The 68,249-nt window shown below is 43.6% G+C and overlaps 1 protein-coding gene across 5 annotated transcripts; it reads right to left on the reverse strand.

The window, feature by feature from the left end:
* Window positions 1–29,032: 29,032 nt before the first annotated feature.
* On the reverse strand, window positions 29,033–59,801 carry MELK (maternal embryonic leucine zipper kinase). 5 transcript variants are annotated; one of them, XM_039567658.1, is made up of 14 exons: window positions 59,718–59,801; window positions 58,135–58,203; window positions 56,950–57,042; window positions 55,785–55,883; window positions 51,418–51,486; window positions 50,777–50,875; window positions 49,158–49,244; window positions 47,659–47,787; window positions 44,081–44,306; window positions 42,318–42,411; window positions 41,715–41,883; window positions 37,180–37,283; window positions 35,899–36,072; window positions 29,036–30,780 (listed from the first exon to the last, which is right to left on the reverse strand). In XM_039567658.1, exons 4-14 carry the CDS (start codon window positions 55,866–55,868, stop codon window positions 30,741–30,743), a joined length of 1,275 nt encoding a protein of 424 aa, XP_039423592.1. In that variant the 5' UTR covers window positions 55,869–55,883; window positions 56,950–57,042; window positions 58,135–58,203; window positions 59,718–59,801; the 3' UTR covers window positions 29,036–30,740. The 5 variants fall into 5 exon arrangements, with proteins under 5 accessions (XP_039423590.1, XP_039423592.1, XP_039423594.1 ...); XM_039567660.1 differs by lacking the exon at window positions 56,950–57,042 and having other exon boundaries at window positions 59,718–59,793; XM_039567659.1 differs by lacking the exon at window positions 29,036–30,780 and having other exon boundaries at window positions 35,182–36,072.
* Between the last annotated feature and the right edge of the window lie 8,448 nt (window positions 59,802–68,249).

The raw sequence follows: 68,249 nt of genomic DNA on the forward strand, positions 1-68,249 counted from the left end.
AAAAGTACACGTGCCTTGAAAATTGTCCGTAAGTCTACAGGTATTGCCATCTATGTACACCAAAGCTGTGTTCCCTTAATTGTCCTCAAACTTGGGCTCCTTAATTAGAGCAGAGAAACACCATTGGCAGAATAAAATTGCTAACTATGACTCTGAGGCACTTGGGCTTTAATTGTAAACACCCAGACTAGTGAAGCCAGGTCTTCCTGTTACTGCTCTGAGTTTTGCATCAGGGCATGCTGAATTGTGGTCCGTCCCCATGACAGTGATGGGCTGTGGTGCTGGCAGTGCACCCTCTCATCTTCCATGTGGACCTCAGAGGAGCTGTGCAGGGCACTGTAGCTGACTGAAAGGCCGTCCTAGGGACAAAGCAGCACCATGCAAGCCAACATCATTGGAAAAATTATGTTCAGCTTCTGTGCACAAAATCCCTTCTGGAAATTAGGAACAGAAGTGGCAAGTGCTTGCACACATTGCTCCAGCATGAGGTGGTGTGGAGTACTGCACATGAGCACTGCCCATGCTGTTTGGGGCAGTTCAGCACCCTTGAACCCCATAGCATCAGTGTCTGTGAGTCCTGCCTGCAGCACTTGCCCGGGTGACCTGGAGAGCACTATATCACTGCCACTCTGGGTGCAGCAGCATCTCTTTCAGAAAATCAAACACAAATCAGACAAATTTCCATACAAATCCAAGCTGCATCCCTGTACTGGTTTTGGCTGGGATAGAGTTACTTTTCTTCCCAGTAGCTGGTGCACTGCTTTGTTTTGGATTCAGTATGAGAACAATGTTGTTAACAACACACTGATGTTTGGTAGTTGCTCAGTTGTGCTTACCCTAAATCAAGGACTTTTCAGTGTCCCATGCTCTGCCAGTGAGAAGCTGTACAAGGAGCTGTGAGGGAGCATGGCCAGGACAGGTGACCCAAACTGGCCAAAGGGATATTCGATACCAAAGAACATCCTACCAAGTGTATATAAATAGGGGGAAGTAGGCCAAGAGGCAATGATTATGGCTTTGGGGACAGGATGGGCATCTGTCAGTGTGAGGTGAACAATTGCATTGGGCATAACTTATTTCACCTGGGTTTTAGTCCTCTCTCTCTTGCTCTCCTTTTTGTTACTATTATAATAATTATTATAAGTGGTATTACTAGTATTATATTTTAGTTTGTTTCAATTACTAAATTGTTTGTAACTCACAAAGGTCACTGTTTCTTTCTGATTCTCCTCCCCACTGGGAATGTGATGCGGGGTGTGAATAAGCAGCTGTGGGGTACTTAGTTGCTGACTGGGGAGGATTAAACCATGCCAACACCCTGTACAGCCCCCCTGCACCACCTGTGCCACTCTAAAATCTCAACAAAATCCATGAAATATAATGTACACAAACGTGAGAGGAGAAAAATCTTGCAGAGCCTGTCAAAGATTGCACGCTTGCTTACCCAAGCTGTCTCTGTGAGGGGTAGGCACAAACAGACAGAAAACCAGGGAATATCTGCAGGAGCAGAGGCAGAAGTGGCACTAACTCACACATTGCAGGTCCATTCTCTCTGAACACTGGAATTATGAGAAGAGTACCCCAGGCTCCTACAGTAAATTACAGAATGTTTAGATATCTGTAGCACTTTTCGGAATTAAATTTTCACTTGACTTCAGTAGAACTTCCTATAAATCCTGCACATTAGATTTTGCTTCTAGTAGTGCTGGAGATTTTGCTGTTGTCACTTCCTTTAGTCAGAAGTACTGTTAATCTGATGTGTGTTACTGTTTTCCTAGATTTACATTGCTATATAAGTAAACCTCAGTACTTAAACTTGTACTTGAACAACCACCCAGTTCTAGTACAGGATGCCCTTGGACATAATACAGGGAATCAGAACAAGAACAAACGTCAGTAAGTTGCTTTCTATTTTTGCAGAGACTGTGACAAGCTTCTTTACAGCCATCAGACATAAATGGCAGGCAAACTGTGTTCTTGTAGTCAGCGCACTACATTGCATCACAAGCCTCTGAAAAAGCCCTGTGATGTTGCTTTCTAGAGGAGTTCAAACAGAAACATATTTTTGGTGTAAGTGCAAACATTAGTGCAGTCACGTTAAAAATTGTTTCCTTGACAAAAAGGTGGTTCTAGCCACTAGAAGAAAAAAGGACAATACCACTGTGTGTTCCTGGCAGGTTCTGCAGCAGAGGAGAGAGTCATTAATCCTGTTTAAATTCACTAGAATCATAAACACCTACAGGCATAAAATATTATTACTTGTGTTTTTATTTAAAGGTCCAGGAACCAAAGTGTTGGAAATGATCATTCACAAATCACAGAGCAACCACTTTTGGCGTATATAGGACTTCTGATCTTTTCAGAAAATTAACAAATTCATACATTCACTTTGTGATTGCACAGAAAATGTGTAAAGTGAAACAGGTTTTGCGTTTATTTTAAGGAAAAATAAGGTTTGATTCTGAGGAAAACAATTTTTTTTCCCCAAGCTATGTAATATTTTCTAGACAAATGTTATATTCTTGTTTAATTTTTTTCTTACTTTTGTTCAATTTAGTGATGCTATTCACTCTACAGCTCTTGGACTGGCAGGGGGTCACCTCTTTTCATTCAAAGCCCACACCCCATCCTCCCTGCTGCTCAGAATGGGTCTGAGGTTGCTGTCCTGGCACTGCCTATCCTGTCCACTTATCGTGCTCTTCCCACCCTGCACACCATGTAGTGGGTGGTTTCAAGGTGCAGAGCAAGCTACCGTGGTTGGCAGTGGAGAGGCATGGGGAGCTTCTGTACCACAAAAAAGCCCAGTACTGGGTGTCCCAGTCCCTGGGGGAGCTTTTTCACCTCGGTGCTCACATGTACCTGCTATGCTGCGGTCTTCTACCCCAGTAAAACCTCCCAGAGTCCTCAGGCCCTGCCATGCAGAGCAGCCATACTGCAGTCATGCCAGTCACACAACACTCATGCTATTTTAAACATATTTGTGTGCTCCCCATCAGGCTGTTGCATGGTGAAAAGGCAAGAAAAATCACCAAAATGTTTAACTGTGCCTCTACAAGGGAACCTGAGCATGCTCTAACCTGTATACCCCAGTGATGTCTTTCAGATATGAGGAAGGCTCCAAGTGTGGTTTTAACTGCTTTCAGTTAAAGGTGGGGATGGCCAGGATCCCTGGCTGGAGTGGGCTGCCAGTGTTGGAGGCCACAACACGGTGCTCCCCAGAGGTGCTGCAGTCAGAAACCACAGACCAGTCCCCTCCGACAGGTAACTGATTGGATTAGGAGTCCTGTCTGACAGCTTGTCTGCTCAGCCGGACGGGCTCATCAACCTCCCCGTCCTGCCTGCTAATACACTCAGCACGTGGGACCATTCTGCTTGATGATCTCTCCTTGGGGAGTTTTTAAGGCTTTGCTCTGTGAAAACTACTTGGAGTCTATTAAAATTGCAGCTTTGCTGTTGTCATGTTGTCCCGGAGAGTCATGCGAGGTGCCTGTCACCCAGGTGGAGGTGACTATTACATATTCAAGTGAAAAAACAGCCCCTGCTTTGGAAAGAGAGGCATCCCCACCAGCAAATGGAATGGAAGGTGCTCATCTGACACTTTAAGGGATGAGCCTGAGGAAAGAAGACACGACAGTGTATCACTGTACCCTCACTCTGCTGCTGAAAACACCTGTGATGCCTTTGTTGGAGGGATTAAGCAAATGGGCAACTGTTGTCCCTGGACTCTAGGTCATCAGCCCTATATTGCTACTTCTGCTCCTCACCTGCTGGTGCTGCCAGCTGGCTCTCCAGGCTGCAGGAACCCAGTGACGGGCACTTGTTGGGGAAACTGCCTACTCCACAGCTTTGGAATTTAGCCATGGCAGAGTTCTCTGCTTTCAGGATGGGATTCTGCTTCAGTACATCTACATATACTGGCAGTCATCTTGTAAAGGACACTTCCTGAATAAATCAGAAGACAGTGGTTGTGGGATCTGTAGTATCTATATAGGACATAATAAACAAAACATAATTTCTATTCTTTTCTTGGATTTGCCTTCAGAGAGCTAAGGGGAGGTGGCCTGAGAAGACCATAATGCAGAAAAACAAATTTAAGTCTTCCAGGCTGTAAAGTTGCTCTGATTTTTGCCTCAGCCACCACAATGAAAGGACCATAAACCCCAATATTCTTTGTTGTTTAAGATAAAAAAGCTAATGAATGCAGAGTTGCAGGCTTACTTGATGCAAAATATTACTGTGAGATTTCAGGTTTTGTTTTCATTGAGCAGCTAGCAGGGGCAAATTTTGAATCCATGTTAGGCTTGGGAGAACCTTCCAGCATCCTGGTATCAACAAGGCATCAGAAACATTCAGGCTGTTCAAATGTCTGCAACATTCATGATGCTCTTGAAGAAACAAGGAATGAAATGTGTGTCTGATTAGCCAAATTAGATTATATAAATACAGAATAATTTAAAATTATGGACAAGCAGCCTTGGCAGCTACAGAGATCTGTTCTTCCCTTTGCAAAGCCCCTTCTAATTCTTTCCCATACAGAGCCACCCTAATAAAAGTTGCTGCTAACACATGATCCTGTTGGGAGAGTTGGGTTCGTGTCTGGAAGCTGTCCCTGTGTGTGCTCTCACCCAGAGACCTTGCAGTTTACTGTCTTGGAGTGAATCATAATGATAATGTATCCCAAAAATCATCTGATGCCCAAAAATTGTTACTGTATCTTTAAGACGCAGCAGTCGGCAATCTTTGCGGGGGGAAAGTTGGCTTTCGTGTGGTGTTTTTAGAAAAGCTGTCCACCCAGGCTCTGGCTCTCTCACGGCTTGGGACAGAGTGTGTTTGTTTCACTGGTAGTTCACTGAGTGCTCAGTCAAGCAAAAGGTTTCTTTTTTTTTTTTTTTTTTTTTGGCCATGGCTTGAGAAAAAACTGCTGTGGCGATTTTTGGGGGCTGCTTGAGGGAGACTGCTCCTGTTCAGTAGGCAGCATCACCATTAACTGCTTAGAGGTGGGAGGAGGACACCTGGAGTAACCCCAGCCCAGCCGCCCTGCTTTGACTACTGCTGCTGGGAGAAAGGCAGAAGGGAGCAGAGAACAAAAAATATAGGGCATGTTTTCTCCTTACCACTTTGCAATCTTCCTCTTCAAATACTTCAGATACTTAGAGTAGAAATGCAAAAGCCCAGTACTGACTGACATTGTGTTATTTCGAGTTTTCACCAGTTCAGTGTAACAAGCTCAGCTCCTGCAGCTCGGGCTCAAGGTCTCTGTGCACACTCTGCATAGCTCAGCCTAAATATAAAATTCAGGATCCTTTGCTTCTTGGACCTTTTAGCTGCCTTGTTGCTGTGACAATTGCGACCACCAAGAGGATGTGCTCACACCCCTAACCTTATTTCAACCTTAAAATTAACACATATTCTAGGCATCCTTACACATCCTCTCTAAGGTAAATTTCAAGGGGGAAAAGTTGGATTCTTCCATGAATTCCCATGTGCCACGTTTTCACTTACTGGCATAAGAGGAAACCATACATACGGAAGAGATCATGCTTTAAATCAAAATCTTAACTGAGACATGAATAAACTGGCCACAATTTGCGTACTGCCTGTTTTCCCCATGTACCTTATGTTCAATGTAAAAAACATTTAAAAATGAGTACGAATTTCCATCTTCTGGGGTGCGGAAAACAGCATGATTCTCAAAGGCCACAATACTTTGGCCATGATGATATCTTGGTGAGACTGTGTCTCCCTAAGTGTAAGCACAACAGCTTCAGCTGGTGAGCAGCAGTGGCCGCCATTACAATGATGGCATGTGCAAATCGATCACAATGTTTAGAAGACACCATTCGACTGATCAGTTGCAGTGTTTCGATTTTGCTGTAATTGTCTTTCTAAGAAGACTTAAAGCAACTACAAAGTAAAATTACTGCAAGGCTGTAGAGCTGGTTGTAGCTGTACTATTGTGTTTTGATAACTCTTTCAAGGGAATTATCTCTTATTACTGCAGGCCTAGGCCCTATCACCGTGTCCCGCAGCTGTAGGGAGGAGGAGGAGAGAAGATCCAGCAGGCAGGAATTGTGCGGCAAGATTGATTTATTTAATTATTTTACAAACTCTTTTATAGACTTTTTTCTTCATAGTCTAATTGGACAAAGGATCAGCCACCCCTTGGGGGTGATTGGCTAAAATCCTAAAACATCCATTGTCAAAATATTTTTCTACTGTACTATAAACAAGACTTCTCAAGGTTGCAGGTGTTTGGTTGTTTACATAACTCTGCTACCTCTTCTGTGAGAGAGAAAAGTCTCTCACGGACTTAGAAAATAGCAAGAAAATCCTTGCTAGCAGCATTTTTGTATCCACAATCTCTTGGAGATTTTTGCTGTGACATGGTAATGTTTTTGCTGTGTCACCTGCCCATGGCAGGGGGGGTTTGACCAAGTGACATTTAAAGGTCCCTTCCAATCCAGGCAATTCTATGGTTCCATATACCACCCCTATTACTTGTTAAAAGATCTATCCAGTTAGTATTCCACTCCCAGATCTCCTGTGAATTTCAGTAAAAAAGCAAAACAAATTCACATATTCTGTTACGTTCCAGTATAACTTTGGCAGTTGGGAAGGGTAACCTGGTGGCAGCAAAACCTGCACCAATACTGAGGTCTATGCATGGTTCAAGCTCCCTTTTGGGGTCAAAATAGCCTTATACACCTCAGATCCATGAAGCCCTCATAGCTTGGTGACAGAGGAAAAATGTGCACCTGGAGTTGAGGTTCACAGGATACACTTAATGTTGACTCTGTGTTTAATTATTCATAGGAATGTGGTGCAGAATATCTTAGGGAGCAGTAATAGGACAAAGCCTTGGATTTGGTACAAGATTGGACACTTGCTTAAGTCCAGCCAATGTCAATTGTCCCTTAAAGTAATTACTATCTCCCTGCTAATTTGTGGGAGGAATAAGTGTCCTTAAAAGTGGTTGCTAGCATCCAGCTATCTATGTCTAGTGACCCTCTAGACACTGTATGAGTTTGCACTGACAGTGCCTGACCATCTGCACAGCAAAGAATTTCTTACTCATATGTCTGGTTATAGGTTTTAATTACTAAGTATATAAAAGCTTTGGATGGAAGCAGGCATTCTTGAAACTCTAACAATGAGCACTCATTAGCCACTTAATAGCAATCCGAGCAGAAGACGATCTCCACGGTAGCACATGGTGGCTTATTACCATGGGAGCATGTTCTGAAAAGTGGCGATGTCCTCTTCTTCCCAGGAGCATCACACACAGCCTGTGTGCTGTGGGCTGAGCACAGCCACTGATGGGTGGCTGATGGGGAGCCAACAACTTTGCCATGTGTTGTCACATTGCCCAGACCACATCTCCTGTGGTGTGTTGCAGTGAGTGATGAAAGTGTGCCACTGGCAGCAGGACTGTAAGTCTTCCCTGCTACTTCCCCTCTTAGCTGCAGGTCCAGTGTGGTGCACTGCAGCTCAAACAGCACTACCACAGCTGCTCCATGCCTGATGTCCATGCACCTTTCAACAGTGTTGAAGACGTGGTGCCTTGCTGTCCATCCACGATGCTGAGACTCCACCACACTGAGACTGAGACCTGTTTTAAAGGGGAATATACTCTGAATTCTGCTATTCTGACCTTGCATAGTGTGGATCTTGAAAGGAAGAGAGCCTTTCATAGCAGGTAGTTTTGCCAAATTTATTTGCAAACCAAATATTTTAGGGGAGGGGGAGAGAAAATGTCTTCCTTTTAACAAGGGCCTATTGCAATAGGAAAAGGAGTAATGGTTTTAAATTGAAAGAGGGTCAATTTATATTTTATATTAGGAAAAATTCTTGATTGTGAGGGTGGTGAGGCACTGGAACAGATTTCCTGGAGAAGTTGTGGATGCCTCGTCCCTGAAAGTGTTCAAGGCCAGGTCAGACAGGGCTTGGAGCAACCTGGTCTAGTGGAAGATGTCCCTGCCTATGGCAGGGGTTTGGAACTAAATGAGCTTTAGGGTCCCTTCCCTCCCAAAAAGGTCTACGAATCACTGATTCTCTCTTTTGGTGCTGCTGTGTACAGGTCCACTGGAAGATGCTTGTCATTGTGTTCAGTTGCTGGTTTTGCTGAAAATGGACATTAAGTTTTACAAAAGTTCCAGCTTCCTTAAAACCAACAGACATCTCTGGAATGTTAATAGAAAAGCCTCTAGTGACCAAAATCAGGACATGAATGGTAAATGCCACAACTGAGCACAGAGTGCCCTGAGTGGCTGAAACTTTGGAGGAAAAGAGAATGCTCCTTCCTGCTTGGCTGGTCTGAGCCAGCTGAGGAGATGATGCTGATGTTTGCTGTTGATGGCTGTGCTCAGTTTTTGTAGCTACTGTTGGGGGATGTGATGGGGGGTCATGCAGCACAAGGCAAGCACAGAGAGGATGCATAGATGTGAGCTGCGTTGCAGTCCAACCCCAGTAATTAATGGGTATGGCAGCTGGTGAGGGGTCAGTAGCTCTGACCAAGGAAGAGGTGACTGGTCCAGAGAGATGGTCCCAAAACGAATCACCTTCCCGAGGCCCGGTGTCTTCCCTCAGCTGCTAGCTAGGAGGGTCCGTGCAGAAGCTGTCAGGTCTTTAGTGATTATCAGCTCGTGATTTCAGCTCAGCTCTGCAGGGCAGCCTCCAGGCCGGACCAGGGATAGATGAGAGGCTTGTGTAGCTGGTTCCGCACGAAGGTAACTTTATTGCGAAGGGAAGGTTAGGAACAGGCGGCTCTCTCTCGCAGGGGCAGAGGGCTAGCTTTTATAGGGATACAGGGGGTGGGTGTCAGAGGTAAAAAGGCCAATGGATTACAAAGGATCTGCATAGGGTCTCCCAGAGGATTCTGGGCTGATCTTCTTCTCCGCTGTAACTGAAGAGTAGCTGCCTTCCCAGGAAGAGTCCTGCTGGGACATTTAGCAATCTCCTTATCTCAGCAGACGTCCCTCCAGGGCAGTGGCTGGGCATACCCTACACATGGGAGCAGGAAGGATCATCTCAGTTCCCTCCCTGGAGCAATGCACTCCAATATTAAAAGGAAACCTGTGTAGTATCAAGTGAACCTGAAACCCGGAGTGAGGCAGACCTTGCCTCTGCCTCTTGCTTCTCTGGACTTTGGACCATAGGCCAGCACCAGGCTATGACAAGCCAAGAAAGGCTTGTCCTAAATACATCTGTATGTATGCTCGTGCTGGCCATCTTGCAGCTGAGGGTTCCTCTCCTGGGGAACCAAACATCCAGGTAGTGCAAAGGCAGAACAAAATTAAAAATTTCTGCACTTGGCTATTATAGTGAAGTCTTTTTCCACCCTGCAGTTGATAAGCCTGCACTAGGCCACAAGAGAGGAGAGGAGAGAAGGAGAGGGGAGGGGAGGGGAGGGGAGAGGAGGGGAGGGGAGGGGAGGGGAGGGGAGGGGAGGGGAGGGGAGGGGAGGGGAGGGGAGGGGAGGGGAGGGGAGGGGAGGGGAGGGGAGGGGAGGGGAGGGGAGGGGAGGCTCACGTCACAGTTCAAGACAAATAATTTCTGAGGTTTGTATCTGAAAATGAATAACTACAGGTGTTTCATCCTTTGATACAAAATTGATCAGGCACAGATCTTAACCCCTTTGCTGTTCACACACCCTTTTACTCAGTCACCCAGTGTCTTGGTTTTGAAAGACAGGTGTCTGCTAAGGAAGGCAGAAGCATCCCTTGAAGTGGCAGATGTAACCCCTTTCCCTCCGAGTTATTATAATTTTGAAATCAAGGGCCTTTAGGCAAAGATGTGGGAAATAGGAATAACAGTTCTTTACTATTATATATATATATATATATATAACCAGTCAAACAAAACAGCAATAACTATAGCAGTAACAGCAAACAATCACAAACCCAGTGCCAGCCTTCTCGTCTGTCAGGCTCTTTTCCCCTCGGGTGCAGTTCCACTCGCAGCCGGCAGGGGCGCTGGCGGCTCCCAGTGAGCAGGGCAGGTGCGATGGTTCCCCCGCGGCTGCAGGGGGCGCTCCGGAGCGAGCTTGGGGAGCACGCGGCACCGGTGGCCTGGGATCCAGGGGAAGGATGGAACAACGGCTTCACAAACCCCGGAGAGCTGGCCCCAGTGTCCGGCTGGAGCTTCGGGAACAGCAGGCTGGAACGGCAGGCTGGAACGGCAGGGATGAGCACAAATCCTGGAGGACAGATGAGATGTATCCAAATGGGGAACCCGCCAGAGGTCTAGGCACGCAGTGCGAGCACGGCTACAACACAGCGAAGGCTTGAAGCAACAGCGGGGCAGGGCAGCCACAGCCCAGCCTCCAGCGGGGCAGGGAGGGCGGCTTTGGGATCCTGGTGTTGTTTCCAGCCGAAAGCAAAGTAGCCAAAGCAAGCAGACTCCTCTCTCTCTCTCTCTCTCTGGGACGCAGAGAGCGAACTGACCCCACACCCAGGTGAAACAAAAAAGTAGCCAGGCACACCCCACCCTCAGTGGGGTAGCTCTTTGTTTTCTTAAGTATCCAAGGATCAGCGATTTGTTCCCTTAGCAACATGTACTGGGGGGGGCAGGGGGGGGGTGGAATTCCTTTAACAGAAAAAAACTAGGACTAAACTAAAACCCCAACACCCAGCAAGCAGCTCTTGGAAGAGCACCTCAGTATCCTATAGAATGCTGTGGAGCAAGTCTAGACCTGTCCTGTAGGTGGGGAAAAGGTTCACTGGTGCTCAGATTGTGTGCTTTATTCATCTGTAGTGACAAACCCTGGTCCAGCCACACTACTGTGATAGGAGTGAACCTGATGGAGAAGGGCAGCCTCGGCACACTGGAGAGACTGCAGTTAGTGCAGGTTGCTGCAGTTGTTCTCCTGGGATATTGGTGGGAAAAGGTCTTGCAGTAGACAGGAAGGTTGGGCAAAGTGCTTCAAGGGGACAAAATCTGGGACCAACACACACAGCCACCAGCCCCCACAGCCTCTCTCTGTTCTGGTTCCCAAGCCACCTCTGTTCTCTGTCTCCCTCCTGATCCAACTCCACATCAGAGACAGCAGTAGTGACTCTCTCTCATTCTAACATATGAAGCAGGGATCCCAAGCACCTGATGTTCATGCCAAGACTCCCAGAGCCTGGCCACCTCATGGATCCCCTGCCTGGTTGTCTGGCATGGACCCTCCCTGCTGGGAAGCTGTTGGCCTCTGGGGAGCTACCTACCGCCTGCTGTCCTGGCACTTTAATCATGCACAGTAAGAGGAGAAATAATCAATTCCCCAGTTGGCACTTTGCACTGAATACATACTTTTTCAGTCTGATAGCAGGACTAAATTAGTTATTTAGCAACGAGACCCTAATTTAAAGTGAGCAACTGCCCTGACAAGGATCATTGTTCAAGGCTGTCCCCCCTTTGCTTTCAGATGAGAGGCCCACCAATCCATGGAAGGTGATAAATAGACAATTAGAAAATAGATATATTTTGTTAGTTCTACAAAGCTCCCTGGTGCTGTCAGGCTCACAATAAAGGGGGCTCTGGTAAATTGGTGGGCAATGAAAGCCAGCTGTACGGTCATCACTCCTACAGACACAAAGCCATATGTGGCCATTTACAGAACATCCCTGAAAATAGATGGAGCCAATAAGACCAGGGGAAAACTAAAAATACTTGACAAAGTTGGCTGCTCTTCATTTAACAAGAATAAAATATCTAATGGTGTGTAATAGAAGCCATCAATCACTGCTGAGTAAAGAACAGGTTTAATACCCTACTTTTAACTATTAATGCAAGTTTTTATTCATCTGTAATAAGTCAGCAATTAGTATCTACTGTGTGCAGCACAGTGATGTTGTGCAAGGCCTCACAAAAGGCATGGGCCCACCAGCTCAGCTGCAAAGATATACAGGCTCAAATGTGGCAGGGGTGGGAGACACAGACATGATAAAGAAAGACGACCAAAGATTAGAAACTGCCTCCTCAAAGATAATGAGGTATCTGCAAGCACTTCCTAGCAAATATTCCATTTAGTCTTGCAAGCAAGATGACATTTCTTCTTTTTACTTACTTACTTTTGTTCTTTCTAGGCAAGGACACATGAATAGGTGTTGGGGAAAGTCCTTCAACTACCTGCTTACTACAGATAAATATTTGTAGTGCTTTTTCTGGAGATAAGGATTAGAAAGTTGAAAACTTCTGACAAGTCCTCAGTTCTGTGAAGTGGGACGGTGGTGTGGAGCTCAGCATTGAATCCAGGCAACAACACATGGAAGTCAGGCATGAGATGGAGCCAAGTCACATCACACACTTGCCTTCAAGATGCCCACAGCATATACATACCACTGCTGAGTCATCACAGCCATTTCAAGAAACTACTTCTGCATGTAAGCAATCAGCCAACCAAATGCCAAGTTTCATCAAAATAAACTCAAATGACTTTGCCTCGTGTTACCACTGCTATAAAACAGGACAAAGCTGCTACAATGCCTGGAAACTGGTATTTAATAACTGTGGCGCCATGGCCCCCTCACGAGATAAAAACGTGCATCAGCAAGTCAGATGGTACTGGCTGTGCACATGAGTGCTCAGACTCTCATCCTGTAATGTCGAGGTCTTTGCCTGCATTTAGAGATGGCATATGCTGCAAGGTAACTGTCTGCTCTCGCTTGCCTATTTTTAGTTGCTTCCACAGGACAAGAATTGTAATTTATTTTGCAGAACAGCAAATGTCACATCCTATGAGTACATTGTTGTACAAAATGCAATATTGTAGCTGGAGAAAAGTGACCTTCCATAATGGAAGTGTCCTATAGAACTAATAGAAAATGATAACCAATAGCTTTTACCAGATAATTATATACCTCTTCTAGAACAGTTTTAAAAGCCAAGGACATCTCTATCCATAACACTGTGCAGTTCAGGCTTGCTAGGTGTGTCCTTTTTTTCTCTCTCTCTCTTTCTATTCCATTACAGCCAAATTCATTTTATCTCTGTCTAAAAAAATTCACGTTGGTATTGTCAGGGATTCAGACATAAGGCTTAACCTTTTGACTATGATTGACCAGCTCCTCCTTTCTGCATGTACCACAAGCTTAGAAGATTGCAGGCTTCCAAATCTAGCTTAATTGATCTTAAATCTATTGGTTTATTTTCATGAGGATTGCTGACTGGGTTACAAGTACAGAATTCCTTATATATGTCTACAGCCACATGTGAATGCAGACTTGATACATCCTCTGAGAGCATAGGGTGCCATCCTGAACAGTAGCCTCGTTTGTAAGGGCTTTTTGGTTTGCTTTTGAAAGATTTCAGCAGCTTGTAGCAGGTTCAGTTCGTAAACTGGGCAGAAACACCAATTAAGTGTAGTGGTTTGGTTCAAAATATCCATTACTTACTTATTTTCCTTCTGTGAGATAAGAATTAGGAGAAAAGCAAAGCAGGCACAAAACTTAAAAGAATATAAAGAAGTTTATTAACAGACCTAAAAGAAAGGAAAAAAGTCAGACTAAACCTTCAGAACACTTTCCTCCCCCCACCTTTCTCCCTTCTCCCACTGACAATGTAAAAAGACAACCCTTGAGATTTTCAGTCGATTTACCACCTCTATAATAATCTTTTTCAGTTCACTTAGGGAGAGGAGTCTCTCTTGCTCATGCTAGGGAGACATCTCCACAAGAAACAGTTCTCTCATGGCTTCAATGTCACAGCAAGACAGCTGCCTGGGTTGGTTTTCTGCTCACATGTGAAAGTCCCTTCCCTCGTCTTACAGCTTTCCCCACAACTGCTTTCGAGGGTCCAATCTTGAGCTACTGGGGTACCATTTTAAGGATGAGCTGTTCAGAAGGAAAGGTTCTCTTCACGTATCTCTGGGAGCATCTTCACCTCTAGAACAGAGGTCTTCTTCCCTGGGAGCAAGGGTCCTCATCACTTTCATTTCTCTCTGTTCAAGATTCTCATCAAATCACAGCTACTTCAACATTTGCTCATTTCAGCACAGGTACTTTTGCTCACGATTGCAATTTGAAAGCTCTACCCCCCCCCATGCTTCATGAAATTACAACAGGTACTCTGATATCTCATAGTCCATCACCATGGCTTTACAACAGAATTTCAGCTTCTAAGCTTGAAGCATCTCCTCTTTCTCCTCACTCAGGGTTTCCACTCTTCCTTCTTCACTGACTTTGGTGTCTTTATGGTGTTTTCTTCACTTGCCTTCACCTTTCCCTTTCCTCTGACCTGGGAGAAGATTGATGTCTGCAGGCTTCATGTGTTCTGGAGAATCTTACAGCACTAAAAGGGTTAATCTCACCCGGGCCCCGCAGCTGGAATTCGCCTCTTGCTGTTGGTCACATGATCTCTGCCAGGCAGGGCAGCAGATGAATTTCAGCCGCACTGGGGGAGGGCCGGCCCGCATGGAGCAGGGTCACAGGAGGGCCCGGCCCAGCCCTGCTGGGCCGCCTGCAGACCGCCCCCCCCCCAGTTACCTGTTCGAAAGCCGGAAGCAAGAGAGCTTTCCTGGGCTCTGTTCGTCCTTAAATGTGGATCACAGAGGCGTGTCAAGCTTCGTAACTGGCTTTAAAAAGTTGCCAATATTCAGACTAGCCAGTTGATTGGTTCTGTCGGGTCATAGCGGAAGCTGTAAGCACCTCTTTGCAAGAAAATCACTTCCGTGGCTGAAGCCCTCTTTACTAAAAACACAAACTGTACCAAACCATGACGCAGCTGCATGTGGTAATGGTAGTAACTGAAGTGCACGTCTCCTGATGCATAGTTATCTGTGTCAGAGCACAATATTAATTTATTCTCTGGGAACTTACAGAATACTTCTAGGGAAAAAAATGCCATGGCTTAGGACACATCCACTGTTCAGTGCCAATCTATTTAACTGAAACAGAAAACAAGCCTCCCTTTAGCAGCAGAATGAGGACAGACAAACAAGTGCATTCACAGCATTGGGAAGAAATAGACATTCTTGCTTTGACAAGCTCAGCCAGAGGATAGAAACCATTTTATACCTAGACCTCCCTTAAAATGTTAGAACAGTTTCCAAATAAGGACCAGAATAACAATACAAAACACAGGTCCCATTTTTTCCAACATAAATGTCTGTGTGCCCAGGAACACCAGACATGGAGTAGCATGGGTTCTGTCCCAGATTTTCATGTTTTTCAGGATACCTAGTAATACTTTGTTTTGAGAGGGAAAAAACACTGGTTTCATAGAGCTACCAAATACTGTCCACATATACTTTCTGTCAGCAGACTCAGCCATCTCCATCTGTGTCAGGGTTCTTCCATTACCTTAGAAATCTCTCATGCTTAGTTCTTTGGTAGAAAAAACTCAAAAGTTTCTGTAAACTCATCTTTGCATAAAAATTTAGGACAGGATCTCAGAACGCTGGGGTTTGGAAGGGACCTTGGAGATCGTCCACTCCAACTACCTGCTCAAGCAGGGCCATCAGGACTGTGGCCAGTTGGGTTTTAGACATCTCCAAGGATGGAGACTCTACAGTCTCCCTGGGATGCTGCTCAGACACCTTCACAGTGAAGAAGGGTTTGATGATATTCAGGAGGAATCTCCTGTGCTTACATGAGTGCCCATGGTCTCTGGTCCTGTCACTGGGCACCACTGAAGAGAGCCTGGCTTTCTCATCATCATTCCTTCCATGACTTATTTATACATGCATAAGATCCTCTGGAGCCTGCTCTTCTCCAGGCTGAATATCCCAACTCTCTCAGCCTGTCCTCATAGGAGAGATGCTCCAATCCCTTCATCACCTTTGTGTTTGTGGGAAGCCCAGTACTGCACACAATACTCCAGATGTGTCTCACCAGCGCTGAGTATAAAGGTAGGCTCGCCTCCCTCAGCTTTCTGGAGACACTCTGCCCAGGATGCCATTGCCTTCTTTGCTGATTCATTGTCAACTTTGTGTTCACCAGGATCCCCAAAGTTATTTCTGCCATCTGCTTTCCAGCTGGGTTTCTGGGGTCATTCCTCTCCATGGGGAGCACTTGGCTTTTCACTTTTTTGAACTTCATGAAACCTCAAACCTTCTCTGGCTTGTTAGAATCTAGTCAGAGTAAAAAAACTCTCAAGAGAAGGAGGTAATAACTGGAGTTGCATTTGTAGTAGTCAGCTAAACAGAGGTGGTCTTACCTGGGCTGTGACACTGTGAGGATGGAGAAGTGTCAATTTGCACACTCACGAAAACACACACTGAACGTCTCTGGACAGTGTACAGTCAGCACTTCAGCGCAGACCCTTGCTGGGCTTGCTGTGATATATGGTCCATGTGTATGTGCCCTGTCCTCCACTGGTGCCAAACAACAGATGCAATGGGAAGGACCATTTTTCTATCCTAAGACACCCAGAATGGTTCCACATCTTTGTCTTTCCCAACAACTGACATGTCCAGAGAGGTGGGCTATCCCAAAGAGACTTTATCTAGGGTCCCTTTCAATAGACTGGAGCTCAAATCCTCTCTGCCCTGCATACACCTCCTAGAACCAAAAGACCATTGCAAACCATTTGCATGGACAAAACCAGCAACATCTCACACCTTTGAGGCACTGTAAGCCAACTGGTCAGGAGCAGACAGAGCATACAAAGATGCTAGTTTTCCCTTGTTAAATGTTCAAAACCTTAGGGAAAATGCAAATCCCTCATAGTTTCAAGTGTGACAACAGCCTGGCTGAGTCACTTCAGAAGAGGGCTCAATCGTGAGATTGGAGGAGTTGCATCCGAAATATTATTCAGATCTCTGGTTGCAGAAAATAGAACACACTGCTTGGAATCCATGGGGACAGGTTTGGCACACTGCTGTTAAATGGAGTTCTACTAATTATTTACTAGGTGTATCCTTAAAGATCCTTTCTATGATTAAATTAACATTAAATGTTTGAATACATTAAAATCACCAAAGAGGATGTATTTGCAAGGGTTTTTTGTTTTGATTTTTATTTTATTTTGTTTACGTTTGATAGGACAAATAAAAAGTAATTGCTTTTCAGGATGAGCTTCTGCTCATTTATATGCTTATGATTTTTTGATTAACCTTTTTTTTTTCTTTCTGTTCTGTGCATAGTAAGCAGGATCCTCTCCTCTTGTAACTTTATCATTTTAATAAACCTTGCCATGCCAGCAGCAACCCAGAGACCATTGTGACCTGCCCATGACCATGTGAGCCCTACTTAATCGGTTTAATGTCTTTACCTTACCCAGTCCTTGATATCAAGTTTAATCAAATCTGTTCGATACACCAAAAGCTCAATGGCCACTCTTGTTACATCTTGGTGGAGGAGGTGCATGTGTGTGGTGTGTGTGTTGTAAAAGTTCTTGGGTTTGTCTTTTTAAGAATTAGCTTTTTCTCTATGGCCATTGCTGAGTGAAACCATATACATGAAGAGTAGATTAACTCCTCTCAAGAAAAGGAAAACAGTAAGAGCAGCCACACAGGTCCATTCAGTCCATCTGACTGTGATGGGATCATCCCAGTATGGAATGTCCATGGAAGAGTATAGTAAGATAGCCATTACTCTACTAAGGTTTTAATTAATATTCTCCCACTAAATAATGATTTACATTTCAACAGTGTCAGCCACCTCATTTTTAGCAAGATTTCCAACTCAGAAACATGAAAAGGGGGCAGAAGTACCACACCAGTCCTTGAGTTTATAAAGTAGTTTCAAAAAAAAATTCAGGAAAATTGCAAAGCCACAGCATATTGAAAAAAGCCACACAACTTGAAAACAAGCCGGGTGACTGAGACACCATCCCAGTTTTTTTCCTCTGACTAGATTCTAACATTGTGATATGTTGGTCCCCATCTGTCACAGCAGCACCTCCAAGAGGGGGAACTGCTGCCCACTACACCGTCATCAAAGCCATCTCCAGAGCCGACACAGGTTGCAAGGCTCTCTGCTGCAGAGTGGGCTTCGTTTAAATGTTACGTTGTTTTTACTTTTTTTTTAAAATCACCCCCTGTTACATTGAAATGACCTATCTCCTCCTGCTACTGCACAAGCTCCTTTATAAGGGAGATCACTGGAAGTCAAGATAGGCATTTTGCTTCAGTTTGAACAAAACACCTGCCCTGATGCCGAAAACAAAGTCAAGGAGGATGATTTTTGGTGACTCTTGAGTGACTTCTTGTGGGGAAAGGAGATCAGCAAACCAAGCACCCGGATCAGGTGTACAGAGCAGCTCCTTACCTGGGCAGGACAGGCTTGGTCCCTAAGAGTTCACAGGGGAAAACCCTTGCCAAGGACAGAGTGTTACACACCAGAGGAGTGTAGTAACCTGCACAGCCCTTTACCACAGCTTGCCATGTTGCTTGGTCACTTCCCATCCCACTGGAGGCCCAGTGATGAGCATGCAGGTAATGCTCACCATTCCCTGACTCATGAAGGACAGGGGTAAGCCAAGGTTAATGAAAGAATCACAGAATGGTTTGGATTGAAAGGGACACTAAAGATCATTTTGTTCCAATGCTCCTGTCATGGCCAGGAAAAGCTTCTACCAGATCAGTTTGCCACTAGCTCCATGCAAGCTGGTCTTGAACACTTCCAGGGATGGGATATCCATGAGCCTCAGCCCTGTTCCCAAAGCCTCATGGAAGCTCAGCTGGTTGCAGCCCATGCCATAAGCATGGCTGGGTGGCTGTGGACTCACAGCTTTATGAACCAAAGATTCCAGGCTTTGGGGTACAGAAATCACTCACTCTGCACCTTAAGTGCATTTGCAGTTCTCTTCTCCAGACTTAGAACTCACACATCCATAAAGCCCTTCCAATTTGGATGTGCAGCTTTGTGATCAGGTTGGCCCAAAGCACTGTCACTGCCAGAGGGGCTGCTGGCCCCTTCGCAGTGCTCTGCTTCAGAGTCAGTTCACTCTGCAGCTTCTCCCTAGTCTCAGATACTTTCCCCACCGAGGCTCTCCAGCACAAGACTTTTCCTTGCAAGCTGGTGCCTGCCAAGGGGGAGAGCAGAGGGTTCTGCATGAACAAAAAAACAGGAGCCTGCTCTCAGCTGCAGCACACTGCCTTCTTCTCCTGTCTTCCCCAAAACACTTGCCAGCCCCTGAGGGAGGAGAAAGCCCGCAACACCCGCTCTGTACCATGAGCTCCCAGGAGGGCACAGGAGGAATGTCCCTGCTACTGCCCCTGAGTCTCGCATCCTTCTCTGGACCTGTGCCTCACTGCTGCCCTTGGGGGCTCTGCATCAGAGATTATTCCTCTGACTCCTGTGCTGCAGTATGTTGGGATGCCCAGCATCCTGTCAGGTCCCCTCGTAGTGCAATGTCCTTTCTTTCCATCCACACACAATCAAAATCACCTGGCATAGGACTATTCTCTAAAAGTGAGTACGTCTGTGTAGTGGTGCTGTGGCTGAGCAGCTGAGGGGAGGGTCTCAGCCATGCATGAGAAGTGGGAAACAGTTAATTTGGGGATGATTATGATTAAATTTATTGCTAAAACAATATCTAAGCATTGCTGATATCTACATAAAACTATCTAAAAAAGTATCTAAATAACAACTCAACAATAATAACTCATCTATTACAAGGGACTACCGTATCATCAAGTCATGGTCTCTCCTGTTGAGTCCACAAGCCTTGGCAAGACCCCCTCTTTGTCTGAAGTGTCCAGAGAAGTCTAGGTCTACTTAGTCTCAGATCTGGTCATAGTCTGTATCAAAGGATTATGATATAAGGAGGTTCAGCTAGAAACATACAGGTTTACAGTTGGCCTTTCAGAATTCACACATCACAGGTGTTCTGTTCATTTTGCTTTACAGTTTTTTTCTGTAGGTACTGAACAGGATTTTCTCTAAGCAGCCCAGATCCCAATGTTAAAACTGTCTTTTATCCCACAAGTTAATCAGAACCGAAAATCTATTACTATGCAATTAATTAAAAATGGATGAGTTTCTAGCTGCTGAGCTTTTAATTAAAAGAAAACCTGTATCATCCTGAACATTTGCATGAGGAGGCTGTAAAGTATTGCTGCATAGTGATATTGAGAGAGTTCAGAAGATTTGAGTGCAGATCTCCATGTTTCAAAATGAAGATGCTGCTACCAACAGCAGGAAGCCACTTTACTGCTCCCCATTTGGGAACTTTGCTTTATCTTGGCTAAATTTCCCTTTGCTAGCACTTGAGGTCAACATATCCAGCAACTCAGTTAAATTTTCCCAGCTTGTGAAGCTGAAACCCTGAAAATAAACACTGGAGTAAGGCTGAATATTTTCCTCTGCTTCCTCCTTTCCCAGATAGCTATAGGTTTTCAAGAAAACTGGGTCTGATGGGGAATTTAATTTCAATGCATACAAATTGCAAATGAAAACTTGAATTTCACAAATGCTAGCACCATTTTATAGGGTAAATCTGAATTCTGATGCAGAGCCAACTTTACCGAATCATGTCAGTCTCTGTGCTTGCTTCCTATACTGCTCCTCAGCTTCATGAAACCCTTAAAACTTCCCTGGTGTTTCCTGAGCACCATGTGTATACTGCCTGGTGCTGATGGTGACCTTCTCTGAGGTCAAATATGGAGAATCCTATCTCTGGTCAGACCTTTGCAGGGACATCCAGCTCCTGTACTACAGGGGAAGGTCTGGTAGAGGTCAAGAGAGGTAGAGGTCCAGACTTGGAGGTCCCAAACCTGCTACTGTACCACAGCTTGCCAATTCCACTGGCATTCATAAATTCATAGAATCACTGAAGAGTTTGAACTGAAAGGATATTAAAGGTCATTTTGTCCAAATCCCCTGCAATGAACATCTCCTCTCCCACATGTATGAGTAAGCTGCCACCTGATGGGATAGACAGGTGTTCACACATCGTTTTATGAGCATGGTGGCACATATCACAAAATAAAACTTTTGAAGATGTTGTTGCTCATTGCAAGAGTGTTGGACTAGATGGCCATTAAAGGTCCCTTCCAACCCAAATGTTTTTTTAGTTCTATGAATACTGCTTTGAATCAGCAGTGGGAAATGGAAATTGTCTCCTGTAAGATATCTTGGGGGATTTACTTTTCTTTATAGAGTTTCTTATGACTCATAGTTCTTCCTTGGGATTGTGATGCATTCTGAAATTTTAACCTCATCTTGCTGTTGAAACCAACAGTTTGTCCAAGACAGAATTTTCTCTTTTTACCAGCAGATAAAAGGGAGAATTTTGTCCTAGAAAGGGTGGTCATTAACTCACTTTGTTTATACTGTCTTCAGGAAAAGTGGCAATCGCTTCAGAACACTCAAGCCTGGACAAGGGGTGTGGACAGGAAGGGGAGCCTGAGAAGACTGAAATCTGTGAGACGCAGCCAAGGACTGAGAGAGGTTATGGGATGTAATGAGCACTTGAGGAAGGGAGGCCAAGAGCATCCTTCACAGGAAGGCTTTGAGTGGGAGACAAAGGACCTAAGAGCTGTCACAAACTGAGAAGGTACAAAAGTCGTGGAAGAAAGGGGGAACTGGTGGAACAGGCAGGGAGGAGGAGAAAGAAGATGATACAGGTTAGAAGGGCCACAAGCCTGTGAGGCAGGCTGTGTGGAAGGAAAATTTCCTATAGGTAAAAAAGTAGTGCTGAGAGTGGAGAAAGGCCACAGTCTGCAATGTGACCAATGACGATAGCTCACACTCCAAGAGCTGATGCTCAGGACAGGGCTTGGCAGGTGTATGTCTTAGGTGGACTTTGGAAAATGAGGTAAGACCTTGTGACAGCTTCCCTTGAAGGTCTTGGACTGGGACAGCTGCCAGCTCCCAGGAGGTAGGAACTGCCCCTTGGTCTGTCCAGCCCAAAACAAATCAGAATGTTGTTGATGCAAGATACAAACTATTCAATTTCTTTTGGGGGAGTTGTTCTGTAAAGGGCTGCTTTCTTGTGATGATGACTAGCGGCAGTAGGAAGGGCTAAAGAAGAGCTGCTCATTATGATTATTGTTCCTCTGCTACAGAAACACAATGAATTCTGCCCATTACTCCCAGTAGGATATTTTTTCCCTTCCCTTTCCTTCCTCAAAGAGAGGGTCCTTAAATTAATGTCATCTCTAGATAGAAACACAGTTCATTTTCCCAACACTTGATTAGGCATATCATTTTCACCTTTTATATTTAACATTTAAGTTTAATCATGAAGTTGTTAACCATAAAAAAACTATTAAATGAATACAGTACATTCAAAAAAATTAGTAAGTATTTCAGAATGAGCACTTAAAAAGAAAATTTATGCATAGAAACAATGGAGAATTACAATTAAGAGCTCTAGGGATTGGAGAGTGATTTGTCCAGCCATTACGCAGTCATTTCAATTTAAATTAAAATTGCAACTATTTTCTAGTCTACTAAAAATATGTGGTGTCACATTAAGAGTTTTAATGGAGGTTTCTCTAGGGAATGTAGCAAAGCTAGTTAGTACCACATAAATAACTAAATATTGGAAACTGAATAAATTCTCTGCCAAAACACTAATATGATAAAACCAAAAAATGGCAGTAGATGAGTTTTTTTTCTCTAATGAAGTGCAGCCCTCATATTAAACCAAAGAAACAGTTCACAGGGTGTCCAAGTCTTCATGGTTTAACCTGAGCTGACTGGTAAAAAAAAATCTGCCAGATATACTTTTCTAACCTGACAAGTGCCTGTGTAAATGATGCATAATTTGTTCACAAACTACAACAGTGCTATCGAAATGTGCAGTCATCCCTCCTTCACCTAGAATATGCAAAATAAGTCACTATGGTCTATCCAATATCCCTGATGTAGGGAAAGTTGGCTTAATCTCTTAAGATTTTAGCTTAGTGATTGAGCTTTAAGTTTTAACCACTGCAAAACACATTTTCAGAAATAGAGGTTTTTACTGAGTTTCTTTATTCAAGTCTACTTAAACACTAAGATCTGACCGATCAAAATGTACCTATTCACCAAGCCAAATACAGCCTTCAGGTGAGCCTGGATGGCCTTTACAATTCAGAAGGTACTTGGGATCTGGCAGCAGCAGCTGCTGTGCTGAGAGTGCTAGCCAGTTTTCATAAAGAACAGGACAATGTGTTTTGCCTGCTTTTCTCACCAGCTCTGTACCTGGATTCCAGAGAAACACTAAGAACCTGGAGCTCATCCCACCTTGACTCCTAGTGCTGCAGGTAGGACCTCAGCTGTGGGGGCAATACCATCCTGTAACCTGCTGCTCTGAACAGTGCAGCTACCTTCACTCCTAAAGGGAAGAATCTCGCTCCTGCTCCTGTGCTCAAAATGTACACAGTCCTGTCTGTAAGTGCCTCCATAACTGTCAGCCCCAGCTAGACTTGTCAGTGAGGTGTCTCTTCTTGCACCATCATTAGCAGATCAGTGTGCCATGCAGTTCCGTGCAATGCCTGCACCTGCAGAAGGGTGGGATGTGCCGTGGGGGACAGATGGCAACTCTCAGATGTAAATGTAAAAAGAGGTGTTCTGAGGTCGTGCAAAACATCTCCCAAATATTCAGCAGACTTTAGGGACAGGAGGGTGTAATGCAAAAGTTTTTTGAAGCCTGTTTGCTATTATAGCTCTCAAACACCCAGAACTTAAAGTTTTAGGAACCAGCAGTTACTACGAAATATATTATAATGAAACAACTAAAATTTTATTATCAATGTCTCCCAACAAAAATTGGCTGCATTTATACATAGAAAGAGCTTTCCATATGACATCCCCAGTTGTTTTTTCACCTTGCTGTTTTCATAAATTACAGATGTCAGTATTGTAATTCCCTTAGTTAATATATTGACTTTAATTTAGTAAAACAAAAGGTAAGCAATCAGTCTAATAGCCTCAAGCCTGACCGGGTCTGGATAGCCAAGTCTGTGTGGTTTTCCTTTGCACGGCATCTACACCAAAACTCTCACTCTATAGGCTCAATAATTAGCTTGGCTTGAATATGTAAATGTATTTTGCTTTTCCCTTCTCAAAATTTAATTCTGTTTTTGTCTGCTCAGATTACACATTTGTTTCCATCTTAAACCAGACCAGCTGCAATTTCTCATTTGAGTTCCTCTGACCCTAGCACCTGAACCATCTACCCACCCACTCTTCTGCAAAGCCATCCAGATAGACAAGTTTGGAAGAAAGGAGAGAAAGAAAAGCAGCAAGAGTGATAATCTCTATGAAATATGTCTTCCTTGTTATAATTTTAAAGCAGAGTCTTTAAAAAGGATCTGCACATCAAGCTTTGAATGGAAAAATAATTTAAACATGTGAACTGGTGAGCCATAGGGGTAAAGTAGGAAGGCTTCCCTGCTGTCTGTTCCTCAAAATATATCAACATGCCGCACAGCTTGCTAAGATATCAAAATTACTCCAGTCCTCCTTTGTGAACTGGTTTTCTTAATAAATCTTAACAAAAAGGCAAAAGGCACTTCATACTGCAATAGATAGTAAATGCAATTGCCAGAAGGACAGAGGTTACTCCATGAATTACTGAGATAAGGGAGTAAAAGAGATGGAAGGTGGAGGGTAGAACTTCTCGTAGGTTCTCTTTTGGGGAGGCCCGAGTGCTGAAGAGCGAGCCAGAGTAATGACACATGCACCGATACGATTTGAGCATGATTCTCCGCTTTATTGTTTAACTATACAAGCTTATATCTACTTCTGCAAAGATTCACGCCCCGTCCCTCTAGACAGCCTCTAATCCGTGGGGGAGCCGACCAGTGTGTTGCTTTGCCAAGGACTTTCAGGGCTGCCTGCAGCCAGGTGCTTTCCAGGCTTGCCTGCAGCCAGGAGCCAGTTCAGGGTTTTTTCCTCAGCAACCCTGGGTTGTCCAATTTTTCCAGGGGTATCATATGCCGCTGTTCCACAAGGAATCCCTCTACAGTTCTTCAAGTATTGTTCTGGGGACTACTCTTGCTAAATATCTTTATTAATGGCCTTGACACAAACTGTAGAAGGCTCTACAGAAATTTGCATATTAAGTTAGAGATCACAGAATTACAAAGTCATTAAGGTTGGAAAAGATCTCTAAGATGAAATCAGTAAAAGGGTTAATGCAGCATCATTGTGTTCACCACTAACCCATGTCGCCAAGTGCCATATGCACATGACTTTGGAACACTTCTAGGGATGGTGACTTCACCACTGTCCTGGGCAGCCTGTGCCAGGACTTCACAACCCCTACAAAGAAATTTTCTCTAATATCCATCGAAACCTCCCCTGTTGCAACTTGAGGCCGTTTCCTCTGGTCCTGCAGCTAGTTGACAGGGAGAAGAACCCAACCCAGTTCTTGCTATAACCTTCTGTCTGGGAGTCGTAGAAAATGAGAAGGTCCCCACCAAACCTCGTTTTCCCCAGGCTGAACCCCTCCAGCTCCCTCAGCTGCTCCTCATCAGATTTCTGCTCCAGATTTCTCCCCAGCTCCATTGCCCTTTTCTGGACACAATCCAGCACATCTACAGAATATTCTAAGTTGGAAGGGACCCACTAGGATCATCAAAGTCCAACTCCTGGCCCTGCACAGGACAGTCCCAAGAATCACACCACGTGCCTGAGAGCATTGTCCAAATGCTTCTTGAACTCTTGTCAGTCTTGTGCTGTGACCACTTTCCTGGGGAGCCTGTAAACTGAATCACCTGCAAACTTATTTAGTATGCCTTTGAATCCTGCATCCAAGTTGTTTATGAAGATGTTGAAGAGAAGTGGGCCAAGGATGGAACCCTGCAGAACCCCACTAGTGGCCCATCACTAGCCTGATGTTAGACCATTCACTTCATGCCTGACCCATGAGCCAGCTGCTCACCCTGATGATAGCATGATAAACGCATGATGTATTTATCCAGCTGTGGGCTGAGCTGTCTAGAAGGACCCTGTGAGAGGCAGTATGTTACAATCTGATTATCAGAGAGAGATGCCTCTACCCAAATTAAGGTGCAAACAAGACCAGTTAATAGTATGGATTTTATTTAACAGTAAATGTGAGTTAGAGACAGATTTTAAAAAAAGATAGAAAAGAGAGTTGGGGGCAGAGAAAGAGTGAGAGAAAGAGACAGATGAAGTGGAAAGATAGTCACCATCCCTGTGGATCCAGACAGCATTCCATCGGTCCTCTTCACCCTGGGCTTCTTAGTTGTAGGGGTCCTGAGGTCGCTCAAAAGTTCTCACCATTTATACATATTAGCAACAAAGAATTAATTCTCATTGACTATGCAGTTCTCTTATTCTATTGCTTAAATTATTCTTTTTCTTCTGCTGCTAATTAGTCTCATGCGCAGTCTTTCTCTTCTTCTGTTTCAGTGGGTTTCTTGTCTTTAGTCAGTGGGCTATGGTATTCCCCTGACAAACCTGTGAGAGCTGATTTTCACCATAGCTGCTGATTGCACTTTCCTTTACAATCTCCCAAAGGCTGGTTTACCTTTCCTTAGGCCTGACATAAACAGACAATATTACCACCTTTGTCTTATCTCTAGTTCCCATTAGGTGGCTTAACTCACAATTCAAATTCCAGGCATATTTGGGGTGGGGTAGAATGGGGGAGGGGGAAGGGTGGGTGGGGAAAGGAATGGAAGGAGTGGGTTTTGGTGGTTACAGATGAACAATTGCACAGTTTGCTACAGTAGACAGAGTCTTCAGTGATCTTGGTGTTTGAGGAAATTGTGATCTTTAAGTCTCCTACACAGTATCAAAAGCTTTACTTTATCCAAAAAGATTATTTCTACTGGCTTCTCTTGATCATCTACGTGGATTACCTTGTCAAGGAAAGGAAATCAGATTTGATAAGCAGGACTTAACTCTCATGAAATCATGCTGGCTGTGACCTATGCCTGTGTTGTCCTTCAGGCGTTTTTTAGTACCTCCCAGAATGATCTTCTCCATAACCTTATCAGGTACTGCAGGGTCATCCTTCTTGCGCTTTTTGAAAATTAGGACAGCTTCTACTCAACTGGGACCTCTCCAGACTCCCAAGATTGTTCAAATATTGAGAGAAGCCTCACAATGACATCTGCCAGCTCTTTGAGTATTCTCAGATGAACCGCATCAGGCCCCATAGATTTATAGGGATCCAGCTGGTGCAGCAGATCCCTACAACTTCAGGATCAACTGTGAGTTTATCGTTCTCAAATCATGGTCATTCAGCTCAGGGCACTGGGACTCCCTTAGCCCATGTTGAAGAGATGTAAGGAAAACATTAAATATCCCTGTCTTGTCAAACTTCCTATCTGTGAGGTGACCATCCTCATTCTGAAATGGGCCAATGTAATTTCTGCACTGCTTTTTGCTGATGTATTTAAAAACCCTCTTTTTATCATCCCCCACAGTTCTGGCAAGTTGCAACTCCAGTTAAGCTTTGGCTGCAAAAATTTTCTCCCTGCAGAGCAGCATCTCCGTGTTCCTGCCACATCACCCAACCTTCTCCTGCTGGGCATACACCTTCCTTTTCTGCTTTATCTCCAAAAGAAGATCCCTGCTCAGCCAAGCCAGCCTTCTGTCTCGTCTGCTTGACTTTCAGCATTCTGGAATTGCCTCTTCCTGTGCTGTTAGGAGGTGATGCCTAAAATGTGACCCATAGTAATGGACCCCAGCACCTTTGGAAGAATTTTCCCAGGGATCTTGCTCACTATTTCCCTGAGCAGCCTAAAGTCTGCTCTCCTCATGTCCAAGGGTGAAATTTTTCTGGCACTTTTCCTCCTAGCAACAGAGATTTTAAACAACTCAATCACTTTGTGGCTGCTGTAGCAAAGATGGCCACCAATCATGTCATTCATGCAACCCTCTCTGTCAACAAGCAACAGATCAAGGAGGGCATCTTTCCTAGTCAGCTCTCCTAGTACTTGTATATGATGTTGTCATCCAGGTGTTTTAGTAATCTTCTGGCCTGGATTGTACCAGCTGTGTGATGCTCCCAGTTGATTTCTGACAGATTGAAGTACAAGGACAGTTGACTTGGACGCATCCCTTAGTTCCTCAAAAAAGGGATGCATCCCTCAGTTCCATTGGTGTTATTGTCTGGGCCGGGAGATCTACAGTAGACTCCCTTAGAGACATCTGCATCATTTGACTGCCCCTTGATTCTTCCCCAGAGGCTCTCAACTGTGCCAGTTGTGGCCTCCCTACATTCTAACCCTTCTCTTACATACAATGCCTCCCTCAGCCTCATCTGCCCTGCCTGTTCTTCTTAAAGAGTCTGTAATTGTTCAGTAGGGCACTTCAATCACAGGACTCATCCCAGTAAGGTTTTACTTATGCCAGTGATGTCAAATCACCTGGACTGGGCCAAGGATCCAAGCTCCTCGTTTCTTCCTCATGCTGTGTGTGTTGGAACAGAAACACTTCAGGTGTGGTTTGTTGTAGCCAACACCTCCCACCAGCACTCAGTTCCTCAAGTTTAGGTGCATCACCCCACTGCTTCTCACTACCCAGCCCAGTTTTGTCCCTTTCATATTACAGCTGGTGATGGGGGTCAGCGGCTCTGACCCAGGAAGAGGTGACCGGTCCGGGGAGACGGTCCCGAAAGGAATCGCCTTCCCGAGGCCCAGCGTCTTCCCTCAGCTGCTGGCAGGAGGACCCTTGCAGAGACTCTCAGGTCTTTAGTGATTATCAGCTCGTGATTCCAGCTCAGCTCTGCAAGGCAGCCTCCAGGCCAAGCCAGACCAGAGAGAGAGACGAGAAGGCTCGTGTGGCTGGTTCCACACAGAGGTAGCTTTTTTGTGGGTGCCCTCCGGCAAAGGGGAGAGCCAGGGACGAGAACCCTCTCTGAGCCACAGGGGCCCAGAGGGCTTGCTTTTATAGTGATACAGGGGATCGGTGTTGGGGTCCCTCCCCCGCCGTGTAGCCCTGGGAGAGGGGCCCTGAGGGCACAGACACGGGGTTTCCCTGCCCCTGCTCAGCGTTGTTCCCATTGGTTGGTTTGTGTTCCCTGCGCGGGCAGAAGGACCCTTGGTCCCGTGACTGGAACAGTTTCTCAGCAGAGCCCCGGCCATGCGGCTGGAGAAATAAACATCTCTCTGAAACAGCTAGCAAGAATCTGTCTGTCCATATATATTTCCTTTCCACGGGACTCCTGGTTTGATATATGCGTGTTGCAGTATCCCCACTGCAACAGGGATCAGTAAAGGACCAATGGATTACAGAGGATCTGGGATGGGTACAGGCCAATGGGTTACGAAGAAATCTGCATAGTGTCTCCTAAAGGATTGTGGGTCTGTCTTTTCTCGACGTGACCAAAAGTGGTTGCCTTTCCAGGGAGTCCTGCTGGGCGATTGCAAAATCTCTTATCTCAGCAGAGATCCCTCCAGGGCAGGGGCTGGGCATACCCCACACTTTCCCCCTTCCAAACTAGTTTAAAGCTCTATCAACAAGTCCTCCTAGTTCCTATGCTAGAAACCTTTTTCCCCTCTGAAGGTGCATCCCATCAGGTGTCAGAAGACCACGTGTTGAACAGACATCCCATGGTCAAAAAATCAACATTATTCTAATGACTTCAGCCCCAAAGCTCAGTGTTGATCTGATGATATGCCCGTTCCTTTGAATATTGTTTCTCTGAGTATTATTCCTTGGTACTGGAAGGTCCGTGGAAAACACTACCTCTGGTTCTGCTCTTCCACCAATTATCCCTAGGTCCTGAAATCCCTTTTAACTGCCCTCAGACTTCTCTTTGTTGTCTCATCATTGCTGATTTGAAGAACCAGTAACTGATAATAATCAGAGAGCCTTAGTAGACTGGAGGGTTTTCTAGTAATGTCCCTTACTTGAGCTTCTGGAAAACAGTACACTTTCCTGTAAATTGAGTCTAGTTTCCATATCGAACCCTCTGTTCCCCTTAGAAGGGAGTCATGAGAACTATTCTTCTTTTCCTCTTAACAAATGAGGATGTGACACAGAGGTAGATTGTATTGCCCTAGTTGGCCCCTCCATGCCAGAAGTTCCTTCATCCACCTCATCAGTTGACTGTCTTTCTGGTTCCAGGCCTTCCTACCCATTGTAAAAAGTGCCAGTCCTACTTGTCCTCGTCATGTTTTCAGGAGGAGGAGCTTTTCTCCTAGATCAGGCAGTGATCAGCTTCCAGCTCTCCTGTTCAACAGATCATTGACTAGCTATGTGACAGCATTCTGAAACCATCTGGCTCTCTACTACAATGAAGTTCAAGACTCCTGACACTGTAGCACCTCAGAATTCATTACTCTCTCATTCTCTTGAATACTGTATATTCACCTCCCCTCATTTCTTCACCTGGTGATGCAGCACATCGACAACAGCACACCCAAAAAAGGAATGGTTGTCAGCCTCAGCCTCACAGAGAGGCATCCAGCACTCCTGATAACCTGAGATGTGGAGAGCTGCATTTAGCATCAGTAGGTCTGGCTGGCTGGAGGCCTCTGATATGGCTGGTGCAGTGACTCCAGCAGCTACAAGGGGCATGCCAAAACTATACCTGAGAAAGGATACATTAAGACTGGTGCTGAAAAGATCTCTTTGCATCCTTCACCAACTACTTGGTCTATTTCCTGCCTCTATTGGCTGTTCCCAGACAGCTGAAGAGCAGCCCTTCTGCTCACCTCGTCCGTAGAAATTGACATGCCACAACCCCATTTGCTCATGCCTGTTCTGCTGGTTCTGGGTCATTCACACTCCCTAGAGCCATTTAAATCTCCCTTGCTGGTTGGCTGCCAAGGGTTTCCAGGTTTGGATGGGGCTGGGGGCTGCTGCTCAGGTATCCCCAATCTCAGGAACCCCCTGATTCTAGAGCTGATTCTAACTCTCACCCCTAGACTTACCTCAGTTGCCACTGATGCTGCCTCATCAACAGACAGGTGTCTTTCTTGTCATGATGGACCCAAACCTGAAGATGATTGGATAGGAACAGAAAGGAGGAACTGAGAATATGTGCAGCAGAAAGAACATGAATATCCATAGCACAAAGTACTAGGAGCAATAGTTATGGTAGAAAGGGAACAAAGAGTGTTGCCATTGCATGAAGTCCATACAGGGACTTAGAATAGGGACCACTTGATCACCTGCTTTTAAAGGAAGATGAACCAAGATCACCTCAACACCAGGATGATGAAATGGAGAATCAAGATAAGGCCCCAAAGTTTGGTGAATTCAGTCCTAAAGATCATACACTGGTAAGTTGTAATTACACATATACTTGGACAAATGGTAGTATCATGAAGAGATAAGACTTAAGCTTAATGGTAACGCCAAGACAACGTCCACGGACAATTATCATGATTTCATCTCAGCTGACAACTCAGCCTCACGCAGCCACTTGCTCACTCCCTCTCAGTGAGAGGGGGGAAAGAAATGGAAGGGTCATAGTTAAAACCCTTGGCTTGAGATCAGTACAGTTTAACAGGTGAAGATAAAGCACACAAGCAAAGTAAATCAAGGAATTAATTCCCCACTTTCCATGGGGAGGAAGGTGCTCCACCAAACCCAGGACAGCAGGACTCCTTCATGCCTAACCATGACTCAAGAAGACAAATGCTGTCCCTCCGTTCTTCCTTCTCCCCTGTATTGGTTTTGCATGGCCTGGTTTTTGGTAGTGGGGGGCCACAGAGGTAGCTTCTGTGAGAAGCTGCTAGAAGGTTCCACCATGTCTGGCAGAGCCAGTCCTTGATGGCTCTGAAGATGGACATGCTGCTGGCCAAGGGTGGGCCAATTAGAGATGATGGTAATGCCTCTGTGTTTACCTATTTAAGAAATCAAAACCAAAGGTGGTGGCGCAGTTTTAATTCCAGCTAGAGAAGAGGAGGTGAGAACATGTGAGGGAAAGAACATGGACACACCAAGGTCAGTGGAGAAGGAGGGGGAGGAGGTGCTCCAGGTGCTGGAGCTGAGATTCCTCCGCAGACTGTAGTGATGACCATGGTGAAGCAGGTTGTACCCCTGCAGCCCATGGGGATCCATGGATGATGCAGAAATCCACCGCAGCCTGTGGGGGAGGTGCCAACGCCAGAGGAGGCTGTGATGCTGTGGGAGACCTGGTGGAGAGGAGGCCCCTGCTTCCAAACTGGAGCAGCCTGTCCTTGGAGGACTGCACCCCATGGAAGAATGTCCCACACCACAGCAGTTTTGGGAGGACTGCTGCTTGTGAGATTTACATAGCTCCTTTATCTGTTAATCCTTGATTTTGCCTTTGAGTTCCACATGAGGTCAGCTGAAATAGATTTCCAGCGATGTGAGTAAAAGAAATTACTGATAGAGTAGCAGCAGTTTGGTGGAAAAAAAAAAAAAAGGCACACATAATTCTTGTTTCTTGCCTGTTTTCTAATTCCTATCACCAAATGTTATGCATTCACAGCAAGGAATATTAGTAAAAAAATTCAGGACAGTAGCCTATGAAGAACCTTTTTTCACACATCAGACCTTGTAAGACAATGTGAATCATATCAGTGATCTTTAGCTTTAAAAGAATGAACAAGACATCCTAATTACTTCTTGTCTGTTCACAACATCAGTTTTGTCACCATAGGGAGAAGATAGTTACACACAGAGAATGTGCTTTTAAGCAGTGGCAGTTTGGGTTTTCCAGGATACTTCTGTAGTTATTCCTGAATGTAAAACTCAAGGAATGCAAAGTAATGTTTCAGTTCTGCAGCCCTTGGGCTTAATGATTGTGATTGGTGATTTAAAACGTCATGCTATCAATATGCCCCCTTCTATCAGCCCTTCCATCTTCTACCTTATTTCATTCTGATCAAATTCTGGGCAGAAGCCAAATTCTTGGGGAGAAGTTTGTATTGAAATGAGAAAGCAAGGAAAATCAGAGATCACATGATACTGCAGCACCCCGGAGTCAAATCAGCTACAACCCTCGGCTTCTCCACTGACACTTTTAGCTGATTTCCAGCTGATATCTGATATGTAGCAGGCTCAAATTTCAGCACGCAGAAACCAAAAAGGAGTTGTCTTGGAGTGACTTCATGATGTGTATCCCATATCGCTGCCCTATGCCCAGAAATTAATTTTTGTGCCTTTCTATGCCTTTAAACTGAGCCTGAGAGGGGGGAGGAAAAACTGAGCAAAACTTTTTCAAAGCACTTTGCAGCTTGTTCAAAGTCACCCAGAGATAGAGACTTTTTTTTTTCAACTGCGGGAGGAGAGCGAGAAGGAAGGGAAGCACCCGGCTTGCTTTCCTTTCCAGCCAGCTTTCGGCAGTTTTTTTTCCTCAGCTCCTTTTCCTCCGGAGAGTTGAACTTTTGTTTTCCTGGGACTTCATTTTTTTTCCTTTTCTCTCTGCTGGACTGTTTCAACATCAGAATACATTGGGAGGAATTTCCACCGAGGCCTTGGCCCTGGAGGTGGGCTCACCACACCATCCCAGCTCCAAGGAGGGGGAGAGATCTACAGAAGGACTCTGAAATTTTCCTAGGTTTCTTTCAGCAGAGCGAAAGGTTTTATTATTTAGCATCATTATTCCTTTTCCTGTGTGTTTGTTAAATAAATAGTTTTTATCTCTTTCACTTTCCTTCGAGGAAAATTTTTTTTTTCCTGAACCTGGTGGGGGAGGGGTGGTTGTAGCCTGCCTTCTCTCAGAGGATGTATTTCTAGATTTGGCCAAACTGGAACAGGAGTGTTATGTTGCAACTGGGAATACTAGAAGTATTTAAGTGCTGATATGAAGTTTTAAGTACCAATTTATTAGAAAAATAAGTTAGCTATGCTTTCAGCAAGACAAATCTTTAATTCATGTGTCAGTCACACACTGCATATGAGATCTCCTGCGCTGGTATGGGCATCACCATTTACACTTCAGTACTAGCAGTTAATGGATGTCAAAAGCATAGTTACCTACAACAGCAAGGCATAGTCAATGGTACCCCAGAAACCTATTCTGGACCCTAGCCCACTGACCCCATATGGGTCCCCTGCTCACCATCTGGTCCAGCTTGGTGCTCACTGCAAGCATGTACCACTTGCACACTGGCCCATGGGCACACTCCAGGCTTCTGTGTCCCCCTCAAAACCAGCACCCACCCTCTCTGCCTGTGTGACACCCCTGCCCAGACCTGAGGCCTCCTGCTTACTTGCTTATTTGCTGGGGAAAGCTTCTCATTTGCTGGGGAATATATATACACACCTGGGTTGGGGGGGATATAGCCAGCACCAGGCTGAGACCCCTGTGCATTGCCCCATCAGCTGGCACCATCGCACCAGCACTCTCAACACCCCAGACTCTCAAGATTCCAGCCTTACCAAGTGCAAACTTCCATTTTGATGCAGATTCCCCAGAGCCCCTGCACTTGCTGTGACTGACAGGGTTGTTTTGAAGTCCTTCTGTCACAGACTAGAATCATAAAATGTGTCAAGTTGAAGGGACTCATAATCATCAAGTCCTACTCTTCTCACAGGACTGCCTGTCAGATTTGCATCCCTCCATTTTAATTTCTGACTTTCCCACTTTTCCCTAGTATCCCATTTGACAAGGTCCTTGATTAGATAACCTTTCCAAAGTGAACATGACCACGTTCCACACCCTCTTATCAATTACTGTGACTAACCACCCCTGGCTCTCGTTACTACCTCTCTTACCATCTCTCAGGTGGGTTTGTGTCATTGTTCATGCTGTCCTGCTTTTCCTACTAGTTCCTTCTGCATCTGAAAGGTTCTTGACCAGAAACATTTCAAGGAGCAGCAGTTCTCTGCTCTCCCTCCTTGCAACCATATCTACTTTTTCTTGAAACCCGCTAAAAATGTTCCTGTTCCCTTACCTGTCTATGCAAAGCAAAGAGACAACTTGGCTCTGGAAAAAAAATGGATGGATGCCTCTATCTTGATACAGACAAAATAACCCTCCAGTTCCTGAGGTAATCGTCACAGAGAGTAAGCAGCCAGCTTTCATTAGCAGCCATATCTCATGTCTGTCACTGCAAGCTTCCAGCAATACTCAGCTCTCTCATCCACCCAACCCTTGGGTGGATGTGCCATAGACTTTAGTTAAGGGGCAATAACATGGTGTTTACAAGCAGCATATGGCAGTTAACTCCAGTTTAAGAAAAAGCTGCAGCACACCATCAACTTGTCCAGGTGTTATTGGATGTCTTTGCCTAGAGAAAGGCTTCAACATGTGTCTTCCCACTGCTGTTGCTTGGGCTTAGCCTGGTATGGTTCCTGCTGTAGCACAACTAAAGACAGAAATAAACACTCCACACGACACCCAGCACGAGCATAGGGAGATATGCACCACTTTTAAGGTATGATTGCAACCCCCCAGCCAACTCTTAGATGTTCTCGCTCATTCTGCATATTTCAAGTTTTATTTCTGGTGCTTCAGTTCTCTTAAATGTGTCACTGAATTCCTTGTAGACAGTTGGGTTACAAATGTCTTCTCCATTCGCAACAGTTCAAAGGTGGTGTTGTTCTTCAGAGATCCTCATATCATCACGTTAACACAAGAGCATCAGAAAGTGCACAGGCTTGTTAAGCATCACTGAGGCTTCATAATGAGATAGTGCAATGGTTTATATGGGATCGGTTTAAATTCTAGCTCTCTTGACTTCACATTTATTGAAGCCCATCCTATTTTGTACAACACTGAGCATATAGTGTAACTCTGGGAACCACAGCTGTGACTTAGTTAATGATCTCAATAAATCCTACTTAAGCAGCGACAGGAAGAGAATTATGCAAATGATTATTACTGTGCACCATGCACTTGATAACTGAAGACATCCCACAATGAGCTTCAGCACATAAACACCAGTACTTTTTTAACCCAGATACGTGAAAAATATGCAAGCAAGGGAACAGCTTACAGAATTTCGCTTCAGAAAAGTTGCAGAACATTTATTACAAACCTAATATTAAAGGAAGCGTACGGAAGGAATATGTACAAAGAGGGCTGGTTAAAAACCCAAGATGACAGATTTTTCACATATAGCTGTGACTGTGACAAAGAATTACTTCTCTGAAAAGACCTTTCTAAAACATCGTGATAAAAGACTCTGCCACTCACAGTTGACAGCTAGATAAGATGTCTTCCATCAGTCTCTTGTAAACCCAGGCGTCACCTTTAAGTCGTTGTCGTCGGATACCCACTGCTTCAGGCTTAGTGAGCCGACACACTTCTAACTCAAACTCCATAGTTACTTTACCAAAATCTGACAGTGTTTGACATTTCAGGGTATAACTGTAAAACAGAAGGGAAAACAGAATACTCATTGAACCATTTCATATTTGTTTTGTAATGCAATTTTAAATTAATAAAAGCACATTAAAGAAAATACCCCATTGCTGTTCAGAATACTGTGAAACAATCCACAGTTTAGTCACCTGAGAGCTTTGTGAATACTGTAGTTTCAGGGCACTATATTTATGATTATGCCCTAGAACCAATATGGAGCACCAATGTCCTACTGCACCACAGGAACTTCTGCTAGCCAAAGACCCCCATCCTCAGAGCTGGATTGATGGAAATTTCCCATGTTTTTCCTAGACAAGATAACTCTCATCTGTGCTGGTTACAGCTCAGCTGGTGTGAAAATAGGAAAAACTGAATGCAGAGTTTGAATTATTACAATGGGAGCAGGTGCTACTGTGCAATCCAGCATCCTTCCAGATTATAAGTTTGGAAATACATCAGACGTTGATGTATACTCTGATGTTCTACCAAGACCCGTCACTGAAATACTCAAGAACTTGCAAAAATGCATATTGAAAAGTGAGCACAATGGTTATTTCATGCATTGGGAGTTCAGAAAATAGTCATTCAGTTTGATCAAAAATAAGAACCAATCTAACCAATCAGTAGCTTAGTTTAGCTAGTAAACTGTACAAATTCAAATAATCCACAAAAAGGTGTGTGGCTTCTGCACACCTTTTAAAATGCACTGACTTCTTGTCTAAAGGCTAATGTTTTTAACTGCCAAGAACGAGAGCTAAAAGATATCCACGCTATTTTCCAAAATTATCCCATTTGGTCATGTGACTATAACTAAAACAACTTTTTGTATTTAAAATTTTCCTAAGAGTTACCCTACTACTATTGGTTTACACCTGTTGGTGAAAGAGCTCTGGTAGAACACACTTAACATAGTTTTGCACTGTGTGAGCAGGTTTTATTGTACACATTCATTTCTGAACACTTTCATTTTGTACACTTTCTATAAAGATTATTTCAATAAAGATTATTTTACAGTGGGGTCAAGAAACTAAGTTTAAATAATTGACATTTAAAGGACTGGACTAGTGACCATTTACTCAAATACGAGTTGAAGTCATCACATTTCACACTTACCCCTTCTGAACATATTCCACATGCTTCTTTGAAAGAACAATGATTATTTCATTCAGCAGTTCATCTGGATTCAGTAGATGAGTGGTGGTAATGTTACAGTGTGCCTAAAAGTAGTCAGCTTGTTAAAACAATTTAAGGAATAATAATAATAAAAAAAATATCTCTTTTAAAACTGAGACATTGTAAAAAGTTTTCACTAAGGAAGTTTCAGAACAGCTAACCATAATGACAAATGCTTCAACATCCCCAAACTATCACCCTGCTGTATGCTCGAGTTGGGAAATGGCCTTAAGCTGAGACAGAGTACTTCTGATACCAAGGAACGGGCATAGCACCATGCAACTTTTCATGTATAAAGAAAAGAGGTTACTTACTACTTTTAAATTTACTGTTACAGGGGCTTTCAGTCACCTAGTACTTCATATAACAGTCTTATGCACTAAGTGACCTCTTGAACAACTAGCAGATGCCCAGAGGTAGCGGGAGAAAGTGTATGACAATTTTAACATGCCAACATGTCCTGTCTGGTTTCTGAAGTCACAGAAGCAGCCAAGAGAAGACAAGACTGAAAAACAGCTTGAAAAATGAACATAGGTTGAGGATGCAAAGTCAGTAGAAGAGTGGTTCTTGTGGTCCTTATTCAGATTTAAATGTATGCAATTCCCTGACATACCTGCTGTAACACTGTCTTGCTGTACTGTAATCCAGTGTCTCTAGACATGCCTCAGAAATTTTGCATATACTATAGTCAAGAGAAACTGAGGGCGGAGGCTAAAGGCATTTAGTGACAGAATAGCCAGCTTCCAGTTGCTCAGGTTCCTGGACTATTTGCACAGTCTACACTCCTGTCTGACTGGCTGGTCAGGTTTGTACAACAAACCTGACCAACATCGTGTCCTGAACTTGTATGACTGACAGACAGCTCTCAGTATGTAGTAGTTATCCCAGCAGCCAGTTAGCTGAAGGGACACATCACTGGCTTCTACACAATCGCTTATGCCTTGGTAAACAACCTGCCCTCTTTCATGGTAATTACATTTTTCAAACACGTTGCCTACAGATTCAAGTACAAATTTTTCCTTGTATAGCTTCTGAAGTATATAAGTTGCATTTGAGTGATGTATACAGAATTACAGAATCACTAGGGTTGGAAGGCACCTCTGGAGATCATGCAAACCAATCCCCTTGCCAGGGGTCCCCTAGAGCAGGTGACATAGAAATGTGTCCAGGTGAACTTGGAATGCCTCCGGAGACGGAGATTCCATGACCACCCTGGGCAGTTTCTTTCAGTGCGCTGCCACCCTCAATGTAAAGAAGTTCTTCCTCATGTTGAGGTTGAACTTCTTGTGGTTTATTTTATGGACATTGCTTCTCATCCTGTCACAGGACACCATTGAAGAGAGTCTGGCACCATCCTTTGACAACCCTTTGAGGTATTTCTATGGATTGACGAGATCCCCTCTAAGTCTTCTCTTCTTTAGACTAAACAGGCTCAGCTCCCAGTCTCTCCTCATAAGAGATGCTCCAGCCTCTTACCATCTTTATGTCCTCTGCTGGACCCTCTACAGCAACTCATTGTCTTTCTGGAAGTATGGAGCCCAGAACTGAACACAGCATTCCAGATGTAGCCTCACCTGGCCAGGCCAGAGGGGCAGGATCCCCTCCCTGACCTGTTGGCTGTACTCTTCCTGATGCACTCCAGGATCCCACTGGCCCTCCTGGCCCCTAGGGGCACTCTGTCAGCTCACAGTGAACTTGTCATTCACCAGTACCCCCATGTCCTTCTCCACAGAGCTGGTCTCTTGTAGGTCATTCCCAATCTGTTCTGGTACTTGGGGTTATTCCTCCCCTGGTGCAGGACCTGTACTTGCCCTTGTTGAACTTCATTAGGATTCTCTCTGCCCAACTTTCCAGCCTATCAAGTTCCCACTTGAATGACAGCCTCCAGGTGGATCACCCAGACCCCCAGCTTCAAGACTGAGGCAAAGAAGGCATTCAGTAATTCTGCCTCCTCTGTGTCTTTCATTGCTAGGACACCCATCTGATTCAACAGCATCCCCACGTTTTCCCTAATCTTATATTTGCTGCTGATGTACTTGTAGAATTCCTTCTTGTTTTCATTGGTATCCCTTGCCAGACTCAATTCCAAGTGGGCCTTAACCTTTCTACTCATATTCCTCCGTATTCTGACAATGTTCCTAGTCCTCCCATATGGCCTGTCCCTTTTTTCACATCTTTTACATTTCTTTCTTCCATTTGAGGTTTGCTAGAAGGTCCCTGCTAATTCATGCATATCTCCTGCCCCCTTTGCCTAATTTCTTTATCACAGGGATATGATGGATTTGAGCTTGGAGGAAGTGATGCCTGAATATTGACCTGCTCTCTTGGACTCCCTTCTCTTCTAAGAGGCCCATCCCATGGGATTCCTCTAAGTAGATCTTTGAAGAAGTTGAAGTTAACTCTCTAAAAGTTTGGGATTCTAGTGCTTTTACCACTCTGCTTCCTGCACACAGATCCCATGTTCCATTATCTCATGGTCACTACAGTGAAGGTCACTACAGCCTTCACACCCTCACTCAGTCCCTCCTGGTTTGTTAGTACAAGGTCCAGCAACACACCTTGCCTTGTTGGTTCTTCCACCACTTGCGTCAAAAAGTTATCTTCAGTAATCTGCAGGAATTTCCTGGACTGTGTGTGCTGTGTCATGTTGTCCCTCCAAGAAATATCGGGGTGGTTGAAGTCCCCCAGGAGAAATAGGACCTGTGACCACAAGGCTACTTCCATCTGTCCACAGAAAGGTTCATCAACTTCCTCCTCCTGATAAAGTTGACTATAGTAAACACGCACAACAGTGTCACCTATTTAAAACTTTCCCTTAAATTCTCACCTATAAACTCTCAATTCATTCACCTGACCCTGGGCAGAGCTCAATACGTTACAGTTGGTCTCTCACATAATGAGCAACTCCACTACCTCATCATACTGACTTGGCGATCCATGACAACATTTCAGTCACATGATCTATTCCACCATGCTCTGTCATTACAATGAGATCATGGCCCTGTGACCATACATAGATTTCTAGTTCTTGTTTATTGCCCGTGCTGTGCATGTATGTGTCCAGGCACTTCATAGAGATAATCAAGCAACTGGGTTGCACAGAAGGGGTGTAAGAGCAATAACCACAGCCATACATACCCTCAGTGTGGTCTGCCCTTTGATCCTCATCTTGAGAGGTAGCCAAGGAACATCTGCACTGGTTGGTGTCACTTAATCACCAGGAGGAAGCAATGGCACAAGCATTTTGAATCCCACTCCCAAGTCCTTCAGTTTAAAGTCTGTCTCTCCAAACTGGCCAAGGGGCTGCCAAAGATTTTCTTGCCTGCTTTAGACAGGTGGATCCATCCCATCTCTGTTTAACAGGCTACAATCATTAAAGTACAACCCATTGTTATAAAAGGCAAAGCCTTCTCAATGGCACCAGCCATGAAGACAGATGTTGATCTGCACTATGCATCTGCTTCTGGCTGTCCCCTTTTCTCTAACAATGAGAAGATGACTTGGGCACCAATGTTTTCCACCTGCCTCACCAGGTGTTAATAGTCTTCCTTGATCCTGTCTGTTGTTTGGCTTGCAGCATCATTGGTTAACCCACATGATAAGGTAGTAGGAGGTAGTAGTCCGTGCTCTTGAGAAGTTGGGGTACCCTCTCAGCAACATCATAGATCCTAGCACCTGGTAGGCAGCAAAGTTCTTGTGACTATCAGGCCAGCAGATGGGTGTCTCAGTGCCCTTTAACAGAGAGTCACCCACTGCAAGTACTCAGTGGTTCCTTTTATGGTAACCTTGCCTGTAGACATCTAAAACCTTTAAAGCATCATATCTGGTTTTGGTCTGAATGTTGGAGTGTGGAAGTTGAATTGGAGCACTGCCTTTGTGGGTCACAAGGGCTCAAGGTGTCTCCTGCTCAGTGGTATCCATTGTAGGTGGAGGGTCCCAAAGCCATGATTATTTTCATTTCAGCCCCTCTAATAAATGCACAGCCTGTTAGCTGTATCTTATTATTCAGCCGCTTGTCACAAGAGGCCATCAACCTGTGTGCACTTCATGCAGATAGTAGCCTTTTCTCCAGTAGAAAGAAGCCAGGTTTTTATTGGGGGATCTCTATAGAAATAACATAATTTAAAACTGTCAGGTAGGGCTCCTTTAAAACCATGCTGCTTCCTTCACATTTGGTTTAGATGGGCTATAAGCAGCAATGGCCAAACTCCTCCTTGGATCTGTTGCCCGAACTCGGACTAACAGATAACTGAATGTGATAACTGGAGCACTGTCCTGCTATCAGCGATGCTGTAGGAACACTTTACTGTAGAATTCAGGCAAGACAGGTCACAGAAGCTTTCACAAAACCATTTCTGAAGGTACTGGATGTTAATAATAAATTATTGCAACATAATTATTAATATATAATAAATATAATTACTTAATATTATAATAATACTTGTTCTTATGTAAGACCTTTGCAGCAACCATACCTTAAGTTTCCTTGGACAGTGTCTAGTGCATCGTTTCTTCTTGCTTGGTGTAAGCATTGTGATCACTTTATCTAGGCCTCTTTCAAGACTTCCAAGTATTTTGGCTTTTCTCTTCTTTTGGCTGCTATCCACAAGTGGAAGGTTGAGATCTAACTCCACTGACTGACACCTGTTACATGAACAAATTAATCTATTATTTTTCCCTCAGTGTTAAAAACTAATTATTTCAGAGATGTCACTAAAATATTACCAGACATGGCAGAACAAAGAAAACGAAATCAAGTGCAATGTATTATAGAAGTTTCTGTTTGAAAGTCTGTTGAAGTTCAAACATAGAGATGTATCTAGAAATGGAAGTCCTTTGGAGATCTGGAATAAGAAGGCAGCTACATTATTAAAAATAGGTGATATTGAGTTACATAGTTTTAAAACTTTTCTCTAGCTTCATTGTTTTCTAGTGACTGTAAAAAGAGGTTTTAGAAAGGTTTTCACCAAGAGAATAGGAACAGCAGCTTGCTATTGTAACAAGGCTTCTCAGGCAGCATATGGATTAAGGTAGTCCTGCTCTAAATCAGGAATGTACACAAATAACTGGACACTTACCTTCTTTCGGGAAGAATCTCAGCTGCTGCCAATTCATCTGCATTTGTTGGGTTTGTGAGTTTCTTAATTGGGGTGACTGCAGTGAACGGACTCTCTGAAAGAAAACATCCAAGCCAAACCAGGTATGTCTTTGCATAAAAGGATTTTCTTCAGTGACGATGTCTCATTATTAAGAATTTATTTCTAACACCAGGCCCCCTTTTCTATCTCAGGTCTATATTTTGGGAATTATAAAATATGTTTTTAATGCTACCTCTACTCTACAAATTAAAACAGTGACTGATTTCCCCAGGGCTCTACAAGTCAAACCTTAAGAGTAACCAATGCAGTTCAATATTAGAAATTTGAGGATTAGAATTGCTTTCTTGCTCTGCCACTGTCCATGAATAAATACTGAGCAATCCACTGCATCGAGTAGTTGTATTCTTCACTGATCCAATTCCCTTATGTGAAGTGTGTAAGTTTATATAGTCATGTTGAATACACAATGTTCATGCTACACAGCAGCCTAAAAAGTGGCTGCAGAGCATGGTTTTAAAGGTGCAGGAGACAGCACCAAGTGAAACAGTCAGCAAAAAAGTTGTCACAATTAAACCCAACTTCAATGTTCAAAGTTTCAGCTCTCTACAGAATTGCACCTGACTCCAGACAAACAACCTCAAAATTTCCAGTGGATACTCCCACTTTCTTATTTCCTGAATCAAAGATCTTTCAAGGCATCAAAGAACTAGCTTTCTTTGTTAAATCCTCAGAAATGTCACTGAATAAATGAGCTGAAAGTGTTTCTACATTTCCCATTTCAAGCAGTATCTCTTCTGTTTCTAAATATACACAGACATCAGATGTTACAAGTTATCATATACAATCCGAAGGCAAACTCATAAACTAGTCTTTGTATTGCTATTCTTTATGAATGATCTCATTAAACAGCAGTATGTTCAAGATCCCTTATTCCTTGAAGCCTGCAAAGACTTACTGTTCCTGAACAATGCTCCTTAGTACCTGAAACTAAAGAGTCTCCTGTTGCAAGGAGCCCTTGGCATTTGAAGGACAGAGTTAGAATTTGTAGTATCAACACCAAAACTTTTATGGTAATCATTGAAGCAAATGGTAATGTACATATGGGATATGTACACGACTAGACAGGCTGATTACAGAAATTTCTGGTAACTCAGAAAAGCTGACATAATTTAGACAGATTTCTGTGGTCTATTGCACAGCTGCAAGACCTACATGTTGTTAACAGAAGCATTTTCACTGCTACACTAGACTGTTCCTGTGAAAATGCTGATATGCAACCTTAAGAAATCCAAAAGTTAGATTTCTCTTAGAAGCAGCAGTTAAAGCAGATTTAACTAAAAGTATGCTTTTATTTTCATTCAAGGTAATCACAAAGGAAAAACAGTGTTGAGGAAACTGTAATCTCAACCTTCATGGAAAACTGGAACCAGGTGCAAGCTTTAAGAACACTCCATGCTTTGCTCCATGTTAGGGTGTACCAAAAGGAGTTCACATATGATAATTGAGAGCAGCAATGACTCCTGTAAGTAACACACCAGTAACATTCCCTAATGGATGGTTAAAACTCTCGCAGCACCCCACCAGATGTACTAGAAGAACCAGAGTGGTACATAGGGCAAAAAAAAGTTTAGTGTTCCCAAAACAGATGTATTGGATGAACAAGTATCGTGCTCATACTTGAGTTTCAGTGATTCCAAAGCAACATATTTGTTCTTAGCTTTCATTAGTTACATTCTACATACCTTTGAAAGCAGGTGCCCTAAGGGGAACAGCTTGTACCTGCGTCTCAATCTGACTCTTTGCAAAAGGAGTCTTTGGAGTAGGAAGTGCAAAGGGCATTTCATTTCTGAAAGCTGACACTGTCTCAACATTCTCTTTGTTTTTATGCTTCTTTGATGCCACTTTTCTTGTCACTGGAGTTGACACTGTGAATTCTGTATCCTCCAGTTGGGCATCAGGCCTCGAATGCTGTTAGAGATGTAAAGAAAAGAAAAAAGTTATCCCTTGATGTATTCTGATCACATTCAGGAACGTTACAGACAAGGAAATTCTGAAGGTTAAAAATACCATACAATGCTTGACTATAGAGCAGTAGTTAAAAACTCTTCAATATTTCTGATTCCCACTATAATTTGCTCACAAGGTTTGCAAGTAATTTGCCACTTCTTTACCTGTTCTTCTAAATTCCTTAGCTTGCATATTTAAGAAGACTATTAATCACCAACTCACCTAAGCACAGCTAGGAATTTTCATTTGGCTTAATTGTTAAATTTTAATTGCTTCATTTGATTTTCTTGTCCAATACAGACAGGTTGCACTTCTTCAGATATTTGTCCAGCTCTAGCCTAGGTCTGAGACCTTGTTTGTTGCACCTTATTTTTTCCTGTTGGTTTTAAAATCCTTATTTACTCATTTTCCAGATGCTCAAAGCTCAAGTTTTAGTCAAATTACCTACAGCTAGAGGAAGGCACAATGTATATTCAGCTATATATTTAAAACACTTCTTTACTCAGTTTGTAACTCCACGAGGCTAGGGTCTACCAAACACTTACATATACAATAATTTTTATGTACAGTAAGATCTTTTGGTTTAAGAACACTGTATTAAACACCTGCTTCATTCCATGAGTATTTATAGTAACTTCTTCTAACAGAGATTCTTCAAACAGTGAAGCTGTATCTGTAAATTCCATTAATACAAATGCACATGGTACTTCGCTACAGTCTAGCATATCTTCACACACCACAGTTTTTTCAGACTGAAAAGAAATATTCAGTTGAGATTCCACTGCACATTTAAAAGTAAGACTTTGTCAGAAAAGACTGCCATTAAAGTCTAAATCTAATTTCTTTCTAAGTTGCTAACAATGGAAGTTCCAATTGACGGTGACCTAAGTTTTATCATACGACTTTTAATATTGTTGTTGATTTGCCATTTGTATCAAAAGCAGATGTGTAACTATTCTCAAAGCACCACTGCCAAATCATCTTTCTTGACCTGTGTCAAGAAGGGAAGCAACTCACAGAAATACCCACGTTTGAATTCAAGGCTTGGACCACAACCTCTTTCTACAAAAAGCCCTAATAATCTGGAAAGAATCCAAGAGAAGAATGGAGTAATGTCCAGAGGGACTGGATAAAGGTAAACACATATATCCAAAATATACGACTACTGAATCCACAACACTAATTGGAACTTGCATTTGGAACCCCTCATCTGGCTAGCTCTGTCCCCTCAAAAGTTGTCATTTATTAAATCAATGTATTTGTAACTTCAGCCAAGGTTGCTAACCTTCACGGTTCAGACCACATACAAGCAGATATATATCAAAGCATCCTTAGTTTCTAACACCTTCTGTTATTTACAGGAAACTGTTCCCAAGGATTTATTTCATACAATTTCAGTGAAACTATACATAGTCATTTTAAATTGTCAGTCTTTGGCTGGAATGGATACCGTTTTAGGAAGCTGGAATGACATTTTAGTAACCTGTGTTCTGCGGGCAGGTAAGTTTCTGCTGCCCCGTATCGAGGATATCACAATGAACAGATCTCTCATTACTACTGGAATAGAGAGCTCTCTGATAAGCTGCCAGAGGCTTCTATGATGCCTTACTCAAAAGCCCTTACCAGAGGGTTGCTAACTACAAGAAGCTAGGAGCCTGATACTGTAGTTGAAATCACATTCCATTAAACATGTATGCACGATCAGGACACCTTGGCTACTGTGTTCTAGATGTAATCATGGCATCGTGAATATTTGGCAATATGCTTCTACATCAAACTGCTTGAAAACAAGCAGTATTATGTAGAAGATTGTGCCAAATTCAGAAATGGATAAGTTAAAAGTTCTGTTGTTTGGTTGTCTTCACCTTAGACCAGGTCCAATTAGAGAGCTTTGCTAACTGTGTGTTTCAGCAAATTCAGTTGATATTCACCCAGTAGCTACACGCAGGCAACTTAAATGTGTCCTGAGAACTGCAGAAGGACCAGTGGATTGCCGTATTGCATAGACATGAATTTCACCATCACCTGGGAAGGCATAACGCATATGTTAATTAGCATTTGCCAATTTACCTTGGACATCACTAGAGATGAAGTAGCTTCACAGTATCAGCACAACTGAAGCTAGTCAACCTCCACCTTAGTCATCGGCGTGAAGAAAGCTAACCACCACGATCATGGAAATCACATTATGCATATTCAGGAACACTTACGATTCATGATCTATTATGCAGCTCTAGTAACCCTAGAATTCTCATCTCAAAAACACTGTATGGGTGAACTGAAAAGATTTACAAGCAACTAAATCAAATACCTTAAGTATTTATTCTGAGTGCTTTCCTCTACACAGAAAGCAGGACACTCAGACCATTTCACAGATGTTTCGTCTCAAGGGGGAACAGCTAACACGAGTCTGCAATTCCACTGAATGCTTTGGAATTTGTTGAATAGACTAGTATCACTGATGTCACATATAGCTGCATATTTATATCCAACATTGCAAGGAGTTTAGCAACTTTAGCCATGTTCTGAAGGGCCCTATTGCTACCAAACTACAGGAATAGAAATTCCCCCAAGATATACAAAACTGCTTCAGAATTCAAATAATCAGAAAAACAGCAGCAACACATTTCTTTACTCAAAGTAAACAGAGTCCTCCCTAGGATTCTGTTTTCAAGTGAAACAGATGAGAAAGGGATGACTCCCTCTGCTTTGACCACCAGCTCACATAGTGCCCATGTTGTCTCAGAGCATACCGCCCAGGTAACATACCATGATGTATCAAAAGATTTTCCTTACTAAATGCAACCCACAAGGTACAAAAATACATAAAGACAAATACAGAGTGCAGTTAATCATTGCAGAACAAGGTCTGGAATGATCACCAAGGCCAGAGAACAGGGGATTTGAGCCCATTAACAAGGAGGGATTCTTTGCAGCACCTGATGCATCATACCCTCCCAGATGGCTATTCCAGTAAAGCCAATCCATAGAAGCAGCCCAGCTTGCTAAATCATGTTAATGAGAAGATCGAACTGTTTAATGACCAAGACTGTGGCTGACTGCATACATCACAGAATATTCTGAGTTGGAAGGGACCCTCCAAGATCACCAAGTCCAACTCTTAAGTGAACGGGCCATATGAGGATCAAGACCACCTTGGCGTTATTAGCACCATACTCTAACCAGCTGAGCTAAACTCAGGGTCATTTTCTCTTCCTGATGTTTAGAGCACCAGAATGTTTCTCCAGGCAGAGCTTTGTCAATGCAGAGCAGGATTTTAAGCAAGAAGCTGTCCTGCTGAACTCAAGCTTACCTCAAGGCCTGTCGACATCATGGTACTGGCATGCCCTGTTAGACATGGAAACCTTAAACGAATACGCTTGCCACGAGCCTTCTTGGATAGAAGCAAGAGGTATGTTGCTGACATGTGGTCATATTTCCACTGTGGGATCAGGAAGAAATAAAGTATTTTGTATTTTAATCTCCTCTTTGGAAACATTGCAAGTACAAGTCAAGCTCAGCCTTCTGAAAATTTCTATGTCTTTACAAGCTTTTCTACCTGATATGCAACCATCATTACCCATAAGTGTAGTTTCAGACTTCAAGTGATTTGTATTATGTGTCTGAGATCAAGAAAAAGGCACTAGGTTGGTTGTTCTTTCCAAGTTAGTTTGTAGTTCATGCAGTAGCATGGAAATGCTGGAATAAGGATCTATCTCCTGAAGTGAATGCAAACCTAATAATTCAGCTTATTCAATACTTCAGCCAGAGTACATACTTGTTGGAAGTAACTCCTGCCCATTCTTCCCCAAGTGCCAACTTTTTGCATGATTTTCAGCAACTCTGTGTGTGTGAGGAACAGAGACACCACTTCTGATGGGTTTGCAGCATAGCACAGTTAGTTTGAATAACTTACGAGGGATTAGAGGTCTTCCAGTAAAGCATTTTGCAAATATCACAAACCCATTTGGAAGGATTTTTCCCTCTGTAGACAGATTATTCTGATTATTTGCTATAACTGAAGAACAAGGAGAATTAACTCCACAAATCTATCATAAGTATCACACTCATTTTAAAAGTCTGTTTCTGCTACAGTTATGTGGAAAACCCAAGTGTTTAAAAAAACCCAAAACTATTGTCACTGCTAACAAGTGACAAGAAGCGGAAAATTCAATTTTAAGGAAGAATTTTCAGATTCAGGTAAAAGATGGGGTTCACATCCTGCTTTAAGTCTTTTCTGCAGCCTGCAATGTTATTGCTAACATTTGCACAATTCTTCTAGAAGTACTCAGTTCAACTTTTGTCATTTGTAGTCAAAAATTACTAAACATACTCACTATTTTTAAAAATCTCTGAATAGTAACTCAAAAAAACCCTGTATTTCGCAGACTGCCTGGGTGTTGCTCTAATATTTTTATCTTTTTTTCTTTTTCTACTCTTTATTGAACCATTTCAAAGCAAAGACTTAACCCAGCAAATGGTATCTGTTGTTCAACTATAACTTTCTACAAGTCTATTCTGACTTTCAGAGATTCAGAAGGATTTTACCGTAGTGAGAAATAACAGTAAGATTTAGGAAACATGAAGATCGCAATTAAAGGAGAAAAAGAAATAAACAAATTTGAACTTCTGAACCAGTAGCCTGTAGTTACAAGCTACAGCCAGATTCTAGAGTTCTGCAGGGGCTCCTTAAATCTGAAATGTATGTAAAATATCATACTTAGAATATATACGTATTGGTCTGATAGCAGTAAACTTATTTACTCTATTACTGTATTTAATTGCTGTAAATTACTCACATACACTTCTTACCTCTGTTATTAATTGCAATATGGTCTCCCTGCTCTGCTCATGAAACACAGAAAGCTCTCTTACACAGTCCTCATCAAGATGTTCCAGCTGCAAGAACACAATGGCTATTGAAGTGTGAGGTTTTCAAGTTGCCCCATAATCCATATCTGACAGTGACACTGTTGTGAAACCCAGTGGGCTGAGTAAATCATCAACGATGATTTTAGACCTTGTATTTCAAATGTTTAGCATCACAGCTAAACATTGTAGGAAGCAGACTGAAGAAGTCATACTTCAACAACTTCACAGCCTGCCTCCTCACAGGTGAGAGCTTATGAATTCAAATAAGCCATCCAAAAGCAGCTAAGATTTTTACTAGAATGGAAGCTATGCTTTCATCTGTCTATAAATACCCAAAGCTATGAGCCATGCCCATCTCTATGAGAGCCAGCTGGCACTGATGGTGCGAGCACAGTCAAACTGTTCTTTACCTAGAATAACAGTGGCATCTGGTGGCAATGGGAAGCATTGGTTGTCAACATGCATGAACTTCTCAGCACTTTCTGCTGACAGCCAGATTATTTTGGATTTTTTCCTCTCCATACTGCCTTTGTCTCTCACACAAGAAAACAAGTGATAGAGTGACAGGATGAATATTCTTTCAATGAAATTTGAATTTTTATTCAAATTTTCATTGAGGACTGCATACAAGATAAAACATAAACACATCTAGCATCCTGAGGTGCCTTGAGGTGATGTTATGAAGCCGCTTTATTCCTTAACCGTCCGCTTAATGCCCAGGGGCACTGTGCCTTTAAGAAGGACCTGTGGGGAGGGGCCATGGGACCCTGGTGCAGGTCAGTTGAATGTTTGATGGCTGGGACTGGGGACTCCAGGGGCTCGGGATGAGTGTGCCGGGAGTGCTGTGCTGCTCTTTGGGTTTCTCTTCTGTTCCAGCTAGCGGGAAAAAGGTTCTGTTGGTTTTTTTGTTCTTTTTCCCTTCCCTTCCCCCCTTACTTCACTGCCTCCCTTCCCTCCTCGCCTGCACATTGGCCCCGGTGGGCCTGTGGGGTGACCCCGGCTGGTCCGAGCCCATGTCTCTGTTCTCTCTCTGGGAATTTGTTGTATTTTGAGGGGTTTTTCCCCTGTTCTACCCTGTTTTTGTTCGGTGTTAATAAACAGTTTGGTTTTTTCCACTTTCCCTTGCTGTGACCCACTTGTCTTACTGGTGGAGGAAAAGGGGAGGCCCTTTTCCCTTTGGAGGAGACACTCTCTCTGGAGTGTTTCCTCCTGAAGTTTTGTCTCCAAAACCGAGACAGCACATTACATGAAGTATTGCTAATGCAGACTAGAGAAGGAGCTGGTCATTCATACGTGGAAGTACTTCATGTTTTGATGAGAATTCTGTTATTCTGCGGATTCAGCTGCAGAATATAATGAAAGCACATTTTAAATTTCTTCTCAAGAGAAATCAAGAGCAAGTAATAATATTTTGACAGCTAAAAGAATCAGAAAAAGACCACAGCCATCGCGAAGTTCACCTTGGAACAAATAATTTCATACCATGCACTATGAGGATGGTAGTAAGCCAGCAAATACTATATGAAATGCTTTAGTATTCATCTGACCAGAGTACTTACTGGGTATTTACTTTGCCACTGAACAGCATCAGAAAAACCTTGCATGAGCCAAGGGTGACTTAACAGGTGTTGGACTGTAATCCGCTTCTTTGGGTCAACCTGGTGGGTAATAAAAATCAAAGTGATACTTAAATTGTGGAGAAAAAGTGAAGAAACAATTCATCTTCTACGCAGAATGTTAGGAGGGTTAGGGACAAAACGAGAAACCAGTACTGTTTCAGAGCTTCACCAAAAGGAAGCTCACGCTCAAAGATCTTAGCTGTGAAGAGCAGTTATAGAACCTACTGTTACGATAGATCTCCCAGGGATATGCAGCATTGGCTAGATGCCTTAGGTGTAGCTCAAATGTATATTTGCACTACAAAACAGCTCATGTTTTTATAGCACATCAAGAACAACCAAACACATGCTGTTTGAAGACTTTGTTAAATCATTTCAACTTTGCTTAATTATTTTTGTAATCAAACATTTTTCTCAAAGATTTTTCAGCTGAAGGGAATATTAATCTTTTCTTCCAAAATTTGTAATAATTAAACTTCTTATTTAAACACAGAATGTTTTTAAAATATTTCATTGATGTAATGTTTTGAACCAATGCAACAGTACTTTATACATCTATTGAATAGAAATAATACCTTTACCTGGAGCATTTGGTCAAGGAGCAGTGTACTACTAGGAGAAAGCCACTTTGGAATACTGTATTTTCCTCTCTGCAAAAAAGAAGAGGATTTAGAGCTAACACTGAACCTCAAAAGGAGCTACCAAATTACTTGGACAATAGTGCCATCTACACTTTGTTAAAAAAAAAAACAGCAGGAACATGTGAATTTAGCTTTAAGAGTGACTTGCATAAATGTCATGGCAGTACTAAAACCCAGCAGCATTAGTTAGGAAAATGTCATGTTTGAATCACCAGTTGCAGTTTTCATCCAATCTGCTTGTGTGACACTTGCATCTCCACCCACTTTTGCAGCTAATCTGCTCCTTCCTCTATTGCCTTGGTTCATCATATCAACTCAGAACTGAAGTTGTAGAAGTGCAAACATACTGGAGTATGAATGACTGATATTAGCACTTTGAAAACGTGAAGATTCACTGCAATCACTACTTTTCAGACACTAAAAGTACACCACCCTAAGTATTAAGATACTGTTTTTTGAATACGTGACATCTAACACTAAACTTTTGATCTCATACAGTAGACAGGAAAAAACTTACAGATCTAGCAAGTGAGATTTCTTTCAATATAATTATTTACTGTTGGTTTTTATTTAATTTTTGATCAGAAGAAAATTGAAAACAGCTCCCAGATGTGAGGTGTAACAGTAGCTGAAAACTGAATTCACCACCAAAAATCATTTATTTCTCAACAAAAATTGAGAAAAAAAAAAAAAAGTAGTAAAAAGTCATTGTCAAATAACATAGCTATCATTTTGTAATGGCAGTTTTCTTTCTACAGATAAATGCATTAATAACAAAATAGTTGGTGTTATATGCGGCTACATTTCTAAGCACAGCATGTATTCCTTTGACATCACAGATTAAAGAATTTCAGTTACATCTTTACAGACACTACTAGTAAGTTATTCATGAGTAGTTCTGCAAGCTGTTTTACAACACAACTTTACTATGAAACTAAGTAACACGGGTAATCTACATTTTGTTTTTAGTATATTGCTACAGAACATGACATAACAAAAAGAAATTCTCATCTATTGTACTGTAGGCAGTACTGGATGGTACATAGGTTGTGATATCTACCAGGTGCATAACGTCATACCAGAAGCACATTTTTTTTAACAGAAGTTACATCACAGCTTAATTTTTCAGCCAAAAAGTCAAGACACTGATTTAAGTATTCACAAGTGAAGAGACGTTGAACATTCCAGGGAATTAACACTGCATGTAAGTCATAGGATCTTAATTAGATTCAAGCAGCGGATTTTGACTTTGTTGATTTGAGCAACAGGTTTGAGATGAGACTACAATAAATTTCAGGGTTTAAAATGTGTGACATTTAATTCCACAATAGTGGGTGTCCTCATTTCAAACAATTTTCAATTCACAACCACATAAAATTAAAACAAATTCAGAGTGGAAATAGCAAGCACGCATCTTAACACCTGCAACATGATTGGGTTTTGACTACTCCCAGACTAAGGTTTAAAACCTCATTTGTTGTTTCAAGCTCACTTCAACACATTCCACTGGCAAATACTGTGTCACTCCAAACAACTCAATTCATAGTTCCCGTCCATGTTGGACAACTGTACACAGAATCATCTTTGATATTCTTAATTAAGGTCTCCATTTCACATCTGACTTCTCTGCTCAATGAATGCCTTAAGCAGTTGGATCATTTAGCAGGTTCTGCATCTTGGTGTAATGTGCAGCAGAAAGGGTTTTGTCATCCTATGACAGCATGCTTATAAGTGGATACGTTCTCAATGTACACTGAGCTTCTGGGTAGACAACACAGTTCACACCACAAGCAGAGAAGGAAAGGCAGCTCAAGTCTACTGACAACCCAGCTCTTTCCACTTCATAGCAGTTTTACTGAGAAACTGTAAGTGCTTGCCTGCGTTATTTGGACAACACTTCTAATCATATAGTTTAGTTTAGGTAGTCTTGCAAAGAGCAGGGAGTTGGACTTGATGATCCTTATTGCTCCCTTCCAGCTCAAGATATTCTATGACTATATGAGTAGGGAAGTCATGTAATTTTAAAGGCATCTCATCTGAACATTAGCACCTTTACACAATCTCTTTGGATTAGATAGTTGTAGTGGTTTGGTCTGAAATACTCATTACTGTTTATCTTCTGTGAGATAAGAAGTAGGAGAAGTGCAAAGCAGGCACCAAACTTGAAAGAATATAAAGAAGTTTATTAGCAGACCTAAAAGAGGGAAAAAAAAAAATTATACCACCTTCAGAACTCTCCTCCTCCCCCCACCTTCCTCCCTTCTTCCACTGACAAGGTAAAAAGACAACCCTTAAGATGTTCAGTCTGTTTACCGCTTCCATAATAACCTTGTTCAGTCCATTTAGAAAGAGAAGTCTCTTCTTGCCCATGCTATGAAAACAGTATCACAACGACCCAGCCGGCCACTTCCAAATATTGTTCAGTCCATCTAGGAAGAGGTCTCTCTGTTTGTATGTACCTTCCCCCGACTTGCAGCTTTTCCCGCAACTGCTTTTGAGGGTCCACTCTTAAAGTTTTTTGGGGTACAATTTTAAGGTTGAGCCGTTCAGAAACAATAAACAGAGGCCCTTCTCCTTCCCTGGGAGCAAAGGGTCTTCCTCATCTTCATCGTTAGGACTATCTCTGGGAGCATCTCTAGGAACTGAGGTTTTCTCCTTTCCCATTTGGAGCAAAAGTCCTCATCTGGTCCATCTCTCCCTGTCCAAACTTCTCATAAAATTACAGCTGCGTCAGCATCTGCCTATCTCGGCGCAGGTGCTTTTGCTCACGAGTTGAACACTCCACCCCCCATATCTTCATGAAATTACAACGGGATACTCTGATATATCATAGCTTCACAACAGAATTTCAGCTTTAAGCATCTCCTCTCTTTCTCTTCCCTCAGGTTTTCAGCTCTTCACAGCAATAAAAGGGTTAATCTCACCTCAGCCTTGCAGCTGTGTGGCTTATCGCTGTTGGTCACCTGACCTCTGCCGACAGAGGTGCTTTCCCTGGCTTTCCCTGAAATCTTGGCCGCAGTGGAAAGGTGGAAAGGGGGGCGGGGGGGAGGGCGGTTTCCGAGCCGCTCTGGCTGCCCACAGCCCTGCTGTGGGGGTCATCCTGGAGCTGTGACCCGGCCCGGCCCGGCCCGAGCAGGGCCTGGGCCGGGCCCACTGGGCCCCGCTCGGGCCCCGCAGCCACCTGTCCCAGCGCTGGAAACGAGAGAGAGAGCTTGGGGGGGGGGAGTTTGTCTATTCTTAAGTGTGTATCACAGAGGTGGTCACAACTTTAAGTGGCTTAGAGAATTGTCCATATTCAAACTGGCCAGCTGATAGGTTCTATCAGGTCCCAGAGGAAACTGTAAGCACCCCTTAGCAAGGACATCCCTTCCAGGACTATGCTTGCTAACTTATGACAATAGTCTTCGCTTTTTTGGTTTGTTCCCTTTTTTTAATTTTTTGAAGTTCTCTCCAACAACTCAAACTAAGCTTCCTATAGATTTTCTGTCAAGGTACTCACGTGTACTCCAATTCCAGATTAAAAATCCACACTCTTTGATGAAAAGACCAGGTGCTTTATAGAGCTCAGACTGTTATACACCCTGAAAACACTCCCTGTGCAAACCAGTGTCAGTTGCCTCCTGCCAAAGTAGTCCTTGAATATTCTCAAGGAGGGGTTTTTTGGTGTTTTTTCAGACATATCAGACTCTTGGTGAAAGGAGAATGAGGTAGAGGAATCCAAAGCCCTTACTCTACACTGTTGTTCATCATCCCACTCACTTTACCAGAGCAAGCTTTACTTACTCAGAAGTGGCTGGCAGAGGTGCATGTGTGATGAGGAACATCACTGTTTAGCCAAATCAAGAGGAGTTTACAGGGAAAGAACCAGTAACTTAATTATACTATTTACTATTTATTCAACTCCTTTTGGGAGGGGAAAACATAATAGCAGATGCAGAATCCTGCTTTTCCTAGACATGAGAATGGCTGACATTTAAGAGTACTTTTAGTAAATCCATACAATACAGGGAGAAGACAGATAAACACTCCAATATAAAAGTCCAGCCCACTAGCAAGAAAATGCTTCTTCTGAAACTCAGTTTTCTACTGTATCATAGGACCAAGCTAGAGTACTGCACAGGCTGAGGGAAAACAGAAACAAATCCACAAAATACTTATCAAAAGAGTGGCAAAGCATAACAAAATTCAGCAGATAAGCCTTTTTGCTCAAGGCACAGCTCAATAGATTCTGGCATCAGAAAGCAAAAATCTCCCATAATGCTTAGTGATTCCTGTTCCTTGTGTATTCTAGTACCATCAATACCTACCATGATCTTCCTGTAGACAGCCATGACATTATCATCATCAAAGGGGAGAAAGCCACACAGCAGAGCATACAGCAGTACTCCCATACTCCAAATATCTGCCTAAAAAATAAGAAGAGTTCACAAGGCTCATCTGTCTAAAATGGCTTAGAGACAGATAACATTATCTCCTTTGGCAAAGCCCACATGCAGCTCTTGGAAAGTAGGCTCCTTAACTCTGGACAGAAAACTCTTACAGTCCAAGTGAAAGCATACAATTTTCAATTCGCTCAGACTAGAGCAGTAGTAAAACCATTACCCTCTCCTTAGGTTGCCAAATTGCTGCATTACTTTCAACCTACAGGGATTTCGCTGAAAAAAAGGAAATCAAACTCATCAGAAGGGATTTTGTACTCAAAAGTATTAGTGATTATGACAGCTGCCAGTACAGTTACAATCAGCTTTAAAGCCCCACTGGTTCTTATCAGTATAGACATGACAAGGCCTACGTGCCTCATACTGCAACTCCCACTTCAGTCATAGGATAAAGGAGGTTTGAGAAGCACTGACTTTGTGGAAAACAAAAAGAAAGCAAGAGTTAGAGGCCAGAGAGAGTGGTGCAAAGGAGGTAAAGGAGAAAAGACTGACTATCCAACAGCACAGACAGTTGGGAAGTTTGAGGAGATTGCAATTGCACCATTTTGAATGGATTGACAAGGGCATGTAGAATGTTCTAGACATGGAATCAAAGTTGGATAAATGCCCCAGTTTTTCTTCTCTCTAATTTTCCTACACTGCACAGTACAAGGAGCAGGTTTTTATACAGAATTTCAAAGGCAAAGTACACGAGATATTGAGACTGCACAGAAATTTGCAGTAAGACTTGGAAAATTAACAGAACAAATTGCTGCTTGGAATAACATAGTAGAAGGAAGGAATTTAAGTTATCTTTTGCAGAGCAACACCTGGGGACAGTGAAGGATTAGTCAGGGATGAAGAAACCAGGTGCAGAATCTGTGGTCGAGAGCTATTCCAGGCTGTGACTGCTCTCAGTCACACAGCTTCTGAGAACCACTGAGGCAATGTGACATTGAAGAAAGACACTAAGGGAGTATATCTGAATCCTACCACCTTTAAATACATGGTGGGCAGGAAAAAAACCACCCTAACCCACAATTGTGACATCTACCTCTGAGCCAATGTATGCTTTGCCCTGAATCAGCTCTGGTGCTGCATAAGCTGGGCTTCCACAGCAGGTGTTCAGATGGTAATCAAGGCCACGCTAGAACAAGACAGAAAACTGATGACACAGCAGCATTGGCTCTAACACATATAGTGACTTCTAGCAACAACATATTAAAGGCCTCAGAGGCTTCATTTTCCAGTGCTGTGTATATACAGTCACCTAATATTTTGCTTTGGTATAATATATGGCTTCACTAGGCAAAAAACTGTCCAAGACCAGGAGAATCCCATAAATGTTCAGATGCCAAGCTGCTCCTTCACATGTTATCCCAGCAGCCTTTTCTGCAGCTCCTCCTTTGATAGGCATACTTCCCTTTGTGACCACAAAGAGAACAGATGGAACTTGGGAATCAGTAATCCAAGAGCTACTGGGCACGAGGCTGGTTGGATATTTATATAAATATTTAATGCAATAACTTCATGAAGAACCACGAAAATGCTTCCTTATTAAAAACATGTTATTCCTTAGCCTGGGCTTTGTTCTAAGCAGATCAGAGTGAGATAACATTGTACCAACAAGATGGTAGTCTAATACTCCTGATTTCCTGCAAGGTGCTTTAACTTGACTCAGCTAAAACAATCTGAGGACTTTGGATCAGTAAGACCTTCTTCCCATCAAATTCCTTCTTACCAGCACCCATCTCATATGTGAAGACGACAAACAGAGCAGTAATCTAGAAACCAACTTTAAACTTGGTAAACAACTCAGTACAACCATGTGGACCCAGGGGTTTTGTAAAGGTAAGGGGAATCTATTGGATTTGATCCACAATCTCCACACATGGACAAATCTTATGAAAATGACACAGGCCATTGAAAGTTATTGGGGAAAAATGGACACCAACATCATCTTTACAGTGCAAGCCTTTGTGGGAGTAGGTACTCTACACACAAGGCAATCTGAAAGATGAAGTGTAAGAGGACAAAATCTGATATTCTGCTCAGAAAATGCAAAACTGTCTCACACTCTTAAAGGCCTACCAAGCAATTAGCAGTGGGACAATAACTACACAAACAGTTCAAAATCAGGGCAAGGCTCTGCACTGCACCCTGAAGTCACGCCTGAAATTCTTATGTACGCACTGTAGCTGATTTAGCTCTGCTCTACGAGAGCAACTGACACCCTTACCTTTGGCTTTGCACAAAGTCCAAAGTCTATCAGCTTCAGATTATGTTCCTCATCAATCAGTAAATTTTCCTAGTAAAAGAGAAAGTGGCAATGAATTTTTCCATAACACCAAGTATCCAAGAAACCATATTTTCTTACATGTTATTTCTTCTTGCCATTACCAGCCAGAATTTACCTAACGTTCTCCCCTGGAGATTTTGACCTGTTGCTAATGAATATATCCGATATTCCAAGTGGGGAATACAAGCTCCTACCTGCTCAGAAAGGCCTGGGGGGCTGCTAGACAGAAAGCAAAAACTGTGAGGCAGCAGCCTGCCCTGGTAGAAAAGGCAGCCAGTGATATCCCAGGTGGTGTGAAAAGAAGCAGAGCTGGCAAAGTGGGAGAAGCCAGCTGCCCTCTGTTCAGCACAGTGAGAACAGCCCATCAAGTTTCTGCCCACCCTCTAGCACAGGAAAGACACAAAACTGAGGTAAGCTCCGTGGATGGACACCAGCCTGTCCGGGGTGCTGGAGCACTTGTTCCATGAGGAGAGACTGAGGGAGAGATGGTTGTTCAGCCTGTAGGTGATAAAGCTTCAGTGAAAACCTCATGGCAGCCTTTGAATTCTTATGAAGGGGGCATAGAGTCAGACCCTCCATAGAAGCACATGGTGGGATGATGACAGTCAGTAAGGATCAGGAGACATTCAGACCTGTACTAAGAAAAAGCCTTTCTCATAAAAAAGGAAGTGAAGAGCTTAACAGGTTTCCCAGCAACATTATGCTGCCTCATCCTAGCAAGAGGTCCAAGATGTGACTAGATGAAGAAGTTTGGTGTGAAGTGTTTTAAACAGGAGATAAAAGCAGAAGCCACTAGAAGTCACTTCCCAACCAAGCTATCTCACAATCCTATGAATCCGTCAGGTCTCCAGCTACAATCCAAATTCTTCCAAGAGGTACACAGAAGGCTTTGCTTGGGGAGAAGTCCTTTGGAGACAAGGATTTCATGAGCTGTCTAGTAAAATGCCTGTACCCTAAGGATATGCTTTTCTCAGTTATCAGTGTCTCTGAACATGCAAATTTCTAACCCCTTCTAGGAGAAATGGTCTCAATGCTTCCATTCCCTAAGCCCACACTTAATTCCTGTGGTGACAGTAAAGCCACAGGATCAGTGGTACATCTCTCCCCCTGCCCAGTTCTCACTTGTTTATGTTGTGGGAGTCACATTTTCCTTTGGCTGTCAGAACAGAACAGCTTGCACAACAGAGAGAAACCGTAACAACTCCCCTTGGGTATAAGCTGGAATAAAGAGGATAGTAAAAATGCCTAACCAACAGCCAAAGTCAAATCCGTGTCTGCTCCACTCTCAGCTGGAGTGCACTATTCTACATCTCTTCCAGAGGAAGCTCCTTCCTCAGATACAGCTTCTCCAGCTCAGTTGAGGTACAAAGCAATAAGTAGAAATAACACTTTGAGCAAATGTTAGCTAAAGACCTCTAAGTACAGGAGAACAGAGAAGACACAACTCACACCAGCTCCATTCAGACATATAAAAGTGGGTCTTCATCAGTATTTGTGCAAATCTGACTCCTGTTCAAACTTACTGGTTTGAGATCCCTGTGGGCATATCCCTGACTGTGCACATAAGCAATTGCTGAAACAATCTGCCGAAAAAATATGCGAGCTTTGTTGTCTTCCTGTTGGGTAACTCTTTTGTCATTGTTCTCTTCCCTTTTGGAGAGGTCTTCATCTCTCCTGTATTCCCCTTGGGACATCTCTCTGTCATTCCCATCTTCCCCTTGGGACGTGTCTTTGTCATTGTTGTCTTCCCATTATGACAGCTCTTTATCACTGTAATTTTCCCACTGGAACAGCTCTTCATCTCTCCTGTATTCATCTTGAGACATTGTTGTCCTCCCTTTCAGCCAGTTCTTGGTCTCTCTTGTCTTCATTTTGGGACAGCTCCTTGTCCTTGATGTCTTCCCTTGGCACAGCTCTTGGTATCCATCATCTTTCCACTCTTTCTCCTCCTCATATAAGGTGGCACAATTGTTTGGAAAATTTGCTCCCAGAAACTCCAGCATCCTCTGATGACTAATGATTTTTCTCAAAATCCTGGAAAATTTGTCTGGCTTTCCCGAGCGGGGCTTTTCATGTTCAGTTCCTGCGAAGGTTCTGTCTTCGACACAACACTCAGATCCTTTGCAGTCTTGTGGCGCACCAGCAGAGACCTGCTGGTGAAGTTGCACTTAACAGCGCTTCTCTGTCCAGCACCATGTCCCTGCATCTCTGCCCAGGGAAGCTGACGTAGCCATGCTGTTGTGCCCAGTCCCACTGTTCTCCTGGCTGCTGGCTGTGTCTCTGGCTCCCCATGTAGTTCTTGTGGGGGATGTCATGCACAGGGATCTGGCTCTCGTCCTTCAGACCTGCAACATAGGCTTCAGGGTGGTGTGGTGCAACCCTCAAGCTCCAAACACCTGTGGCTGTGCCCTGCTCACTGTGGGTACCCTGAGCAATGAGACCAAGCAGTAGGTGGCTGTTGCTGGCCATGGTGATGGCCATTCTCCTGCCCCTGGCAGAAAGCAGTCAGCTGGCAGCTGCTGCTGGAGAGGAGGCAGCTTACAGGTACACTGCCCCTTGTGTGTGCCAGAGTGCTGCCACCTGTACTGCTGGCAGACGGGCTGTCTCCTCCTGTGTCACCCTGGTATGGATGGGGCAGTAACAGACTGCACCAGGCTGTTAGTCTGAGAAACATTAAGGGAGAAATGCTGGAAACATGAGGGGGGAAAAGGGCAGAAAATGTGAAGTGATTCCCTCCTTCAGTTGCCATCAGCTTGATCTGGAGCTGATCAACTCTTTCACCTAGCCCCAGACACTCCTGTGTCCATCACCCAGCCTCAGATGATGCCAGTGCCCAGAACTAGACCTGGATCTGATCAGTTCCTGTCACCCAGCCCTGGATCTCCCACCTCCTGTCACCCCTGAATCATCCAGGGTGCTCCTAGGGGCCTGTGAGCCCAAATACTTGCCTGCCCATACACCCTCCTGTGCCCCCACCCCACAACCCATCTGGCCTTTCTCCAAGGAACCCCCTATGGGGACTCAGAGTGTGCCACGGAGAATGCCTTTGGTTGATGTGGGGCCTTGGGAGACAAAGATCAAGAGGCAAGACAAAGAGCAGGAGGTGAGACAAAGAGTAGGACAGTTAACGGGAGATTGGGTGAGGAGATTGTAATCTGTAGTCATTGGAGATGTAAAACATGTAACCCTAGAAGCTGAAGTTTGTAGCTGCTGAACTGTTGGTTTGTAGCAGTATATAAAGATATGCCTTGTACAATAAAATTTGGCTTTGCGTGCACCCGGCGAAGTCCGTGTTCAGTCACCAACACCCTCCACTATGACACCCCTCTTCCACACCTTCAAGAGTCCCTTAAACCTGAATCACAGGATCTCCAGGTTGGAAGAGATCTTCAAGATCACTGAGTTCAACCCATGCCCTAATGTTGCCTTTCCCTGGTCTTTAAATTGAGACCCAAACGCAGTTAAGGGAAAAGGGGTTTTTACCTCTGTATTTATTCTAAGGATCCTTAAGGTGCACCACTTCATCCAGGTGGAATGCGCCAAAATGCACACAGATGATAGATCACGTATACAATTTATAGACCATGCAAATTATCATATCTATCAAAGATTCCCCAATGAGAAGCTTAAATGAACAGTGTGATATCCCCCCATCCCAGGGAATTCCCCCCTGGATGGGCCTATCTTAGTTTACAGGATGTGTTCTAGAGAAGACCTTGGTTTCTCAGGATAGCATAGAACTTTCTGGCCTCAACTGCGAGGCCTCCAGGATGTTTGGTCTCCTGGATTAATGGAATATTAGGACTATGCTAAGTTATCAGACTTAAGGAATTACAAGTATGCATGCTAAAAGCACTGAGGCTACATAAAAGCTATATAAAAGGGTATATAAAAGGTGTATAAAAGAAAAGGCAAAAAATCATCATGGCAGCAGTAACACCGCCTCAACTAAACCATGGCACTGGGTGCCATATCCAATCTTTTTTAAACACATCCAGGGATGGTGACTCCACCACCTTCCCGGGCAGATGATTCCAGTACTTTATCACTCTTTCAGTAAAAACTTTTTTGTAACATCCAACCTAAATTTCCCTTGGTGCAGCTTAAGACTGTGTCCTCTTGTTCTGTCAGCTGTTGCCTGGAAAGGGAGATCAACCCCCACCTGACTACAACCACCTTTCAGGGAGTTGTAGAGAGTGGTAAGGTCACCTGTGAGTCTTCTTCAGGCTAAACAACCCCAGCTGCCTCAGTGGTTCCTCATAGGGCTTGTGTTCCAAGCCCTTCACTAGCCTTGTTGCCCTCCTTTGGACATGTTCAAGCATCTCAATGTCCTTCCTGAACGGAAGGGCCCAGAACTGGACACAGTAATCGAGGTATGGCCTCACCAGTGCCAAGTACAGGGGAGCAATGACTTCCCTGGTCCTGCTGGCCACACTATTCCTGATACAGGCCAGGATGCTGTTGGCCTTCTTGGCCACCAGGGCACACTGCTGGGTCATGTTCAATCAGCTGTTGACCAGTACCCCTGGGTCCCTTTCTGCCTGGGCACTGGCCAGCCACATTGTCCCTAGCCTATAGCATTGCAGGAGGTTATTGTGGCCAAAATGCAGGACTCGGCACTTGGACTTGTTAAACTTCATCTTATTGGACACTGCCCATCTATCCAACCTTTGCAGGTCTCTTTGAAGAACCCTGCTACCTTCCAATAGATTGACACATGCTCCTAGCCGAGTGTCATCTGCAAATTTACTAATAGTAGACTCAATACCCTCATCCATGTCATCAATAAAAGTATTAAACAAAACTGGCCCCAGCACAGATCCCTGAGGGACACCACTAGTGACTGGCTGCCAACTGGCTGCAGCACCGTTCACCACCACTCTCTTGGCCCAGCCATCCAGCCAGTTCTTAACCCAGCAAGGAGTGCACCTATCCAAGCTGTGGGCTGCCAGCTTTTCCAGGAGTTTACTGTGGGAGACATGTCAAAGGGCTGTCCAAATAGACAGCATCCACAGCCTTTCCCTCATCCACCAGGCAGCTCACATGGTCATAAAAGGAGATCAGGTTGGTCAAACACAACCTACCCCTCCTAAACGCATGCTGGCTGGGTCTGATCTCCTGGCCATCCTGTAGGTGCTATGGGATGGCACTCAAAATAAACTGTTCCATTACCGTACTGGGTACCGAGGTCAGACTGACTCTGACCTATAATTTCCAGGATCCTCCTTCCTCCCCTTCTTGTGAATGGGCATCACATTGGCCAGCTTCCAGTCATCTAGAACCTCAGCAGTGAGCCAGGACTGTTGGTAAACTATGGAGAGCAGCTTTGCAAGCTCATCTGCCAGCTCCTTCATCACCCTGGGATGAATTCCATCTGGTCCCATAGATTTATGAACATCCAAGCAGCTCAGGAGTTCTCTGACTGCTTCCTCTTGGATAACAGGGGGACCATCCTGCTCCCTGACACCATCTAGCAGCCCAGGAAGATGGTTGTCCTGAGGACAAACCATCTTTCCAATAAAGACCGAGGCAAAGAAGGCATTAAACACCTCCACTTTCTCCCCATCTGCAGTCACTAAATTCCCTCCCGCATCCAGTAGAGAACCAAGGCTGTTCTTACCCTTCTTTTTCCATTCATATATTTGTAAAAACATTTTTTATTATCCCTCACAAAAGTTGCTAAATCAAGTTCTAACTGAGCTTTGGCCTCTCTAGTTTTTTTTCTACATGCCCTAACTACTCTGTTAAATATCTCCTGAGATACCTGGCCCTCCTTCCAAAGATGATGCATCCTCTTTTTATTCCTTAGTTCCTTCAAAAGCTCCTTGCCCATCCAGGCTGTTTGTTTTCCTCGTTGGCTCATCTTTTGGCACACAGGGACAGTCTGTTCCTGCGCCTTCAAGATTTCTGTTTTGAAGCACTTCCATCTTTCCTGGACCCCTTTGTTTTTAAGGGCTGCTTCCCAAGGAACTCTCCGAATAAGTCTCTTGAATAGGCCAAAGTCTGCCCTTCAGAAATCTAGTGTGAAGGTTTTATTGATGCTCCTCCTTATTTCACCAAATACTGAAAACTCTCTAATTTCATGATCACTATGCCCCAGATGGGCTGCAACCACCACATCTCCCACCAGCCCATCTCTATTTGCAAACAGCAGGTCTAGTGTAGTCCCTCCCCTGGTGGACTCTCTCAGCAGCTGTGACAAGAAGGTGTCCTCCACACAATCTAAGAACCTCCTGGACTGCAACTTCTCTGCTGTGTTAAGTTCCCAGCAGATGTCTGGTAGGTTAAAGTCACCTGCAAGAACAAGGGCTGGTGATCCTCAAACATCCTCCAACTGCTTGTTGAATAAGTTATCCACCTCTTCTTCCTGGTTCGGTGGTTGATAACAGACTCTTAGCAGGATGTCAGCCTTGTTGGCCTTCCCCTTAATTCTTACCCATAGGCATTCAACCTCATCGTCATTAGTTTCAAGTTCCATGGCATCAAAAGCCTACCTAATATAAAGGGCCACCCCTCTTCTCCCTCTCCTGTCTCTTCTGAAGAGCATGTAGCCATCCAGTGCAGCGCTCCAGTTATGCAAATCAACTCACCATGTTTCCGTGATGGCGACTACATCGTAGCTTTGCTGCTGCACTTGGGCTTCCAGCTTTTCTTTTTTGTTACCCATGCTGCGTGCATTAGTATACATGCACTTCAGCTGGGCTGCTGATTTCACCCCTGACTCTGGCTTACCACCCTTGGGCTTGCTTCTGGAGAGCTCAGTTGTATCCTCTTCCCCCTTCAAACCTAGTTTAAAGCCCTCTCAATGAGTTCTGCCAGTTCATGGGTGAAATAAACAACTTGCCAATTAAAATTTTAAACAGGAAAATTTATTAATTAGAGTAATTGTGGACAATTAGAGACCAAAAGATGGCAATCCGCCAAACTACAAGGCAAAGGAGCAGCACCAGGTGCTTAGCCACAGGTCGGGTGTGGCCAGAGGCACACCACAAAGTTGGGGAGATACATTTTATACCCCAGAGCTGAGTATGGCTCCTCCTTTGATTCCACCCTCTTAGGCTATTCTGGTTAGCTCGTCTGTATCCAGAGTTCTTTTAATTGGTTTGTAATGGCGCAATGGGGTCTTCCACTCTCTCCCCTTATGCTAATTGTGATTGACACCCATACCACTCCCTTTCTGCAAAATCCAGAAACTTCTGTGATCAACCCCTTAATACATAAGTCCCACCATTAAACAACAATGCTCATCATACAATGTCAACTGACATTACAATAAACTCGATAACCTTCCAGCCTAATCAAAACCCTTATTAACCTATAAATGAACCCAATAAATTCATAATTCAATTAACAAACTCATGATACAAAAGCCAACTTTCTATTCATATTTATAACAATGGGTTAAAATCCTTTTGCCCTTAACAGATAGATGGAGCCTGTCTAGCTCCAGCAGGCTAGGTGCCATGAAAATTGCCCCATGATCAGAGAACCCAAAATTCTGCTGATGACATCAACCCTTGAGCCACTTGTTGATAAAGTGGGCTCTCCTGTTCCTTTCTTCATTTGTCTCTGCCACCGAAGGGACTGAGCAAAACACTATCTGTGCTCCTGCCCTATCAACCAGTCAACACAGTGCCCTGAAGTCCCTTTTAATTGCCCTGGTACTCTTTATTTCAGTCTCATCACTGCCAGCCTGGAGTATCAACAGTGGGTACTAATCAGAGGGCTGAATAGACCCAGGGAGTCTCTAGGTAATATCCCTGTCTTGGTTTGAAAGACAGGTGTTTGCTAAGGAAGGCCAGGAGCCTCCCTTGGAATGGCAAATGCAACTCCCCTTCCCTCTGAGTTATTACAATTTTGAAATTAAGGGGCTTTTAGGCAAAGATATGGGAAATAGGAATAACAGTTCTTTACTATGATATATCTATAGGTGTATAACAAGTCAAACAAACAACAATAACTATGGCAGTAACAGCAAACAATCACAAGCCCAGTGCCAGCCTTCTCGGCTGTCAGGCCCTTTCCCCTCGGGTGCAGTTTCACTCAGAGCCGGCACGGGCGCTGGCGGCTCCCGGTGAGCGGGGCAGGTGCAATGGTTCCCCCGCGGCTGCAGGGGGCGCTCTGGAGCAAGCTCGGGGAGCACACGGCACTGATGGCCTGGGATCCCAGGAAGGGATGGAACAAAAGCTTCACAAACCCCTGGGCAGCCGATCCCCGTGTCCGGCTGGACCCTCAGGAACAGCAGGCTGGAACAGCAGGGACAAGCACAAATCCCTGGTGGCAGACGAGATGTATTCAAACTGCGGTGGGAGCCTGCTGTTTGCTGTTGCTGCTTGGCCTTATCATGTAACCCTCTTGGACTCTGCATTCAAGAAAGCTATGAGACTATGAAATAAAGAACTTAGTAGAACAGCAGTCTTCTCTGCTGTCTTATCCTGGTCCGAGAAGGAAGGGTATCCCATCAAAAGCTCAACATTGCAGTAGCTGTATTTAGCCAAAAATCTCATGTGTTTGCAATTATTTTTCAATGGCCCCAACAGCCAGATCTGTTGTGTATATTGGAATGAATCTTTTTGCCAGCACAACCAAAGAAATCTATAATGACACGTGTGGAATTATTAGCTCATATTATAATGAGAAGTCAAAACCAGGTAATAGAAATACCTGGATCTGAGCCTGAAGAAGTTATTGTGCCAGCAACTAGAGTATATTTAAATTGGATGGTAAGACAATTTGCAGAGACTTGCGAATTGCTACTTTAGAGTTTACAGGCAGACTCAGTGTTCATATGCCAGGACATAAAATGTTCACATTTGTAACAAATACTGAGATAATTTCAAAATCCTGTCTTGGTTTGAAAGACAGGTGTCTGCTAAGGAAGGCAGGAGCCTCCCTTGGAATGGCAGATGCAACCCCCGTTCCCTCCAAATTATTATAATTTTGAAAGCAAGGGGCTTTCAGGCAAAGATATGGGAAATAGGAATAACAGTTCCTTACTTATATATATATATAAAACAAGGCAGGGAAAAAACTGATTTAAACTGAGAGTCAGATAAGACCTGACCCTGTTAGTCAGGGTAGCAGTACCAGTCCGATAAGGTGGTGGCTGCAGTCCTCCTGAAGTGAATGGATGTGGTTCTGTTGAAGTGATGAACCTGTGTAGAAAGATCTGGTCTTCCTCAGAAGGTCCAGTGGTAGGTATGTAGCTCTTGTCCTCTGGAAATCCAGTGGGAAAAGCTGCCTGTGGTTTTCAAAAATCCCAGTTTATATCCAGGATGGGATGCTTGGTTTCTCCCTCTGGGTGGAGCATCTCACGGTGGAATGATGAGTCATGAGATAAGGCACTGATGGGCCATTAACAGGACGTAGTCTTGAGGGAGGAGGCAGGGAGAACTGCCCCATCTGGTTTTAACAGCTCATGAAGATGGTGATAGAATACATGCTTGTGGGCACACCTTACATTGTAACCTTGGACAATCCCTTTGTTCTTCTAAGCCGCTTCATGGAATAACGATTTTCACAGATGCCAGTGGCAAAACTGGAAAGGCTGCTTATGTTTGGAGAGAGAAGGGGCAGTGGAAACAGGAAGTTTTACATGAAACAAACGGCCACTCTGCTCAGTACTTAGAGTTAGCAGCAGTCGTATTTGAAAAATGGAATGATCAACCAATTAATGTTTTATGTGATTCACTTTTTGTGGTAGGAATAACCTGTCGCTTATGTGAAAAATGAGGTTCACTCTTAGTAAAATGTTAAGAGAAAAGTTTAATAAAAGGGACCATTAGGAGAAAACAGCAAAAAAGGGTATTACAGCCAGGTGCTTTGGCAGAGATCCAAAGGCACACCTCTACATCCAAAAGATCATCTTTAAAAGTACATCTCTTATTGCATATTCATCAAACTCATGCATGATTCATAAATTCTTTGGAGTTTCTGTGTATCATCCCATCAGCCTTGTCTTCCTCCTTGGCTCCATTCCGTCTCTGCTCCCTCCGTAAATTCTTCTCTCTCTGGTTTCTCGTTTTTCTTCTTCTCTGATAAGATACTCCAGGAAT

Source organism: Corvus cornix, chromosome Z (assembly GCF_000738735.6).
Source record: "Corvus cornix cornix isolate S_Up_H32 chromosome Z, ASM73873v5, whole genome shotgun sequence".
NCBI lineage: Eukaryota > Metazoa > Chordata > Aves > Passeriformes > Corvidae > Corvus > Corvus cornix.

Excerpts from the sequence above, each read along its gene's own strand:
- MELK (XM_039567658.1), bottom strand. The coding sequence starts at position 55,868 with ATGGGAGTACTGCTGTATGCTCTGCTGTGTGGCTTTCTCCCCTTTGAT. Across the intron at positions 49,245-50,776 it reads AGTGGCAAAGTAAATACCCA|CTGGAACATCTTGATGAGGA; the intron begins GTAAGTACTCTG and ends GTGTTCTTGCAG. Across the intron at positions 36,073-37,179 it reads GTGGAATATGTTCAGAAGGG|TTATACCCTGAAATGTCAAA; the intron begins GTAAGTGTGAAA and ends TCTGTTTTACAG.